The following is a 71,827-nucleotide window of genomic DNA, read 5'->3' as shown; positions in this document are numbered from 1 at the left end:
AACAGTGGACAGAGGTCTCTGTGGTATTAGACATTGTGAGTAAACAGTGGACAGAGGTCTCCGGTCGTGGTATTAGACATTGTGAGTAAACAGTGGACAGAGGTCTCTGTGATATTAGACATTGTGAGTAAACAGTGGACAGAGGTCTCTGTGGTATTAGACATTGTGAGTAAACAGTGGACAGAGGTCTCCGGTCGTGGTATTAGACATTGTGAGTAAACAGTGGACAGAGGTCTCCGGTCGTGGTATTAGACATTGTGAGTAAACAGTGGACAGAGGTCTCCGGTCGTGGTATTAGACATTGTGAGTAAACAGTGGACAGAGGTCTCTGTGATATTAGACATTGTGAGTAAACAGTGGACAGAGGTCTCTGTGATATTAGACATTGTGAGTAAACAGTGGACAGAGGTCTCTGTGGTATTAGACATTGTGAGTAAACAGTGGACAGAGGTCTCCGGTCGTGGTATTAGACATTGTGAGTAGACAGTGGACAGAGGTCTCCGGTCGTGGTATTAGACATTGTGGGTAAACAGTGGACAGAGGTCTCTGTGGTATTAGACATTGTGAGTAAACAGTGGACAGAGGTCTCCGGTCGTGGTATTAGACATTGTGAGTAAACAGTGGACAGAGGTCTCTGTGATATTAGACATTGTGAGTAAACAGTGGACAGAGGTCTCTGTGGTATTAGACATTGTGAGTAAACAGTGGACAGAGGTCTTTGTGGTATTAGACATTGTGAGTAAACAGTGGACAGAGGTCTCTGTGATATTAGACATTGTGAGTAAACAGTGGACAGAGGTCTCTGTGGTATTAGACATTGTGAGTAAACAGTGGACAGAGGTCATGTGGTATTTGACATTGTGAGTAAACAGTGGACAGAGGTCTCTGTGATATTAGACATTGTGAGTAAACAGTGGACAGAGGTCTCCGGTCGTGGTATTAGACATTGTGAGTAAACAGTGGACAGAGGTCTCTGTGGTATTAGACATTGTGGTACAGAGGTCTCTGTGGTAGACATTGTGAGTATTAGACATTGGAGTAGACAGTGGACAGATGTCTCTGTGGTATTAGACATTGTGAGTAAACAGTGGACAGAGGTCTCTGTGGTATTAGACATTGTGAGTAAACAGTGGACAGAGGTCTCTGTGATATTAGACATTGTGAGTAAACAGTGGACAGAGGTCTCTGTGGTATTAGACATTGTGAGTGGACAGAGGTCTCTGTGGTATTAGACATTGTGAGTAAACAGTGGACAGAGGTCTCCGGTCGTGGTATTAGACATTGTGAGTAAACAGTGGACAGAGGTCTCTGTGGTATTAGACATTGTGAGTAAACAGTGGACAGAGGTCTCTGTGATATTAGACATTGTGAGTAAACAGTGGACAGAGGTCTCTGTGGTATTAGACATTGTGAGTAAACAGTGGACAGAGGTCTCTGTGGTATTAGACATTGTGAGTAAACAGTGGACAGAGGTCTCCGGTCGTGGTATTAGACATTGTGAGTAAACAGTGGACAGAGGTCTCTGTGGTATTAGACATTGTGAGTAAACAGTGGACAGAGGTCTCCGGTCGTGGTATTAGACATTGTGAGTAAACAGTGGACAGAGGTCTCTGTGATATTAGACATTGTGGACAGATTAGACATTGTGAGTAAACAGTGGACAGAGGTCTCTGTGGTATTAGACATTGTGAGTAAACAGTGGACAGAGGTCTCTGTGGTATTAGACATTGTGAGTAAACAGTGGACAGAGGTCTCTGTGGTATTAGACATTGTGAGTAAACAGTGGACAGAGGTCTCCGGTCGTGATATTAGACATTGTGAGTAAACAGTGGACAGAGGTCTCCGGTCGTGGTATTAGACATTGTGAGTAAACAGTGGACAGAGGTCTCTGTGATATTAGACATTGTGAGTAAACAGTGGACAGAGGTCTCTGTGGTATTAGACATTGTGAGTAAACAGTGGACAGAGGTCTCTGTGATATTAGACATTGTGAGTAAACAGTGGACAGAGGTCTCTGTGGTATTAGACATTGTGAGTAAACAGTGGACAGACATTGTGAGTCTCAGTGGTCTCTGTGGTTTAGACATTGTGAGTAAACAGTGGACAGAGGTCTCCGGTCGTGTATTAGACATTGTGAGTAAACAGTGGACAGAGGTCTCTGACATTGTGGTATTAGACATTGTGAGTAAACAGTGGACAGAGGTCTCTGTGGTATTAGACATTGTGAGTAAACAGTGGACAGAGGTCTCTGTGGTATTAGACATTGTGAGTAAACAGTGGACAGAGGTCTCTGTGGTATTAGACATTGTGAGTAAACAGTGGACAGAGGTCTCTGTGTGGTATTAGACATTGTGAGTAAACAGTGGACAGAGGTCTCTGTGGTACAGAGGTTTCTGTGATATTAGACATTGTGAGTAAACAGTGGACAGAGGTCTCTGTGGTATTAGACATTGACATTGTGAGTAAACAGTGGACAGAGGTCTCTGTGGTATTAGACATTGTGAGTAAACAGTGGACAGAGGTCTCTGTGGTATTAGACATTGTGAGTAAACAGTGGACAGAGGTCTCTGTGGTATTAGACATTGTGAGTAAACAGTGGACAGAGGTCTCTGTGGTATTAGACATTGTGAGTAAACAGTGGACAGAGGTCTCTGTGATATTAGACATTGTGAGTAAACAGTGGACAGAGGTCTCTGTGGTATTAGACATTGTGATTAAACAGTGGACAGAGGTCTCTGATATTAGACAATGTGAGTAAACATTGGACAGATGTCTCTGATATTAGACATTGTGAGTAAACAGTGGACAGAGGTCTCTGTGGTATTAGAAATTGTGATTAAACAGTGGACAGAGGTCTCTGATATTAGACAATGTGAGTAAACAGTGGACAGAGGTCTCTGTGGTATTAGACATTGTGAGTAAACAGTGGACAGAGGTCTCCGGTCGTGGTATTAGACATTGTGAGTAAACAGTGGACAGAGGTCTCTGTGATATTAGACATTTTGAGTAAACAGTGGACAGAGGTCTCTGTGGTATTAGACATTGTGAGTAACAGAGGTCTCTGTGGTATTAGACATTGAGTAAACAGTGGACAGAGGTCTCTGTGGTATTAGACATTGTGAGTAAACAGTGGACAGAGGTCTCTGTGGTATTAGACATTGTGAGTAAACAGTGGACAGAGGTCTCTGTGGTATTAGACATTGTGAGTAAACAGTGGACAGAGGTCTCTGTGGTATTAGACATTGTGAGTAAACAGTGGACAGAGGTCTCTGTGGTATTAGACATTGTGAGTAAACAGTGGACAGAGGTCTCCGGTCGTGATATTAGACATTGTGAGTAAACAGTGGACAGAGGTCTGTGGTATTAGACATTGTGAGTAAACACAGTGTGATATTAGACATTGAGGTCAGAGGTCTGTGGTATTAGACATTGTGAGTAAACAGTGGACAGAGGTCTCTGTGGTATTAGACATTGTGAGTAAACAGTGGACAGAGGTCTCTGTGGTATTAGACATTGTGAGTAAACAGTGGACAGAGGTCATTGTGAGTAAACTGTGGTATTAGACATTGTGAGTAAACAGTGGACAGAGGTCTCTGTGGTATTAGACATTGTGAGTAAACAGTGGACAGAGATCTCTGTGGTATTAGACATTGTGAGTAAACAGTGGACAGAGGTCTCTGTGGTATTAGACTGTAGGTAAACCGAGGAGTGTTGTCATTCTGATTCAGCAGATCTTGCCGACTGACTACCACACAGATAACAAAAAGACCCACAGACTGTCAGGCACCACACACACACACACACACACACACACACACACACACGAAAATTCTGTCCGTCTCTACCGCAAAGGGAAAAATGCAAGAGTGTCCCTATGAGCAACAATTTGAAAGAACAACTTGAGTAAAGTGACCCTGTAAGTCCCGCTTGAATAGTTCTCTGTGCTTAACAAAAACACTGATGAAATGATGTACACTGTAGCAGCATTTTAGACTGGAGACGGGTGGTTACAATTGCGTAGGACTTTATTTCATGTGACTTTACATCCAATGAAAGTTATTTTTGTCACGTTATTTATACAAACGCATTCAATCCCCAAGTGCTAAACGGCAAGTCGCTGTCGGCTTATATCACAGCTCTTCGTCCTCTGCCAGTCCTGGGCCGTGGAGTTAGTGTCCCCCGGGAATCAGTTCTAGGCATTGCAGCGGTCCTTATAGCAGCACTTCCAGCCTGGTCGAGAGCAGAACTCCAGCCGAGCACAGCCCTTCTCCCCAGTCTCTGTAGAGGAGACAAAAGACAGGATGAAGGTCTCTATCAGAAGATTTACTAGGACCAAGGATTTCACTCTCACAAACCGTTTTATTCAATAAGACTTATTGTTAGGCTATGGATTTGATCACTTTATGTTTTTTATTCATTATTGTGTCACTGAATTTGTTATGGTCAGAAGTCCATAATTGGATGTTGCCCTGTTGAAGGTTCAAATGTTGTGTTAACTGTTGTATTATGCAATCCAACGTAATCATGGGCATATCTGACAGCTAATGTCATCGATCAGCTAATTGACCCAAAGAACCAGCCTTGCCAAGAACAAGTCAGATTGCTCAGTCCTGGGCTGTCTGAAAACGTGACGAGCTGTCAAATCCTCGCTTCCTCCGTCCTCCTTTCCGAATTTGCTCGCCTCCCTTTCGAAAAGGTTATTGGTGAAGGAAGTCCGAGGGGAGGGCCCATTTTCTCCTCTCCAATGAGCTGATGAGAGAGAGGTGAACACAGCGCTTGTGTAGCAGGAGACAAGTGAAGGACTATTGCTGGTCATACTCACTCCTGGTGTAGCAGGCCTGCTGTGTTCTGCTTGAGCACTGTAGGAGCTGGTTCCTCAGCATCAGGAAGTCCTCGCCGTAACACTCAATGTTGTAGTCGGCTATGGCAAAGGGAAGGAAGAGGGAAGAGGGTCAGGGTTACGTCATCAATGACCTAGGTAGGTTTTGGGCTGGTTCACAGATCACTGGAGACAACAAATGTAATGGCATGATGATGTGGTCTGAGGAAGTAACGTCAATCCCTTGCCAGCACGGTATTGAATGATGCAGAGCAGGAATTCAGTCATGTGAGTGTGCATGCGAGCTGCTGTGTGTGTGTGTGTGTGTGTGTGTGTCTTTACAGAAGGAGACTGAAAGGAGTGTAAAAGCTACCTCAGGATAATGTTGGACAACACCAGGAAGTGTTCAATCACATCTTCCTATACTATAGGATGGCGGTGGATGGAAAAACAGAATATTAGGCCGGTTTGAGAAGTGCAGAGTTGGATAGGTTACTTGCTAAATGTTATCCGTTAGTTACCTGTCCAAAATTGTAATTAGTAACGTCACTTTTAGATTGCCCAGACTCAGTAACGTAATCTGATTACATTAAGTTACTTTTAGATTACTTTCCCCTTAAGAGGCATTAGAAGAAGACAATGTATGTTACCAATTGAACGACATCTATTGCAGAATAAATCAATGTTAAAGTTTACATAGCTGGCCATATATAGATGTTAAATTTTACTTTATTGTTTGCTATTTTAGGCGTCTTCTAATCCATAACTTTCTACTACATATAATAATATGATGAGATTATATATTCACATTAAAAGCCAATCAGAATTCCAGTCATTCCACTAAATGTTATACCCTTTGATCTTCAAGAATAGGACTTAGAAATATGAAAGTATAGATAAGCTAAATTGTTTTACCTGAACATAACCTCAAATCTAAGGACTTATTAGCCAGCCCTACACTGTTGTTTATGATTTTGTTGTCATGGAGGACTGATCGGGCTCATTGATTCGAGTTGTGCGCTCATGGAATGGCATACTTTGAGCACTACTGAAAAGTGCTATTTACATGTGAAAAATGAATGTCATGCTACATTTGCTGAAGGCCTATTGTTACCTTTTTTGTTGGTGACACTTTGATATCTTGACAATATGCAGCTGTTTAAAAGGGCAAGTCCACAGATAAAACGAAACGGTTTCCCCGCCTCTGTTTTGGTAAAGAGTGATGGGCCTGGAGAAATGTAACCACTCTCGGATTAACAGACAGAGCTATAGATGCAGGGACTGACCATCCATGATATCACAATTATTATTTTAAACCATGTTATGAGGCTATACAGTGTTTGTTTACATTCACAATGTTTACAAACATTGGAGTTAAACAGGCTTATATTTTGGGTTCTCATGGAGCGGGACAGATGAACTAAACTCATAAAACATATATATATATATATATATACATATATATATATATATAAGTCCAAAAATGGATGTAGCAACTACAGATTGCCTTTTGAGCACGTGTCCATTAAGTCTATGGATTTTACTTTTTACCAGCCTGAATTAGAATGAGCAATAAAATACCTACTTTTTCCCCATAAACTGGGATCCGCACTACGCAGCTGTTGAAGAGCGCATTTTCCACTGGCTGTCCACTGGTTTCAAAAACAATGATTTATAGGCAGCTTAAAACGTTTTGAATTCAACTATTATTGAGTTCTAATACACATTTAAATTTGTGAACAGCCATCAACAACCACAATCCGTAAGGCGCAAATAGCTAAATGAAAGCAGCAGTGTGATTCACATCAATGCGCTAAAGTAGATATCAATAATAACTGATATCCGTATCGCCGTAGACTACAACACTGCTGTTACCCTTACCAAGCGTTTATTCAAGTTGGATCATCTTTGGATGCCGACAGCAGTCGCACTATTGGAAGACATAGCTTGGATTTTGCTATTTTCCCACGATCCATCAAGCACATTTGGTGTGTCATCGTAGTGGTCTCTGATTTGTGGTCTCTGAGTCGCTCAGGTGGAACACACGTTTTTTTTGTAATCCCTTACATGTAACAGATTACTCCCCAACACTGGAGAAGTGGTAGATCTTTCAGAGACCAAATTGCCAACCTCAGGATTATCATATAACAATCCATAAATTGGAACTTCGAGAAAGCTTTCAAGCCTCCAAGAACACCTACCGTGCAAAGATTTTTACTGAAGAATTTGTCCGTTTTTTATGATTGTGTTTCGCTTTTCATCTATTGCTGTGAATAAAAAAAGTGTATTTTAATGTGTATATGGATGTGTAGTTTGTCTGTATTGTATATTCATGTACTAAACAGGGCTCATCTGGAAAAGAGAACATTGGTCTTAGCATTACTTATACTGTCAGAAGGATAAACATATCACATTTCTGGTAAAAAAAAAAAAATAGTTATAAATTGCTGAAGTGTAGACACTTGAGGACACAATCTCAAGTACACTATACAAATATGAAATAATGAAAAATCATGTATTTTTTTAAATTTTCAATAAAAGTGTGTGAATAGGGATTGAAATGCTTTCTAAATATAGTATTAATTATAATGACTTATTATAAGACTGCAGCTTACTTATGACTCTAAAATAAATATTATCATACTTGGTGACAGTACAAAATTGGGACCATTTCATATAACTGACGACCGAGAGAGTTCTGCCCAACGAACTCTGTGCGACGCAGAGACACCGTTCAAATGCCTGCTGACTCGTTGCAACTTCAGCTTTAAAGCACAAAGTGATCGTCCCTCTGTGACCATGAGAAAGTGGTCTTTTTTTCAATTCGACAGAATGACTTGATATTTTTTTCATGTTGAGAGCTCTAAATCCGTCTGGTTGTGAACGGAGCTGCAATGTTCCCAGCCAGAGAAGCTAGATCCTTTGTCTGGATCGTCCAGAAAATGTGATATGTCGTGCCTTATGCAAAATGAGGTGTCAAATTTCACATACTGCATCTCAGCTGAGAGATGAGAGCGGCATGTGAAGTGGGACAACCAAAGATTTCACGGAGTGCACAGCAATGGATGCTGCGCAGTTCACAGAGCGCAACAATTGGCGTCGGAACCGGTCCCGAACCGCTCAAACATTCACCAACCACTGCCTCTAAAGCTTACTTAGAATCCATTGGACAGAGGCCATCAGCAACATTTGACAGTGGGAGATCAAAAGCAAGAACCTATTGAAGCACAAATGAAGAGGAGGAAGTGGTGCTTTTTAGGCAACGCTCTAAGAAGAAACGTGCATCGCGTGGATCAACAGACAGACACTTACCTTGAGCCCACAAGTTAAACGCAAGAGAGAAAGGTCCAAGACCACCTTTATCTACTCCTCCACCTGCATCCTCACAGAGCAAGGCATTAAGATAGAGCGACTGTGAGATAGAAGGGGTTGGAAGCAGTTTGTCTGTGAGATAGAAAGGGGTTGGAAGCAGTTTGTCTGTGAGATAGAAGGGGTTGGAAGCAGTTTGTCTGTGAGATAGAAGGGGTTGGAAGCAGTTTGTCTGTGAGATAGAAAGGGGTTGGAAGCAGTTTTCTGTGAGATAGAAGGGGTTGGAAGCAGTTTGTCTGTGAGATAGAAAGGGGTTGGAAGCAGTTTGTCTGTGAGATAGAAAGGGGTTGGAAGCAGTTTGTCTGTGAGATAGAAAGGGGTTGGAAGCAGTTTGTCTGTGAGATAGAAAGGGGTTGGAAGCAGTTTGTCTGTGAGATAAAGGGGTTGGAAGCAGTTTGTCTGTGAGATAGAAGGGGTTGTCAGTTTGTCTGTGAGATAGAAAGGGGTTGGAAGCAGTTTGTCTGTGAGATAGAAGGGGTTGGAAGCAGTTTGTCAGTTTGTCTGAGATAGAAAGGGGTTGGAAGCAGTTTGTCTGTGAGATAGAAGGGGGTTGGAAGCAGTTTGTCTGTGAGATAGAAAGGGGTTGGAAGCAGTTTGTCTGTGAGATAGAAGGGGGTTGGAAGCAGTTTGTCTGTGAGATAGAAGGGGTTGGAAGCAGTTTGTCTGTGAGATAGAAGGGGTTGGAAGCAGTTCGTTGAGGACCCATGTTCGGCAAGGAACTCAACGCACCAAGTGAAGTAAGTTAGCGTGACATACCTGTGCACAGAGGGAGCAGCAGAAGCAGGACCAGGTAGGCTCTCATTGTTGGTCTCAGTCGAAGACTTCTCTTAGCAGCGGATAAGTCTGAGGTTCAAAGTGTTGGAGGGGCAGAGATCCCCTCTGCTTTTATACTGTGTTGTGTGCTCAGACAGGAACACACACACCCACACAATGACAGGCACGGCATACACTCAGTGTTGACAAGGGTGGATTTCAGGGTTAAAGAATGGTGTCTAAAATGTCTTCCATATAAGGAAATGGTGTCTTATGTCATCCCATGACTGTCGCATTATCAGCGGGAGTCTTGGAACACTCCAATAAGACTTCACCTTTGTTGGCTGACAAAGCTCACTGTTGACAAGAAACACTTTATTAATAAATGTTCATGAATAAACAATACGCCATTCATAACACACAAATAAATGTTATTCATAATCACACAAGTATTTAAATGTATTTATACACATTTATGAGCATGATAATTCATAAGCATTTAGAACCAGTCATACAGAATGTGAACACTAATGTTGAGTAAATGATCACCTTTTTTTCTGTTTAGTTTCTGTTGCCATTGAGAAACACAGCAAGAAAACATGACAACTGATGTGTGAGGGAACAGCCGGATCACGTGGTCTGACTGCGCTCTCTCCTGGAGGAGGGCCACAGTACAGGCACTACTGATGAGCCCCCCGGAGGCCAATTGACTGGTTGTTTGTGCTCTCTTAAGGACCTGGTCAGGGACAGGGACAGAGGTGGGGCAAAAATGGCTCTTTAAACTTGTCCCTGAATGTACAGATGAGTGACATGTCAGTGGGGTCATAGAAAGTCACCTCTCCCGCATCATAGTCTGGAATTACCATTCCAGTGTTTTACTTGCTATATTGTATTTACTTTGCCACCATGGCCTTTTTTTGCCTTTACCTCCCTTATCTCACCTCATTTGCTCACATCGTATATAGACTTGTTTCTACTGTATTATTGACTGTATGTTTGTTTTACTCCATGTGTAACTCTGTGTCGTTGTTTGTGTCGAACTGCTTTGCTTTATCTTGGCTAGGTCGCAATTGTAAATGAGAACTTGTTCTCAAATTGACTACCTGGTTAAATAAAGGTGAAATCAATAAATAAATAGTCCAGACACACTCTGACCCTCCTGGGCCTCCTCTTCAGAGTGAGACTGGTCCAGGGCCTGGTGCAGGCGCTGTACTGGCCGCCGTCCCTCAGGGACAGGGCCCAGAACCCGTGGGCAGGGTTCACACTCAGGACCCCCAGGTCCCATCTGGTCTTACCCGCCACCTCCACCTCTTGTGGTGGATATTATAAAACCAGGATTAGGACATGTCTTCATGGTTTCTGTTCTTGGACAGGACACAGGTGCAGCTGGTTTGCCGCACAGGGTGATACTCCCAAGAACGGGATTATAATAGGACAGTTTCACAAGGTTAGTCACATCCTCAGTTATGGGGACACATAGAATTAAAATGTCCCATTACAATCCTCCCTGTAGTTAATTCCTTAACAATACATTTTTTTTAAATGTAAATGTAGCAATTATTCTATGTAAATCTCATCCGTTGTGAAACGGAGTTTAATACCTTCAACCTTTCACACATCATGTTCAGTTCTAACTTGCCCGTTTCTGCTAAGGATTAGGTCAAACAAAGACAGCAAAGTGCATCCTTTCTCAACAAGTAATTGCTCTCAGAGTGTGTTTGCTTAGGAGAGAACACCTGGCCACCACAGAGTCTGGATGTTCAGCCAATATTCCACTCCCACTGAGACAACCTTGTGAGAGCAAACCTCTGTCTACAACAAGCGCATTTCTAAGTATGCTACAGGTCAAACATTACGGTCTTCAGCATTAAAGTGTAGCTCAGCTGAGCACATAAACCATGTTTTGGTCCACCAGGTAAATAGGGGTAAGCAGTATGGTCCCCCAGTTAAATAGGGGTAAGCAGTATGGTCCCCCAGTTAAATAGGGGTAAGCAGTATGGTCCCCCAGTTAAATAGGCGTAAGCAGTATGGTCCCCCAGTTAAATAGGGGTAAGCAGTATGGTCCCCCAGTTAAATAGGGGTAAGCAGTATGGTCCCCCAGTTAAATAGGCGTAAGCAGTATGGTCCCCCAGTTAAATAGGCGTAAGCAGTATGGTCCCCCAGTTAAATAGGGGTAAGCATTATGGTCCCCCAGTTAAATAGGGGTAAGCATTATGGTCCCCCAGTTAAATAGGGGTAAGCAGTATGGTCCCCCAGTTAAATAGGGGTAAGCAGTATGGTCCCCCAGTTAAATAGGGGTAAGCAGTATGGTCCCCCAGATAAATAGGGGTAAGCAGTATGGTCCTAGAGTTAAATAGGGGTAAGCAGTATGGTCCCAGAGTTAAATAGGGGTAAGCAGTATGGTCCCCCAGTTAAATAGGGGTAAGCAGTATGGTCCCCCAGTTAAATAGGGGTAAGCAGTATGGTCCCCCAGTTAAATAGGGGTAAGCAGTATGGTCCCCCAGTTAAATAGGGGTAAGCAGTATGGTCCCCCAGTTAAATAGGGGTAAGCAGTATGGTCCCCCAGATAAATAGGGGTAAGCAGTATGGTCCCAGAGTTAAATAGGGGTAAGCAGTATGGTCCCAGAGTTGAATAGGGGTAAGCAGTATGGTCCCCCAGTTAAATAGGGGTAAGCAGTATGGTCCCCCAGTTAAATAGGTGTAAGCAGTATGGTCCCCCAGTTAAATAGGGGTAAGCAGTATGGTCCCCCAGTTAAATAGGGGTAAGCAGTATGGTCCCCCAGTTAAATAGGGGTAAGCAGTATGGTCCCCCAGTTAAATAGGGGTAAGCAGTATGGTCCCCCAGTTAAATAGGGGTAAGCAGTATGGTCCCCCAGTTAAATAGGGGTAAGCAGTATGGTCCCCCAGTTAAATAGGGGTAAGCATTATGGTCCCCCAGTTAAATAGGGGTAAGCAGTATGGTCCCCCAGTTAAATAGGGGTAAGCAGTATGGTCCCCCAGTTAAATAGGGGTAAGCAGTATGGTCCCCCAGTTAAATAGGGGTAAGCATTATGGTCCCCCAGTTAAATAGGGGTAAGCAGTATGGTCCCCCAGTTAAATAGGGGTAAGCATTATGGTCCCCCAGTTAAATAGGGGTAAGCATTATGGTCCCCCAGTTAAATAGGGGTAAGCAGTATGGTCCCCCAGTTAAATAGGGGTAAGCAGTATGGTCCCCCAGTTAAATAGGGGTAAGCAGTATGGTCCCCCAGGTAAATAGGGGTAAGCAGTATGGTCCCCCAGGTAAATAGGGGTAAGCAGTATGGTCCCCCAGGTAAATAGGGGTAAGCAGTATGGTCCCCCAGGTAAATAGGGGTAAGCAGTATGGTCCCCCAGGTAAATAGGGGTAAGCAGTATGGTCCCCCAGTTAAATAGGGGTAAGCATTATGGTCCCCCAGGTAAATAGGGGTAAGCAGTATGGTCCCCCAGTTAAATAGGGATAAGCAGTATGATTACAAATCCAATAATGTCCTTGAGGTGCTCTTACTGAACATTTCCCAGCTGCTGTTGCAAAATCCCTGTTGAAATGTTTGGCAATCGTCATTCACCTTGTTGTTACAGAGGTGGCTATCAAACACTCCCAATTCTACCACACGGCCCCCAGAACCAGTGAATCTCACACACCAAGAAAGTCGTCTGCAGTTTAGTGCACTCACCGATCCCGTAGAGGTTAACCAAACTCTACAATAACCTGCCATTCCTAGCAGTGACAACATATGTTCTTTGGTGTTTGGATGAGGAACTTTTAAAATAGCTTTCACCCTTCTGCACCCTGGTGTGATAACGTGTCCCAAATATTTAGCAGTCTGTTGAACACATTGTAATTGGTTTTTCGAGGCATTGTGGCAGCTAGGAAATGTAGCAGTGCAGCCGAATCAACAACTGTAAACCAATTTGAATCTGGCGGGACAGAAGAAAGGATGGGTTTGGCAAAACTGGGGCCCTGCCATAAACTGCATCGTTAACAGCTCTAAGATCTTGTACCATTCTCCATTCACCAGATGCTTTTCTAACAGGTCAAACTGGCGTGTTGCCAGGTGATGACGTACATGTGACAACAGCCCCCCAGCTCAGCAGAGAGGGGTTCAGTGCTTTGTGGGGCCGATATGTGCCTTCACAGGCGTTGCTCCTCTCATCTTCCCTTGCCCATAAACAGTCCCGAACCTGAGTCAACAGTGCGCTGTCAGGGGTGGGCTGGTTAGGTGCAAGGGAAACTGGAACAGGGGCTTCTCTGTCCCCTCGGTGCATTGCGTGCGTGCCGTTCACATACGCTCTGTGAGCCCCAACCACAGAGGAGAATGCTCCCAGTCTGTTGCCAACCTCACGTATGTACCAAATTCTTCCCATCTTGGAGATAGAGATACTGCATGGGGAACTGATTGGGGCACAGAGGAAAAATGGTTCACATCAGCTACCACACCCGAAGTTTCTTCATACACATCACCTATTGTCAACTCTTCCTGCTCGGTCACACAATGTTAAAAACAAATGGTCCCTTTGACCATTACTACATTTGGCAGTGAAGAGTGGTCGGGTTAGTTTGGCCCCGGTCGAGCAAATCCATTCAGTAGGTCAAAGGGGTCAGAGAAATACCATGAATAATACCAATCATGGCCTGGTACTTCCAGCGCGGTATAGATACCGATTCTTGGAGCGGTTACTACCAGGCCCTTGTCACGGCAACAAATGTTAATTCCCACAATAGGTCTCTTCCCAATCAATTTACAGAGCAATTAGGAGAATAAACAAAACAATGATTAAACATTTTAACACCAAGTTGGACTGAAAGGGGTTTGTTAAGGTTCTCTACCACTGGAACGTCTTTATTACATCTTGTAACGTGGACACTGGGAGTCGGGAAGCAAGTGCAGGTGGTGAGTTTAATAATAACCGGAACATGGAACAAAACAAGACACACGAGTAGCGTACAGACATGGAACACATACTAAATACTGCCTCAGGAATAGAACTAAGGGGGTGACAGATATAGGGGAGGTAATCAGTGAAGTGATGGAGTCCAGGTGTGTCCAATGATGAAGTGCAGGTGCGTGTAATGATGAATGTCAGGACCGGTGGTTCGTAAACCGGTGAAGTAGACGTGACACGTCTCTTGATAATGGATCTTTTAAATTGTTGCATTTAGATAAAATACAGATGGTTGCCCCTGAATCGATCAGGAAAGACATTTTCACACCGCCCACACACACACATCCATATTAGGCGAATCTGCGCTGTTAGAAGATAAAACTGGGTACTCACCAAAGTGGCATTGTTGGCTGTCTTTTCCTTGTACCTCCTCCACAGCCTATCTCCAGCCTCCCCCTCTACCCTGCGGGTTAGATGCTGTTACATGTGGTGGTGGTGGATAGTATGTATCACTGTCCTCAGCTTCATCATAGCCACCCATATCACCCCTGTCCTGGGGGAAATTTCTTGAAATGTGGCCTGGCTGTTGACAGTTCCTCGTCCACCTCTTCCGTGGCCCCCTCCTCCTCTTGCTCTTCCAGCCCCCCTTCCTCTGTCTCCTGAGTTCCCCCTCTCAAAAAGCATTAGCTGGGCAGTTGATCGTGGTGGTAAACCGGGTCCACCACTGTGCCCTGCTATGAGAGAGAGAGGGGAAGCTTCTTCACAATGTCCATCATCTCCCCCATTTCATGATTCCACTGGACCAGGATGGTTGAAGCAGCGTTCACATCACAGTCAGCCACTGGATTTGGTATTGTCATCAGGGGAAGCTGTGCGGCAGAAGGTGGTGTGGAAACAGGAGGGGGAGGTAAGTCTGGATAAAGTCAAAGTCACATTTCTGTGACCAGTCGCTGGGGAGGCTTAGTGTCTCGGCGGGGGTGGCTCTGAGGTGTCGCTATTTTACTCCGGTACTCTGTGTGTGGTGACCAGGTTCTTTTTCCTACTTCGTCTTCCTCAGATTCTCCGCCGTCTGCCCCCACAGCCCCTACTCCTGCTGCTGGGGGATCTTGTTGTGGAGGTGGTAGCTGTTGTTGAGGTGGTGGATGGATGGATGATGTTGATTCGGTTCATCTTTACCTCTGTTCCTACTTGCTTTGCCTTATTTTTTTTCAGCTTTCATCCTTACCTCTGCAAACTTCTCTGCACTTTCCCCCCACCTCTCTCTGTCTTTGTCTCAGCTTCAACTTCCCACTTTATCCCAGCGTTGTAATGGTTTTCTGTAGGCGAAGGAGAGTCGGACCAAAATGCAGCGTGTAGATTGCAATCCATGTTTAATCAACAAACGTAAACACGAATCAATACAAATACTACAAAAAACAAAGAACGTAATGAACGTAACGAAAACCGAAACAGCCTATACTAGTGTAAACTAACATAGATACAGGAACAAGGACACTAAGGACAATCACCCACAAAACACACAAAGAATATGGCTGCCTAAATATGGTTCCCAATCAGAGACAACAATAATCACCTGACTCTGATTGAGAACCGCCTCAGGCAGCCATAGACTAACGCTAGACATCCCACAAAACCCCAAGACAAAAAACACACCACAATAACCCATGTCACACCCTGGCCTGACCGAATAAATGAAGAATAAACATAATATATTTCGACCAGGGCGTGACAGAACCCCCCCCCTAAGGTGCGGACTCCCGGACGCACATCAAAACAATAGGGAGGGTCCGGGTGGGCGTCTGTCCATGGTGGCGGCTCCGGCTCCGGCGCGGGACGTGGAACCTACTCTATAAATGTCTTAGTCCCCCCTCCTCGCGTCCTAGGATAGTCCACCTTCGCCGCCGACCATGGCCTAGTAGTCCTCACCCAGAACCCCTCTGGACTGAGGGTCAGCTCGGGACTGAGGGTCAGCTCGGGACAGAGGGTCAGCTCGGGACAGAGGGGCAGCTCGGGACAGAGGGGCAGCTCGGAACAGAGGGGCAGCTCGGGACAGAGGGGCAGCTCGGAACAGAGGGGCAGCTCGGGACAGAGGGGCAGCTCGGGACAGAGGGGCAGCTCGGGACAGGGGCAGCTCAGCACTGAGGGGAAGCTCGGGACTGAGAGGAAGCCCAGCACTGAGAGGAAGCTCAGCACTGAGAGGAAAGCTCAGGCAGGTAGTTGGCTCCAGCAGATCCTGGCTGGCGGATCTGTAAGAGTCTGGTTGACTGGCGGATCTGTAAGAGTCTGGTTGACTGGCAGATCTGGAAGAGTCTGGTTGACTAGCAGATCTGGAAGAGTCTGGCTGATTGGCAGATCTGGAAGAGTCTGGCTGACTGGCAGATCTGGAAGAGTCTGACTGACTGGCGGATCTGGAAGAGTCTGGCTGACTGGCGGATCCGGAAGAGTCTGGCTGACTGGCGGTTCCGGCAGATCCTGGCTGACTGGCGGTTCCGGCAGATCCTGGCTGACTGGCGGTTCCGGCAGATCCTGGCTGACTGGCGGTTCCGGCAGATCCTGGCTGACTGGCGGTTCTGGGCAGACTGGCGGTACTGGGCAGACTGGCGGCGCTGGGCAGACTGGCGGCGCTGGGCAGACTGGCGGCACTGGCGGCGCTGGGCAGACTGGCGGCTCCTTGCAGACTGGCAGCTCTGGCTGCTTCATGCAGACTGGCCGCTCTGGCTGCTCCATACAGACTGGCAGCTCTGGCTGCTTCATGCAGACTGACAGCTCTGGCTGCTCCATGCAGGCTGGCAGCTCTGGCTGCTCCATGCAGGCTGGCAGCTCTGGCTGAGCTGAACAGGCAGGAGACTCCAGTAGCGCAGGAGAGGAGGAAGGCTCTGGCTGCGCTAAACAGGCGGGAGACTCCAGCAGCGCAGGATAGGAGAAAGGCTCCGACAGCGCTGAACAGGCGAGGCGCAGAGTAGGTCTGATGCGTGGTGCTGGCACTGGTGGTACTGGGCAGAGGACACGCACAGGAAGCCTGGTGCGGGGAGCTGCCACCGGAGGGCTGGGGTGTGGAGGTGGTACTGAGTAGACTGGACCGTGCAGGCGCACTGGAGCTCTTGAGCACCAAGCCTGCCCAATCTTACCTGGCTCGATGCCCACTCTAGCCCGGCCGATACGAGGAGCTGGAATATACCGCACCGGGCTATGCACCCGCACTGGGGACACCGTGCGCACCACTGCATAACACGGTGCCTGCCCGGTCTCTCTAGCCCCCCGGTAAGCACAGGAAGTTTGAGCAGGTCTCCTCCCTGGCGTAGCCATACTCCCTGTGAGCCCCCCCCCCAAGAAATTTTTGGGGGAGATTCCCGGGCTTCCTTGCCAACCGTGTTCCCTCATAACGCCGGCTCCTCTCTCCAGCTGCCTCTGCTCTCCTAAGTGCCTCCACCTGTTCCCATGGGAGGCGATCTCTTCCAGCCAGTATTTCCTCCCATGTGTAACAACCCTTGCCATCCAATATATCGTCCCATGTCCAATCCTCATTGTGCCGCTGTTGCTGCCTTTGTTGCTTCTCCTGTGGCTCCTGCCTGTTGACACGCTGCTTGGTCAGTTTGTGGTGGGTGATTCTGTAACGGTTTTCTGTAGGCGAAGGAGAGTCGGACCAAAATGCAGCGTGTAGATTGCGATCCATGTTTAATCAACAAACGAAACACGAATCAATACAAATACTACAAAAAACAAAGAACGTAATGAACGTAACGAAAACCGAAACAGCCAATACTAGTGTAAGCTAACACAGCGACAGGAACAAGGACACTCAGGACAATCACCCACGAAACACACAAAGAATATGGCTGCCTAAATATGGTTCCCAATCAGAGACAACAATAATCACCTGACTCTGATTGAGAACCGCCTCAGGCAGCCATAGATTAACGCTAGACATCCCACAAAACCCCAAGACAAAAAACACACCACAATAACCCATGTCACACCCTGGCCTGACCGAATAAATGAAGAATAAACATAATATATTTTGACCAGGGCTTGACAAGCGTGTATTATTTTTCTTGCCTTTCCCTACTTTCTCCAACTGTTCTCAACTTAGCGACACATTTCAACTTAGCGACACTGAGGGAAAATCTCCCTTCGCTAAGCGGTGGCATTGTGACATGTCCTCGGCAAAACTCGGACCCCATTTGCTTACCATTACCTTCAACGGCCTTGTGTAGCATATGGTGGCTGGAGAACCCTTTAACTTCTCCAGGATGATCCCATCTGAGTTCCTAGCTCACTCACACACACAAAATAGAGGAGTGATCAGTTCCTACAACCTAAACCACATAATTGCATGGCTGCTAAAATATTGCCTAATTTGTCATTGATGTCACGCCCTGATCTGTTTCACCTGTTCTTGTGATTGTCCCGTGCTCCTGTTTTCTATTCTCTTTTTCTAGTCTTCCCGGTTTTGACCCTTGCCTGTTTTTTCATGGACTCCGTACCCGCCTGCCTGACCCTTCTGCCTGCCCCGACATCGAGCCTGTCTGCCACTCTGTACCTCTTGGACCTCTTGTTTTGACCTTTTGCCTGTCCACGACCATTCTCTTGCCTACACCTTTTGGATGATAAATGAACGACAAAGACTCTGGGTCTCGCCTTGTGCCCTTATAATTGAAGCACTGGAGAACTAATCCAAATTGGTATCATATCTACAGTGGGGCAAAAAAGTATTTAGTCAGCCACCAATTGTGCAAGTTCTCCCACTTAAAAAGATGAGAGAGGCCTGTAATTTTCATCATAGGTACATTTCAACTATGACAGACAAAATTAGAAGAAAAAATCCAGAAAATCACATTGTAGGATTTTTAATGAATTTATTTGCAAATTATGGTGGAAAATAAGTATTTGGTCAATAACAAAAGTTTATCTCAATACTTTGTTATATACCCTTTGTCAATGACAGAGGTCAAACGTTTTCTGTAAGTCTTCACAAGGTTTTCACACACTGTTGCTGGTATTTTGGCCCATTCCTCCATGCAGATATCCTCTAGAGCAGTGATGTTTTGGGGCTGTTGCTGGGCAACACTGACTTTCAACTCCCTCCAAAGATTCTCTATGGGGTTGAGATTGGGAGACTGGCTAGGCCACTCCAGGACCTTGAAATGCTTCTTACGAAGCCACTCCTTCATTGCCCGGGTGGTGTGTTTGGGATCATTGTCATGATGAAAGACCCAGCCACGTTTCATCTTCAATGCCCTTGCTGATGGAAGGAGGTTTTCACTCAAAATCTCACAATACATGGCCCCATTCATTCTTTCCTTTACACGGATCAGTCGTCCTGGACCCTTTGCAGAAAAACAGCCCCAAAGCATGATGTTTCCACCCCCATGCTTCACAGTAGGTATGGTGTTCTTTGGATGAAACTCAGCATTCTTTGCCCTCCAAATGCGTCGAGTTGAGTTTTTACTAAAAAGTTCTATTTTGGTTTCATCTGACCATATGACATTCTCCCAATCTTCTTCTGGATCATGCAAATGCTCTCTAGCAAACTTCAGACGGTCTTGGACATGTACTGGCTTAAGCAGGGGGACACTTCTGGCACTGCAGGATTTGAGTCCCTGGCGGTGTAGTGTGTTACTGATGGTAGGCTTTGTTACTTTGGTCCCAGCTCTCTGCAGGTCATTCACTAGGTCCCCCCGTGTGGTTCTGGGATTTTTGCTCACCGTTCTTGTGATCATTTTGACCCCACGGGGTGAGATCTTGCGTGGAGCCTCAGATCGAGGGAGATTATCAGTGGTCTTGTATGTCTTCCATTTCTTACTAATTGCTCCCACAGTTGATTTCTTCAAACCAAGCTGCTTACCTATTGCAGATTCAGTCTTCCCAGCCTGGTGCAGGTCTACAATTCTGTTTCTGGTGTCCTTTGACAGCTCTTTGGTCTTGGCCATAGTGGAGTTTGGAGTGTGACTGTTTGAGGTTGTGGACAGGTGTCTTTTATACTGATAACAAGTTCAAACAGGTGCCATTAATACAGGTAACAAGTGGAGGACAAAGGAGCCTCTTAAAGAAGCAGTTAGTCTGTGAGAGCCAGAAATGTTGCTTGTTTGTAGGTGACCAAATACTTATTTTCCACCATAATTTGCAAATAAATTAATAAAAAATTCTGCAATGTGATTTTCTGGATTTTTTCCCCTCATTTTGTCTGTCATAGTTGAAGTGTACCTATGATGAAAATTACAGGCCTCTCTCATCTTTTTGAGTGGGAGAACTTGCACAATTGGTGGCTGAATAAATACTTTTTTGCCCCACTGCACATAAAAAGTAAACACAGTTTTGCTACGAACTTTAGTTTGAACTGTATGACAAACAGTTCTTACTGTCCACTGGTTAATATATCCCTAACCTGATATTCTAGTCTAACATGACGTCCTAACCAGTCCACCCGCATCACACTATGCGGTAGAGCTCTCAATCAGTGAGCGCAAGTGATTTAGGAATGCACAAATCCTCTCATTTCAATGATGACTCACAAGCTTAGTAAAAAAAAAATCAACTGAGCGATCGCTGACCCTCAACTCCCATGGACGTCAGGCGGGTCTTCCATTCCCTCGTCTGACGAGGAGGAATTTACCCTACACTCACAGTGCAGCGAGCCTCTGCCGGCAGTTTACCTTCATGACCGTAGGAGACACTGGTCAACGATACGTCAGTCCCATCTCTTAGATCCTGTTTTTACAAGGACACAGGTGCAGCTGGTTTGCAACACAGGATGATACTCCCAAGAACAGGAACTTGTAATAGGACAGTTTCATGAAGTTAGGCACATCCTCAGTTGTGGGGACACATACAATAGAAATGTCCCATGACACTGGTTGGGCTCCAGCACACAAACACACGTGTCACAGCACATTGGGTTGTTGGAGACGTGAGCCTTCTCTCCATTGACGCACACACTGGTCAGGTCATCTGAGAGAGAGAGAGAGACTGTGGGCCACGGTGTTGGGTTCCAGAGTCACTGGGGCTGGGGCGAAACACAAGATTCCGTGATTCCATATGTGTTATTTCATAGTTTTGATGTCTTTACTATTATTCTACAATGTAGAAAATGGTAAAAATGGTGTGTCGGTCTGAGGCTTTTCTCCATGGTGTGTCCAAACCTTTGAATGGTACTGTGTAATATTTGTTCTGCCCATGACGAAACCATGTTGATTGAGTCTCAGAAACTGCAAAGCCAACATTCATGCAAAATACATGAGCTCATCTGATGCACAGATAAGAACACGAAAAAGAATAACACATTGCCAAATAACAAGACTAAGCAAACAGAACTATAGTTTCAGTGTAGTGAACAATCCCAATAAGGTGGAATTTTACATAAAATTGAAGTCATTTAGCAAACACTATTATCCAGAGTGACTGACAGTAGTGAGTGCATGCATTTTCGTGCTTGTCCTCCATGGAAATCAAACTCATAACCCTCGCGTTGTCAGCACCTGCTCTACGAACTGAGCCACACGGGCTCATCGATTTATCAAAAATGACTTCCAGTACGTACTTACGGTAATTGGAGAACTACAGTAAAACAGTAAACAGACTAATTACTGTAACACAACCAGACCAGCCTAGTGAAGTGACATGCAGTTTCTGGCCCTGAAATGACATACAATACTAGCCATACCTTGAGTTCCTGAGCAGCTTCATCCACAGGGCAGAGCTGATGAGTCCTGTGTCTCCTGGAGGTCTGACACACCGCACACAGAGCCTCCTGGTCCTCCACACAGAACAACAACAACCTCTTCCCATGGTGACTGCACCTTTCATCCTCATCCAGTACCAACCCACTCCTCCTTCCTGACTCCCTCCTTCCCTGGCTCTCCTTCCAAATCAAATCAAATCCAATTTTATTTGTCACATACACATGGTTAGCAGATGTTAATGCGAGTGTAGTGAAATGCTTGTGCTTCTAGTTCCGACAATGCAGTAATAACCAACAAGTAATCTAACTAACAATTCCAAATCTACTGTCTTATACACACAAGTGTAAGGGGATAAAGAATATGTACATAAAGATATATGAATGAGTGATGGTACAGAGCAGCATAGGCAAGATACAGTAGATGGTATCGAGTACAGTATATACATATGAGATGAGTATGTAAACAAAGTGGCATAGTTATACATGTATTACATAAAGATGCACGTATACATACGAGATGAATAATGTAGGGTATGTAAACATTATATTAGGTAGCATTGTTTAAAGTGGCTAGTGATATATTTTACATAATTTCCCATCAATTCCCATTATTAAAGTGGCTGGAGTTGAGTCAGTGTGTTGGCAGCAGCCACTCAATGTTAGTGGTGGCTGTTTAACAGTCTGATGGCCTTGAGATAGAAGCTGTTTTTCAGTCTCTCGGTCCCAGCTTTGATGCACCTGTACTGACCTCGCCTTCTGGATGATAGCGGGGTGAACAATAATCAATAATCAATAATGATCAATAATTATGGAATTCAATCATGACACTTGTTCTCAGTAAATTCATTAACAGCAAAGAATAGATCTGCTCCAGACAAAGTTCCAAAATGCACATTGGTGTCACAGACGTCAATGTCACCACTGGAGGTGAGGCTGTTCACCTCAATTTACAAAACAATAGACAAACAAAACCAATACACAGGAGTCACTGTGACAGACTTTACCAATACAGACGCTTCAGTATGCGATCAAGGCATCACCAGGTTATATCCTCAGTGAATAGGTGCCACAGACACCTTCTCAGGGCAGATCCTCAGCACTCCAGGGTCAGTGCCATCAGAGTTGAGACAGGGAGAGAAGTAAGGGAACAGTCTCTCTGTGAACCTGTGTTCGAACGTATAGATGAGTGACATGTCACTGGAGTCATAGAAAGAGAGCTTTCCTTTCTCATAGTCCAGCTTGACCATGATCCTCTTGGGCTTCCTCTTCAGAACCAACGGGGTACCCAGGGGGTTAGTTGCAGCGCTATACTGCTCACCGTTCCACATCCCCATCGCCAAGATCCCGCCCTCTGGGCTGACCATCACATTGCCTTTCCGGGCTACACACTCTTTGGCCACGCCCAGAGTCCAGGCCTTCTTAGGCCCCACCTCCACCTCCCAGCTGTGAATGCCTGAGCAGAAACCCACAGAGCCTAGCACGCTCACTGGGCTGTCGAATCGCTCAGCGTTATCAGGCACAGGCTGGGACACCCGTGTGTCGCTCACCTCCAGGAGGCTGACAAAGCTCAATGTTGACAAGAAACACTTTATTAAGAAATGTCATGAATAAACAATAAACCATTAATAAATCATGAATAAATCATGCCATTCATGAACATAAAAGTATTTAATTGTTGTATTTATACACATTTATAAGCATGATCATTCATAAGCATTTAGAACAAGTCTTGCAGAATATACACTCAAATTGTCACACCTTGGTCTTAGTATTTTGTGTTTTAGTTTATTAGTTAGTCAGACCAGGGTGTGACATGGGTTTATTATGTATTGTATTTTCGTATATGGGTTTGTAGTATTTGGGATTGTAGTTGATTAGGGGTGTGTGTGTTTAATAGGTTTGGCTGCCTGAGGCGGTTCTCAATCAGAGTCAGGTGATTCTCGTTGTCTCTGATTGGGAACCGTATTTAGGTAGCCTGGTTTTCGCTTTGTATTTCGTGGGTGATTGTTCCTGTCTCTGTGTTAGTTTCACCAGTCAGGCTGTAATAGGTTTCACGTTCCGTTTGTTGTTTTTGTATTTATTTGTTATTCATGTATAGTTCGTTTTGTTTGTTTCACTAAATAAACATGAGTAACATACACGCTGCATTTCGGTCCGACTCTCCTTCGACAAAAGAAGAACGTCGTTACACAAATGCTGAGTAATCATCACATTTTTTGTTTATCTTTCCATTTGACACACGCCAAGAAAATATGACTTATGATATTATATAGGACAATAATAGTTCCGTTCACATATACATCCATATATAAAATATACATCAATATATAAAATATACATCAATATATAAAATATACATCAATATATAAAATATACATCCATTGTGTTAATAATAGAAAGTGAAACATATGGATGCTTTAGCAATGTCTCCTCTAAAAAAAAGACATATTGTAATCTACAAAACTTTATCACCAACATCATGAACCAATGAGACTTTGGCAGGGCATATCTTTAGTGGCTCAGCATTGCGGCCGCTGTCACTCACACAGGGACAGAGGTAGGGCAACAATGGCTCTTTAAACTTGTCCCTGAATGTATAGATGAGTGACATGTCAGTGGGGTCATAGAAAGTCACCTCTCCCGCATCATAGTCCAGAAACACTCTGACCCTCCTGGGCCTCCTCTTCAGAGTGAGACGGGTCCAGGGCCTGGTGCAGGCGCTGTACTGGCCGCCGTCCCTCAGGGACAGGGCCCAGAACCCGTGGGCAGGGTTCACACTTAGGACCCCTTTCCTACTCACACTCTCTCTCAGGACCCCCAGGTCCCATCTGGTCTTACCCGCCACCTCCACCTCCCAACAGTGACTGCCGGAACTGAAGGGGTCGGCCCCCAGCACGCAAACACACGTGTCACAGCGCTCTGGGTTGTTGGGGACGTGAGGCTTCTCTCCACTGACGCACACACTGGTCAGGTCGTCTGAGAGAGATAGCCAGGGGGCCGCAGTGTTGGGGTCCATAGTCACTGGGGCTGGGGTGAAACACAAACAGGTATGACTACAATGCTATATAACAATTTACATTTTAAAGTGTGGTACTCCGAGCATCTAGTGATCTGATAAGCATTCATTTGCTCTGGTCTAGTACTCACTGTATTGCACTTTCTCCTGCATCTTCTCCCAGATCTTGAACCTTAGGTTGCCCAGGTGTTGGGCCATATCGATCAATGCCCCTGACACAGGCTCTGGATCCTGCAATGTACAGTTGGCCCTGAAGCAAAAAAAAAATACAGATGGAGTGGCTGTTGTAGTAAAGGACTGTAACCACAAAGCAGGCCGAATGTGTTTGAAAAAGTAGTACCTTACCTTGCTTTGTTGTTCTTGTAAGCCTGGGGAAAGGACATAGTTGTGTGAGATAAGATGACCAAATTAGAAAATCAAATGTCTTGTATTTTAGAATGTGTATGTTTAAAGTAAGTGTCTCTGTACCTGGAGAAATGGAAGGTCGTTTGCCTCTATATCCTGTTCTATCTCTCTGATGTTGCTGGTCAAGGAGGTCATCTTCTTGGCCAGGTGTTCAATCTTCTCTGCCATTATAACTGTCTTTATGTCCACTTCCTCAGAGAGGGCAGACAGCCGGGCAACTTCCTCCAGGCGCAGGAATTGATGCAGTGCCACAAACTCATCTCTTATCTTCCTTTCTGCTTGCTTGGCCTGGCTCTGGGAGTCAATAGGTCAAAGGGTCAGTGGGTGACCTCTCATACTTTCTGATGCAATATGGAAATGGTTCATAGTGCAATACTGTTGAAAAAGGCTAGGAAACCAAAATGTTGACAATAAAATCAACGTTATTTCTCCGTATAATTGTTCGTTCCGTAGTACTTACCTTGATGTGTTCTGCTGTTTTCATGCAATCCTCCTTCAACTTTTGGAATGTCTCCAACTTCCTCCTCAGAGGGATGATAGATGCTTTCACTTCCTCCTGGCCACATACCGGAGGAAAATCTCAATTGCATTTCCTTGACTCCTTGTGTCCTCTCTCCTCACTTCCTTCTCGAAACCCACTGGATGAGAAAGTCAGAGGTCCTTCCCCTCTGACTTTCTCCTCCAATGGGTTTTGAGAAGGAGGCGATGAGAGAGGACGAGAGAAGTCAAGGGGTTTAGGCCACAGACAGTTTCAGGTATTGAGGCGCCTGTGTGCTATTAAACACAACAGACAGAATTAATGTCAATATATCATATTTGTTCTACCTACGGCGAAACCGCTTTGATTGACTCTCAGAAACTGCAAAGCCAACATTCATGCAAAATGCATGAGCTCATCTGATGCACAGATAAGAACACGAAAAAGAATAACACATTGCCAAATAACAAGACTAAGCAAACAGAACTATAGTTTCAGTGTAGTGAACAATCCCAATAAGGTGAAATTTTACATAAAATGTAAGTCATTTAGCAAACACTATTATCCAGAGTGACTGACAGTAGTGAGTGCATGCATTTTCGTGCTTGTCCTCCATGGAAATCAAACTCATAACCCTCGCGTAGTCAGCACCTGCTCTACGAACTGTGCCACACGGGCTCATCTGTTTATCATAAATGACTTCCAGTACGTACTTACGGTAATTGGAGAACTACAGTAAAACAGTGAACAGACTAATTACTGTAACACAACCAGACCAGCCTAGTGAAGTGACATGCAGTTTCTGGCCCTGAAATGACATACAATACTAGCCATACCTTGAGTTCCTGAGCAGCTTCATCCACAGGGCAGAGCTGATGAGTCCTGTGTCTCCTGGAGGTCTGACACACCGCACACAGAGCCTCCTGGTCCTCCACACAGAACAACAACAACCTCTTCCCATGGTGACTGCACTTTTCATCCTCATCCGGTACCAACCCACTCCTCCCTCCTGACTCCCTCCTTCCCTGGCTCTCCTTCTCCCCCTCTCTCGTCTCATCCTGCTTGGTGGTATTGTGGCTCCTCTCCCTCGCTAAGGTCTCCACGATGTTCCTCAGAGCCAGGTTACTGGGTGGAGCGTCGGTTAGGGAATGTTTGCGGCAGACGGGGCACTTTTTGATGACCTGAGTGTTCCAGTAGTTGTCCAGGCAGCTCCTGCAGAAGCTGTGGCTGCAGCCCAGCACCACAGGGTCAGTGAAAACATCGCAGCACACAGGGCAGGACATGTCGTCCTCCAGGGTCCAGGTGGCAGCCATGATGGAGAGATGTGTGCTTGTTCTGAGCTGGTGTACCTACCGTAGGGTGGCTGGGCTAGGGACTGATGACGCTGTCTGGAATGCTGGCAAACTGGTCCAGTGATTCGGTGTTGATTTGCTCCACTTAATGGGTGAGGCATGGAATGGAAACACACAAAATATGTACTTTTATTGAACATGACATCAATAATTATGGAATTCAATCATGACACTTGTTCTCAGTAAATTCATTAACAGCAAAGAATAGATCTGCTCCAGACAAAGTTCCAAAATACACATTGGTGTCACAGACGTCAATGTCACCACTGGAAGTGAGGCTGTTCACCTCAATTTACAAAACAATAGACAGACAAAATCAATACACAGGAGTCACTGTGACAGACTTTACCAATACAGACGCTTCCGTATGCGATCAAGGCATCACCAGGTTATATCCTCAGTGAATAGGTGCCACAGACACCTTCTCAGGGCAGATCCTCAGCACTCCAGGGTCAGTGCCATCAGAGTTGAGACAGGGAGAGAAGTAAGGGAACAGTCTCTCTGTGAACCTGTGTTCGAACGTATAGATGAGTGACATGTCACTGGAGTCATAGAAAGAGAGCTTTCCTTTCTCATAGTCCAGCTTGACCATGATCCTCTTGGGCTTCCTCTTCAGAACCAACGGGGTACCCAGGGGGGCAGTTCCAGCGCTATACTGCTCACCGTTCCACATCCCCATCGCCAAGATCCCGCCCTCTGGGCTGACCATCACATTGCCTTTCCGGGCTACACCCTCCTTGGCTATGCTCAGAGTCCAGGCCTTCTTAGGCCCCACCTCCACCTCCCAGCTGTGAATGCCTGAGCAGAAACCCACAGAGCCTAGCACGCTCACTGGGCTGTCGAATCGCTCAGCGTTATCAGGCACAGGCTGGGACACCCGTGTGTCGCTCACCTCCAGGAGGCTGACAAAGCTCAATGTTGACAAGAAACACTTTATTAAGAAATGTCATGAATAAACAATAAACCATTAATAAATCATGAATAAATCATGCCATTCATGAACATAAAAGTATTTAATTGTTGTATTTATACACATTTATAAGCATGATCATTCATAAGCATTTAGAACAAGTCTTACAGAATATACACTCAAATTGTCACACCTTGGTCTTAGTATTTTGTGTTTTAGTTTATTAGTTAGTCAGACCAGGGTGTGACATGGGTTTATTATGTATTGTATTTTCGTATATGGGTTTGTAGTATTTGGGATTGTAGTTGATTAGGGGTGTGTGTGTTTAATAGGTTTGGCTGCCTGAGGCGGTTCTCAATCAGAGTCAGGTGATTCTCGTTGTCTCTGATTGGGAACCGTATTTAGGTAGCCTGGTTTTCGCTTTGTATTTCGTGGGTGATTGTTCCTGTCTCTGTGTTAGTTTCACCAGTCAGGCTGTAATAGGTTTCACGTTCCGTTTGTTGTTTTTGTATTTATTTGTTATTCATGTATAGTTCGTTTTGTTTGTTTCACTAAATAAACATGAGTAACATACACGCTGCATTTCGGTCCGACTCTCCTTCACAAAAGAAGAACGTCGTTACACAAATGCTGAGTAATCATAACATTTTTTGTTTATCTTTCCATTTGACACACGCCAAGAAAATATGACTTATGATATTATATAGGACAATAATAGTTCCGTTCACATATACATCCATATATAAAATATACATCAATATATAAAATATACATCAATATATAAAATATACATCAATATATAAAATATACATCCATTGTGTTAATAATAGAAAGTGAAACATATGGATGCTTTAGCAATGTCTCCTCTAAAAAAAATACATATTGTAATCTATAAAACTTTATCACCAACATCATGAACCAATGAGACTTTGGCAGGGCATATCTTTAGTGGCTCAGCATTGCGGCCGCTGTCACTCACACAGGGACAGAGGTAGGGCAACAATGGCTCTTTAAACTTGTCCCTGAATGTATAGATGAGAGACATGTCAGTGGGGTCATAGAAAGTCACCTCTCCCGCATCATAGTCCAGAAACACTCTGACCCTCCTGGGCCTCCTCTTCAGAGTGAGACGGGTCCAGGGCCTGGTGCAGGCGCTGTACTGGCCGCCGTCCCTCAGGGACAGGGCCCAGAACCCGTGGGCAGGGTTTACACTCAGGACCCCTTTCCTACTCACACTCTCTCTCAGGACCCCCAGGTCCCATCTGGTCTTACCCGCCACCTCCACCTCCCAACAGTGACTGCCGGAACTGAAGGGAACCGGCCCCAGCACGCAAACACACGTGTCACAGCGCTCTGGGTTGTTGGGGACGTGAGGCTTCTCTCCACTGACGCACACACTGGTCAGGTCGTCTGAGAGAGATAGCCAGGGGCCGCGGTGTTGGGGTCCAGAGTCACTGGGGCTGGGGTGAAACACAAACAGGTATGACTACAATGCTATATAACAATTTACATTTTAAAGTGTGGTACTCCGAGCATCTAGTGATCTGATAAGCATTCATTTGCTCTGGTCTAGTACTCACTGTATTGCACTTTCTCCTGCATCTTCTCCCAGATCTTGAACCTTAGGTTGCCCAGGTGTTGGGCCATATCGATCAATGCCCCTGACACAGGCTCTGGATCCTGCAATGTACAGTTGGCCGTGAAGCAAAAAAAATACAGATGGAGTGGCTGTTGTAGTAAAGGACTGTAACCACAAAGCAGGCCGAATGTGTTTGAAAAAGTAGTACCTTACCTTGCTTTGTTGTTCTTGTAAGCCTGGGGAAAGGACATAGTTGTGTGAGATAAGATGACCAAATTAGAAAATCAAATGTCTTGTATTTTAGAATGTGTATGTTTAAAGTAAGTGTCTCTGTACCTGGAGAAATGGAAGGTCGTTTGCCTCTATATCCTGTTCTATCTCTCTGATGTTGCTAGTCAAGGAGGTCATCTTCTTGGCCAGGTGTTCAATCTTCTCTGCCATTATAACGGTCTTTATGTCCACTTCCTCAGAGAGGGCAGACAGCCGGGCAACTTCCTCCAGGCGCAGGAATTGATGCAGTGCCACAAACTCATCTCTTATCTTCCTTTCTGCTTGCTTGGCCTGGCTCTGGGAGTCAATAGGTCAAAGGGTCAGTGGGTGACCTCTCATACTTTCTGATGCAATATGGAAATGGTTCATAGTGCAATACTGTTGAAAAAGGCTAGGAAACCAAAATGTTGACAATAAAATCAACGTTATTTCTCCGTATAATTGTTCGTTCCGTAGTACTTACCTTGATGTGTTCTGCTGTTTTCATGCAATCCTCCTTCAACTTTTGGAATGTCTCCAACTTCCTCCTCAGAGGGATGATAGATGCTTTCACTTCCTCCTGGCCACATACCGGAGGAAAATCTCAATTGCATTTCCTTGACTCCTTGTGTCCTCTCTCCTCACTTCCTTCTCGAAACCCACTGGATGAGAAAGTCAGAGGTCCCTCCCCTCTGACCTTCTCCTCCAATGGGTTTTGAGAAGGAGGCGATGAGAGAGGACGAGAGAAGTCAAGGGGTTTAGGCCACAGACAGTTTCAGGTATTGAGGCGCCTGTGTGCTATTAAACACAACAGACAGAATTAATGTCAATATATCATATTTGTTCTACCTACGGCGAAACCGCTTTGATTGACTCTCAGAAACTGCAAAGCCAACATTCATGCAAAATGCATGAGCTCATCTGATGCACAGATAAGAACACGAAAAAGAATAACACATTGCCAAATAACAAGACTAAGCAAACAGAACTATAGTTTCAGTGTAGTGAACAATCCCAATAAGGTGAAATTTTACATAAAATGTAAGTCATTTAGCAAACACTATTATCCAGAGTGACTGACAGTAGTGAGTGCATGCATTTTCGTGCTTGTCCTCCATGGAAATCAAACTCACAACCCTCGCATTGTCAGCACCTGCTCTACGAACTGAGCCACACGGGCTCATCTGTTTATCATAAATGACTTCCAGTACGTACTTACGGTAATTGGAGAACTACAGTAAAGCAGTAAACAGACTAATTACTGTAACACAACCAGACCAGCCTAGTGAAGTGACATGCAGTTTCTGGCCCTGAAATGACATACAATACTAGCCATACCTTGAGTTCCTGAGCAGCCTCATCCACAGGGCAGAGCTGATGAGTCCTGTGTCTCCTGGAGGTCTGACACACCACACACAGAGCCTCCTGGTCCTCCACACAGAACAACAACAACCTCTTCCCATGGTGACTGCACCTTTCATCCCCATCCGGTACCAACCCACTCCTCCCTCCTTCCCTGGCTCTCCTTCCAAATCAAATCAAATCAGATTTTATTTGTCACATACACATGGTTAGCAGATGTTAATGCGAGTGTAGTGAAATGCTTGTGCTTCTAGTTCCGACAATGCAGTAATAACCAACAAGTAATCTAACTAACAATTCCAAATCTACTGTCTTATACACACAAGTGTAAGGGGATAAAGAATATGTACATAAAGATATATGAATGAGTGATGGTACAGAGCAGCATAGGCAAGATGCAGTAGATGGTATCGAGTACAGTATATACATATGAGATGAGTATGTAAACAAAGTGGCATAGTTATACATGTATTACATAAAGATGCACGTATACATATGAGATGAATAATGTAGGGTATGTAAACATTATATTAGGTAGCATTGTTAAAGTGGCTAGTGATATATTTTACATTATTATATTCCCATTATTAAAGTGGCTGGAGTTGAGTCAGTGTGTTGGCAGCAGCCACTCAATGTTAGTGGTGGCTGTATAACAGTCTGATGGCCTTGAGATAGAAGCTGTTTTTCAGTCTCTTGGTCCCAGCTTTGATGCACCTGTACTGACCTCGCCTTCTGGATGATAGCGGGGTGAACAGGCAGTGGCTCGGGTGGTTATTGTCCTTGATGATCATTATGGCCTTCCTGTAACATCGGGTGGTGGAGGTGTCCTGGAGGGCAGGTAGTTTGCCCCCTGGCTCTCCTTCTCCCCCTCTCTCGTCTCATCCTGCTTGGTGGTATTGTGGCTCCTCTCCCTCGCTAAGGTCTCCACGATGTTCCTCAGAGCCAGGTTACTGGGTGGAGCATCAGTTAGGGAATGTTTGCGGCAGACGGGGCACTTTTTGATGACCTGAGTGTTCCAGTAGTTGTCCAGGCAGCTCCTGCAGAAGCTGTGGCTGCAGCCCAGCACCACAGGGTCAGTGAAAACATCGCAGCACACAGGGCAGGACATGTCGTCCTCCAGGGTCCAGGTGGCAGCCATGATGGAGAGATGTGTGCTTGTTCTGAGCTGGTGTACCTACCGTAGGGTGGCTGGGCTAGGGACTGATGACGCTGTCTGGAATGCTGGCAAACTGGTCCAGTGTTTCGGTGTTGATTTGCTCCACTTAATGGGTGAGGCATGGAATGGAAATACACAAAATATGTACTTTTATTGAACATGACATCAATAATTATGGAATTCAATCATGACACTTGTTCTCAGTAAATTCATTAACAGCAAAGAATAGATCTGCTCCAGACAAAGTTCCAAAATGCACATTGGTGTCACAGACGTCAATGTCACCACTGGAAGTGAGGCTGTTCACCTCAATTTACAAAACAATAGACAGACAAAACCAATACACAGGAGTCACTGTGACAGACTTTACCAATACAGACGCTTCAGTATGCGATCAAGGCATCACCAGGTTATATCCTCAGTGAATAGGTGCCACAGACACCTTCTCAGGGCAGATCCTCAGCACTCCAGGGTCAGTGCCATCAGAGTTGAGACAGGGAGAGAAGTAAGGGAACAGTCTCTCTGTGAACCTGTGTTCGAACGTATAGATGAGTGACATGTCACTGGAGTCATAGAAAGAGAGCTCTACTTTCTCATAGTCCAGCTTGACCATGATCCTCTTGGGCTTCCTCTTCAGAACCAACGGGGTACCCAGGGGGCAGTTCCAGCGCTATACTGCTCACCGTTCCACATCCCCATCGCCAAGATCCCGCCCTCTGGGCTGACCATCACATTGCCTTTCCGGGCTACACCCTCCTTGGCTATGCCCAGAGTCCAGGCCTTCTTAGGCCCCACCTCCACATCCCAGCTGTGAATGCCTGAGCAGAAACCCACAGAGCCTAGCACGCTCACTGGGCTGTCGAATCGCTCAGCGTTATCAGGCACAGGCTGGGACACCCGTGTGTCGCTCACCTCCAGGAGGCTGACAAAGCTCAATGTTGACAAGAAACACTTTATTAAGAAATGTCATGAATAAACAATAAACCATTAATAAATCATGAATAAATCATGCCATTCATGAACATAAAAGTATTTAATTGTTGTATTTATACACATTTATAAGCATGATCATTCATAAGCATTTAGAACAAGTCTTACAGAATATACACTCAAATTGTCAACCTTGGTCTTAGTATTTTGTGTTTTAGTTTATTAGTTAGTCAGACCAGGGTGTGACATGGGTTTATTATGTATTGTATTTTCGTATATGGGTTTGTAGTATTTGGGATTGTAGTTGATTAGGGGTGTGTGTGTTTAATAGGTTTGGCTGCCTTCAATCAGAGTCAGGTGATTCTCGTTGTCTCTGATTGGGAACCGTATTTAGGTAGCCTGGTTTTCGCTTTGTATTTCATTGTTCCTGTCTCTGTGTTAGTTTCACCAGTCAGGCTTAATAGGTTTCAATTTATTTGTTATTCATGTATAGTTCGTTTTGTTTGTTTCACTAAATAAACATGAATATACACTCTCCTTCGAAAAAGAAGAACTTGAGTAATCATCACATTTTTTGTTTATCTTTCCATTTGACACACGCCAAGAAAATATGACTTATGATATTATATAGGACAATAATTGTTCCGTTCACATATACATCCATATATAAAATATACATCAATATATAAAATATACATCAATATATAAAATATACATCAATATATAAAATATACATCCATTGTGTTAATAATAGAAAGTGAAACATATGGATGCTTTAGCAATGTCTCCTCTAAAAAAAAGACATATTGTAATCTACAAAACTTTATCACCAACATCATGAACCAATGAGACTTTGGCAGGGCATATCTTTAGTGGCTCAGCATTGCGGCCGCTGTCACTCACACAGGGACAGAGGTAGGGCAACAATGGCTCTTTAAACTTGTCCCTGAATGTATAGATGAGTGACATGTCAGATGGGTCATAGAAAGTCACCTCTCCCGCATCATAGTCCAGAAACACTCTGACCCTCCTGGGCCTCCTCTTCAGAGTGAGACGGGTCCAGGGCCTGGTGCAGGCGCTGTACTGGCCGCCGTCCCTCAGGGACAGGGCCCAGAACCCGTGGGCAGGGTTCACACTTAGGACCCCTTTCCTACTCACACTCTCTCTCAGGACCCCCAGGTCCCATCTGGTCTTACCCGCCACCTCCACCTCCCAACAGTGACTGCCGGAACTGAAGGGGTCGGCCCCCAGCACGCAAACACACGTGTCACAGCGCTCTGGGTTGTTGGGGACGTGAGGCTTCTCTCCACTGACGCACACACTGGTCAGGTCGTCTGAGAGAGATAGCCAGGGGGCCGCGGTGTTGGGGTCCATAGTCACTGGGGCTGGGGTGAAACACAAACAGGTATGACTACAATGCTATATAACAATTTACATTTTAAAGTGTGGTACTCCGAGCATCTAGTGATCTGATAAGCATTCATTTGCTCTGGTCTAGTACTCACTGTATTGCACTTTCTCCTGCATCTTCTCCCAGATCTTGAACCTTAGGTTGCCCAGGTGTTGGGCCATATCGATCAATGCCCCTGACACAGGCTCTGGATCCTGCAATGTACAGTTGGCCCTGAAGCAAAACAAAATACAGATGGAGTGGCTGTTGTAGTAAAGGACTGTAACCACAAAGCAGGCCGAATGTGTTTGAAAAAGTAGTACCTTACCTTGCTTTGTTGTTCTTGTAAGCCTGGGGAAAGGACATAGTTGTGTGAGATAAGATGACCAAATTAGAAAATCAAATGTCTTGTATTTTAGAATGTGTATGTTTAAAGTAAGTGTCTCTGTACCTGGAGAAATGGAAGGTCGTTTGCGTCTATATCCTGTTCTATCTCTCTGATGTTGCTGGTCAAGGAGGTCATCTTCTTGGCCAGGTGTTCAATCTTCTCTGCCATTATAACTGTCTTTATGTCCACTTCCTCAGAGAGGGCAGACAGCCGGGCAACTTCCTCCAGGCGCAGGAATTGATGCAGTGCCACAAACTCATCTCTTATCTTCCTTTCTGCTTGCTTGGCCTGGCTCTGGGAGTCAATAGGTCAAAGGGTCAGTGGGTGACCTCTCATAGTTTCTGATACAATATGGAAATGGTTCATAGTGCAATACTGTTGAAAAAGGCTAGGAAAAACAAAATGTTGACAATAAAGTCAATGTTATTTCTCCGTATAATTGTTCGTTCCGTAGTACTTACCTTGATGTGTTCTGCTGTTTTCATGCAATCCTCCTTCAACTTTTGGAATGTTTCCAACTTCCTCCTCAGAGGGATGATAGATGCTTTCACTTCCTCCTGGCCACATACCGGAGGAAAATATCAATTGCATTTCCTTGACTCCTTGTGTCCTCTCTCCTCACTTCCTTCTCGAAACCCACTGGATGAGAAAGTCAGAGGTCCCTCCCCTCTGACCTTCTCCTCCAATGGGTTTTGAGAAGGAGGCGATGAGAGAGGACGAGAGAAGTCAAGGGTTTAGGCCACAGACAGTTTCAGGTATTGAGGCGCCTGTGTGCTATTAAACACAACAGACAGAATTAATGTCAATATATCATATTTGTTCTACCTACGGCGAAACCGCTTTGATTGACTCTCAGAAACTGCAAAGCCAACATTCATGCAAAATGCATGAGCTCATCTGATGCACAGATAAGAACACGAAAAAGAATAACACATTGCCAAATAACAAGACTAAGCAAACAGAACTATAGTTTCAGTGTAGTGAACAATCCCAATAAGGTGAAATTTTACATAAAATGTAAGTCATTTAGCAAACACTATTATCCAGGGTGACTGACAGTAGTGAGTGCATGCATTTTCGTGCTTGTCCTCCATGGAAATCAAACTCATAACCTTCGCGTTGTCAGCACCTGCTCTACGAACTGTGCCACACGGGCTCATCTGTTTATCATAAATGACTTCCAGTACGTACTTACGGTAATTGGAGAACTACAGTAAAACAGTAAACAGACTAATTACTGTAACACAACCAGACCAGCCTAGTGAAGTGACATGCAGTTTCTGGCCCTGAAATGACATACAATACTAGCCATACCTTGAGTTCCTGAGCAGCTTCATCCACAGGGCAGAGCTGATGAGTCCTGTGTCTCCTGGAGGTCTGACACACCGCACACAGAGCCTCCTGGTCCTCCACACAGAACAACAACAACCTCTTCCCATGGTGACTGCACTTTTCATCCTCATCCGGTACCAACCCACTCCTCCCTCCTGACTCCCTCCTTCCCTGGCTCTCCTTCTCCCCCTCTCTCGTCTCATCCTGCTTGGTGGTATTGTGGCTCCTCTCCCTCGCTAAGGTCTCCACGATGTTCCTCAGAGCCAGGTTACTGGGTGGAGCGTCGGTTAGGGAATGTTTGCGGCAGACGGGGCACTTTTTGATGACCTGAGTGTTCCAGTAGTTGTCCAGGCAGCTCCTGCAGAAGCTGTGGCTGCAGCCCAGCACCACAGGGTCAGTGAAAACATCGCAGCACACAGGGCAGGACATGTCGTCCTCCAGGGTCCAGGTGGCAGCCATGATGGAGAGATGTGTGCTTGTTCTGAGCTGGTGTACCTACCGTAGGGTGGCTGGGCTAGGGACTGATGACGCTGTCTGGAATGCTGGCAAACTGGTCCAGTGATTCGGTGTTGATTTGCTCCACTTAATGGGTGAGGCATGGAATGGAAACACACAAAATATGTACTTTTATTGAACATGACATCAATAATTATGGAATTCAATCATGACACTTGTTCTCAGTAAATTCATTAACAGCAAAGAATAGATCTGCTCCAGACAAAGTTCCAAAATACACATTGGTGTCACAGACGTCAATGTCACCACTGGAAGTGAGGCTGTTCACCTCAATTTACAAAACAATAGACAGACAAAATCAATACACAGGAGTCACTGTGACAGACTTTACCAATACAGACGCTTCCGTATGCGATCAAGGCATCACCAGGTTATATCCTCAGTGAATAGGTGCCACAGACACCTTCTCAGGGCAGATCCTCAGCACTCCAGGGTCAGTGCCATCAGAGTTGAGACAGGGAGAGAAGTAAGGGAACAGTCTCTCTGTGAACCTGTGTTCAAACGTATAGATGAGTGACATGTCACTGGAGTCATAGAAAGAGAGCTCTACTTTCTCATAGTCCAGCTTGACCATGATCCTCTTGGGCTTCCTCTTCAGAACCAACGGGGTACCCAGGGGGGCAGTTCCAGCGCTATACTGCTCCCCGTTCCACATCCCCATCGCCCAGATCCCGCCCTCTGGGCTGACCATCACATTGCCTTTCCGGGCTACACACTCTTTGGCCACGCCCAGAGTCCAGGCCTTCTTAGGCCCCACCTCCACCTCCCAGCTGTGAATGCCTGAGCAGAAACCCACAGAGCCTAGCACGCTCACTGGGCTGTCGAATCGCTCAGCGTTATCAGGCACAGGCTGGGACACCCGTCTGTCACTCACCTGCAGGAGAACCCCAGAGATCAGTAGATCAGTGTTTGCAGAATTTACATCCAGGGTCACAGGGGCTGGGACAGAAAGAGTGGGAAGGTTAGACGGCCACCGGGTTAGATACATGGATGTTGGTACACTGTGTTGCTGGCTGTATGAACAGAACATGAGTAAGCAGTTTGTCACTGGGTCAGAAATCAGAACATTGGTCAACAGTTCATGTTTTGGCAATCAGAACATGCGTCAGCAGTTTGTGTTTCAGCAACCTTAACATGATTGAGCATTTTGTCAATGAGTCCGTCACAGTCATGGAAAAAGTAACCAATTGTCATACTAAAAGTAATTAAACCTTAACAGAAAATGACTCTATTAAAAGTGAGTCATCCTGTAAAATACTACTTCAGTAAAAGTATAGAATTATCATGTTTTAACTATAATTAAGTATCAAAAGTAAATGTAATTGATAAAATATTCTTAAGTACCAGAAGTAAAAGTAAAAGTGTAAATAGTTTAAAATTCCTTCTATTAAGCCAAGCAGACGGCACTATTTTCTTGTTTTAATATACGGATACCCAGGGGCACACTCCAACACTCAGACATAATTGACAAACAAAGCATTTGTGTTAAGTGAGTCCGCCAGGTCAGAGGCAGTAGGGATGACCCGGATGTACTCTTAATAACTGTGTGAATTGGACCATTTTCCTGTTCTGCTCAGCATTCAACATGTAAAAGTAATTTTGGGCCGTCAGTACAGATACCAAAACATCTTCACCACCAAAGTCCATTTGATGTAACAAAGCTGTCCAATACTTTTAAAATATCCTCTCATGTTGTCTTCCTTAATTAACCCCCCATAAAAGTAACAGACATATACCAGGAGCTGTGCCAGGCCCGCCACGTCTGTTGACTCATCCAGCTGTAATGCATATAATTCACTGGCTTGTATGCAAAGCAGTAATTATTTCAATTTCATCTCCTGCCATGTCACAGATTTGTCATGAAACCGTGCTGTTTAATGAAGGCATTGTTTGTATAGATTCTTTGGTCTTTTCCCCCCAGCATTATCCCAGCCATAGCCGGGGAAGCAGGAAGAATTAAGTCCTCCACAATAGTATGGGGCTTGCTTGTCCTAGCCACTCGGTAGCTCACCATATAAGACTCTTCTTGCCCCTTCTTATTCATGGTATCTGTTGCTTTTATACATGTCTTACTACTTGAAAGTCATCTTAATTCTCGCTCAAAAATGTCCTGTGACTTATTTTTCAAATTGTCATGTTTTGTTTCTAAATGTCTGCCCAAGTCTGAAGGTTTCATTGAGTTGTGAGATAGTAGTTTTGCACATACAACACACTGTGGCTGAGGGAAGGCACTACTCCCAATATAAGTGAACTCCAAATCAATGTATTTCTCATCATATTTGCGCCTCTTTGATGGTCCAGCATCCCTGTCTATTGTTTGGTGCTTTCCTGGGTAAGGGGGCAGTAGCTCTTCGGCTGCATCAGATTCACAACTGTCAGTGTCCAAGCTACCTGGGCTAACAACAAATGTAGAATTACTGATGCTAGCATTGGAAGTGCTTGTGGAAGCAGAACAACTTGTGTCGTCGACAGGTGTAGGTGTAGTACTGCTGGTAGAGCTGGTATGTGTCTCTATGGAAGCGGGCCTCACTTTTTTTTACCATTTATCAATTTTCGAGCAAACGGAATGAGCAGCAGCTACGTTTGGCTACATACAGACTGTTAGTGGAATTCCCACGAGAGAGTAACGGTTAATGTGATTGGATGTTAATTATTTGACTAGGCTACCTGTATTTCACATTGTGTTGTTATTTCGCTGAACACTAGATGGTTGAATTTTATTTTTGGCAGTGAAACGAGAAAGAAACTCAGCCAAATGTACAGCCCCATTGGAAAATATAAATGGACTGTTAGAACATGTGAAGAATCTAGAATAGCCTCCCCTTAGAGATCAAGCAAAGATTTTTTTTAAATAGCTTTAAAAAGCAGGCAAAGGTTTTCATTTGGACAATGTTGTCTTAGTAAGAGAAACCCCTCCACTGCCCCTTGTGCCCCACTACTGCTGGTCAGGTGTATGTATTTGAAAAATAGTTATGATGTGCAATGAATAGTTTTTTAAGGTTGAAATGTGAAATTAATGTATGGTTGATTTTCAAGGATAAGGAAATGTGCAGTGAATAGTGTCACTTTTTAAGATGCCAATTTAAATGAATGTATTTATGGTTGTTTGTAATTTTGTCTTGCCGTTTAATCATTATATACAGTTGAAGTCGGAAGTTTAAATACACTTAGGTTGGAGTCATTAAAACTTTTTTCAATCACTCCACAAATTTCTTGTTAACTAACTATAGTTTTGTCAAGTCGGTTAGGACATCCACTTTGTGCATGACACAAGTACAGACAGATTATTTCACTTATAATTCACTGTATCACAATTTTAGTGGGTAAGAAGATTACATACACTAAGTTGACTGTGCCTTTATACAGCTTGGAAAATCCCCAAAATTATGTCATGGCTTTAGAAGCTTCTGACAGACTAATTGACATAATTTGAGTCATCATTTCAATGCCTACCTTCAAACTCAGTGCCTCTTTGCTTGATATCATGGGAAAATCAAAAGAAATCAGCCAAGACCTCAGAAAAAAATATTGTTCATCCTTGGGAGCAATTTCCAAAAGCCTGAAGGTACCACGTTCATCTGTACAAACAATAGTACGCAAGTATAAACACCATGGGACCACGCAGCCGTCATACCGCTCAGGAAGGAGACGTGTTCTGTCTCCTAGAGATGAACGTACTTTGGAGCAAAAAGTGCAAATCAATCCCAGAACAACAGCAAAGGACCTTGTGAAGGTATTGGAGGAAACAGGTATAAAAGTATCTATATCCACAGTAAAACGAGTCCAATATCGACAAGGAAGCTGCTCCAAAACCGCCATAAAAAAATCCAAACTACGGTTTGCAACTGCACATAGGGACAAAGATCTTACTTTCTGGAGAAATGTCCTCTGGTCTGATGAAACAAAAATAGAAGTGTTGGCCATAATGACCATCGTTATGTTTGGAGGAAAATGGGGAGGCTTGCAAGCCGAAGAACACCATCCCAACCGTGAATCACGGGAGTGGCAGCATCATGTTGTGGGGGTGCTTTGGTGCAGGAGGGACTGGTGCACTTCACAAAATAGATGGCATCATGTGGATGGAAAATTACATGGATATATTGAAGCAACATCTCAAGACATCAGTCCGGAAGTTAAAGCTTGGCCACAAATGGGTCTTCCAAATGGACAATGACCCCAAGCATACTTCCAAAGTTGTGGCAAAATGGCTTAAGGACAACAAAGTCAAGGTATTGGAGTGGCCATCATCAGCCCTTACCTCAATCCTATAGAACATTTATGTGCAGAAATTAAAAAGCGAGCAAGGAGGCCTACAAACCTGACTCAATTACAACAGTTCTGTCAGGAGGAATGGGCCAAAATTCACCAAACTTATTGCGGGAAGCTTGTGGAAGGCTACCCGAAACATTTGACCCAAGTTAAACAATTTAAAGGCAATGCTACCAAATACTAATTGAGTGTATGTAAAATTCTGACCCACTGGGAATGTGATGAAAGAAATGAAAACTGAAATAAATCACTCTCTACTATTATTCTGACATTTCACATTCTTAAAATAAAGTGGTGATCCTGAATGACCTAAGACACAGGGAATTTTTACTTGAATTAAATGTCAGAATTGTGAAAAACTGAGTTTAAAAGTATTTGGCTAAGGTGTATGCAAACTTCCGAATTCAACTGTAAGTTATTGTTTTTACCATTGAGGACCAACCATGTTGTAAACAAGCGTTGTAATTAATACTGTTAAGTTTGTCCACATTTTGCTGTACTTGTTTCTTAACCAAAATAAATTCAATTCAATAACAAAATGCAGCCACCCAAAAATACGACTTAAGTAGTACTTTAAAGTATTTTTAGTTAAGGAATTTTCATCACTGGTCAGTCAGGAATTCCAACATGAGTCAGCTTTTTTGTGAGGAATCAGACTGGCTCAGAAAAGGTACATATTGTTGTTGCTTCACCCGGGATTCAAGGCTATGAAAGAGTGCTATAGGCTGGAGTCTGGATATTGGACTGTAATGTTTCGAAATGGATCATTGTGCTGCGCCATGGAAGCAAGTCAATTATTAACCTCAAAATGTGGACTTTTGCTTATAAAATCTGTGTACTCACTGTATTCAACCATTTTCTGCATTTTCTCCCAGACCTTGAACCTCAGGTTGCCCAGGTGTTGGGCCACGTCTATCAGTGTCCCTGATACAGGCTCTGGATCCTGCAGTATACTGAAATTACATACCATACACACATTTTGTGTCAATACTGTTGGAGACTGATCAAATATTTGACTTATGACGATCATTGTAAAGTTGCATAACCGTCTTTCAAGTCCTTGTATATCGGAAACAAAAACACATGGATCACAGTACAAAAAAAAACATCATTATTTGAGAAAGCCTCAGTACATTCAACAGTTGTACCGTGAACATTGTTCAAATATGTGAGATGAACCTGCAAGAATGAGACATCATCTGTTTTCATCCTGTGCTGTATGTCTGAGATTCTCTCAGAGAGGGAAGTCATGTCGCTGGTGAGGCGGTTGATCCTCTCAGTCAGTAACCCGGTCTTCTTGCTCTCCTCCTGTTCCAGAGCTTCCAGTCTGGCCTCCTCTTCCGCTCTCAGGAACTGGCAGAGCTTCGCAAACTCACTCTTGATCTGTCCTGCTGTGGTCTGGGCCTGGGTCTGAAACGATGCAATAAGATAGACATGTAGCATCTGTGTAAATATCTTTGTATTACCGTTGTAATATTGTGTTATTTAGCTAGCGGCATACCTTGATGCATTGTGCTGCACGCTCTCTTGATGCTCTCGCTTGCTTTACGTCCGGTTCCAGTTTCTCTGGAAGGTTGTAGAGCAGTGAAGTGAGTTCACCTCTGGGTAGATAATGGAAGAGTGTGGGGATAGTGGTGGAGAGATAAGGAGGGGTTACAGTAGATAAAGGATGGAAATTAAACAAGTTTCTCAACTATTCTGTGTTTACAGTATATTGAATATATTGAATATATTGAGTTGCGACGGGAACTTGGTTAGCAAGCGGAAAAGCCTGCAAGTACATGTGTATTCCTGCCTGCACAGTACCTTACTCCATTGCACTTCCTTCCTTCACTGACAGGAGCTTGTGTTTGGCATGCAGCTCGGTCTCCACACACACAGCACAAACAAGTTCCTCACACTCCTTACAGGAAAACCTGAGCTTCTTGTTATGTATGGAACACCGCACAAGACACACTGCTCTCCCCTCATTCCCCTCCTTCTCCTCTCTCTGCAGGTAGGCCTCCACTATGTTCCTCAGGTTCATGTTGGACACGGAGGGATGGAAATCGGCCATGGAAGGCCTTCGCCTGCAGATGGGGCATTCGCGCTGCTTTTGTTGTATCCATGCTGGTGTTTCCAGGCAGCCGCGGCAGAAGCTGTGTTGGCATTTCAGACTCACGGGGTCCAGGAAAAATTCAAAGCAGATGGGACAGCTGAGCTCGTCCTCCAGAGCTGCTGTAGGTCGCTGCTGGAGCATCCTCTTCCTCAGGTAGAGTCAGGTAAAGGCCTTTCTCTTCAGAATACAGTATGAACTAGCGACTGTACATTTGTACATGCATCATTACAACCGTACCCTTTCCATCGCTTGTTCACCAACCCACTGCACGGAATGTAGGTTTACAGTGCTTGATTACCTATTAGCATTTAGGCCGTACCTGTGATCAAAGTTTATCCCAGTTATCCAATTCATGCCAAGGCAGAGGTCGCATAACATAGCAATGAAGTCATTCCTTTGGCACATGTTGCTGTATCTCAAGTAAGTGTTAGTGTCTCAGTCGTTCAACAACAACACCCCGACAGAAATAGCCACACTTGGTGTCATGTACAACAGATCCAAGGCACTGAACAAAGCAGTGTAGATGCCTGGTATCTGTTGTCTTGTAAGAATGTTTGATGGGGGAAAAAGCTATTACTGTAGGACTAATAACTGGTTGGCACTGATTAACCAATAATCACTGGTTGGCACTAATTTGACACTGGGGTGGTAACAGCCTCAGCCATAATTGCCAGTCTGACACACTGACCAATCAACTTCAAAAAGCTTCTACTTTGAGAGGTGATCCTCCATAACGCATGGATTCTGATAGCAGAACCAGTTAAAAAGCTTTGGCATCTTGTAACCCAGCACCATTTGAACTGCAACCCGGCATAACAAGCTCTGTCAGGCTCAGAGTAGCCTCACAAGTCAGCAGACCCTCAGCTCGTGACTATTATATAATAGGATTCTGTTGTGACGTTCAGTTGTGAAAGCTGCCAAAAGGGGGCAGTAAAGCACTGCTATGGCAACTGTATTGTAGTCAGTCACAACGGATGATGTCTGGGGCCCATTCTTCAGAGGCTATTAAGTGAATATTGATTATTTGGCAGATGAAATCCCATGTTACGTTTTAGGGCACAGCTCTAGGCAGACATGAGAGCATCTAATCAAATAAAGTGTTTTACACAATACTGCTTCTAGTCACATTATTATTTTAAATGGGATACTTAAAATGTTCTGATGCAATCTATCACAGGCTCCATCTTCTTCCTTCAAACTTTCTTCCAAATACTCTTCTTATTTATCTCTCACCCAAATGCTTTACCCCCCATTCTCTGCCACAGACACCTAATTGTAACAGTCTGAAATACCCATTTAACCATTCCACCCAGGAGACATTTCTCTTTCCCTAAGTGTTCCAGACATAAGGGATTTTGCCAAACTTGATGTAAGTTCATTCCACTATCACTTTCATTTCCATTTGACACCATTAGAGAGGTCCGTTTATTTCGGATTTGTGTCCATCTTCGTTGTGATGTATGACCTTTCCACATTCTACCTGTATGCCTATTATTAGTTGACCTTTGATTCATTTTGTAATAGTAGTGCTCTATAAGTTTGGGTCATAATTTCTTGTTGAGCAGGATTTGGTATTAGTAGTTCTAGTGAGATCATGATAGGATCCTGTTTTGGGACACTGGAGACTAAAGTAGTCTGAAGTATAGAAGGCATTAAGCTGACAATCAATATCTGTGTCTGTCCCCATTCTGATCAGACAAACATATTGTTGAGTCTACACCATTGTCTCATGTCTGCATCACATCCAGCCTGTCCGGGTTTGGCCGGGGTAGGCCGCCATTGTGATTTGCCTAGTTAAATAAAGGTAAAAAAAAATCTATAATAATGTAAAAAAAATACTTCAGAGAGTGTGAAGTCCATCTGCACTGATCTGTCTGATAGTTCATCCTCAAAATGTTACCAAGGTGACATCATCCACTGAACCGCCTTTCATCCTCAAAATGTTACCAAGGTGACATCATCCACTGAACCGCCTTTCATCCTCAAAATGTTACCAAGGTGACATCATCCACTGAACCGCCTTTGTGGTTGTAGAATCAGTATCTATGATGTTTGAAATGTGCACAAAAATGTCTGCTTGCTGCCTGAACCAGGATCAAATCAATCAATATGAAATGAAAGGCAGGGATGCTAACAATGCCAGTTCACTCAATGCTGAATACTCCTTCTAGCTAGCTAGCTAGCTAGTGTAGGGAAGTTCTAGCTAATGCACAAATTAGCTTTCATTATATCTGTTCTGCCATGAGTAGTGCGCAGAGTTTTACAGCACAGCCGACTGATACAGCACAGCTGACAGCTTTCCGCAACGTTATCTCGTTGGTCAAATGTTACAAAGTAGCAAGGCACAGTACCAGCTTTCAGAGTCAGATACATGTGCTTTTTTTAACAGTCCCAAAACTTTGTTGCTGTACAACTTCATCAACAAGCTGGCAAACTAGCTACCGTATGGCCATTCAAACAAGCTTGCACTAGGGTGCTAGCTGTAGCAAGTTTGCCGTATTAGCCAATGCGTCATAGCTACCGAGAGCAGAGCAATTTTCAGAATCAGAAACTAGTGTTTTGCCGATGAGACATGACTGACTGGGTGTTATCGGTCAGAGTTCTGAGATTTAAACAGAAATTATATTCCTTTTCTACTGGTCTCTCTCTCTCAGGATTTTTTTATTTTTTTTTAACAAAATGAGTGAAGAATGATGGAGTGGAGCTTTCTTCCGTACAGTGGCCAGGAGACTGACAAATTGCTCATGTGAGAGAGATGGGGAACAGTGAATAGTGCCCCTAGGCACACTGGGCAGTCTCAGTACTTACTCACAAAAGGGGGAGGGCTAATGGAGAGTTTTAGAGAGAGAATGACTGTGGTCTTTCTCATTTGTGCTCTGTTTCTCCTCTGAATCAGTGAAGCATGTTTGCCCCAGACAGAGCCCTGTGAATGCAGCCCAGCATTAAGCGCCGTTGGCCTCCTATAACAAGCTAAGACATGCTGTTTGGGGGTTTCTACTGAGCTGCTCATGTCCACCACTCACTTACCAATCCATAACTGCTTACTTGAGTTCATTGTTCATGTATCGGCACGACCAAAGCAGTTTATATCAAGGAGATGTATTACTTTGTGTTGATGATTTGAATCCCCTCGGTTTCAAGGATGAATGTAACTGGTGATTGTTCAGATGTTTACATTGCTGAAGCAATAATAAAAGTTGGTAAACTCAAATATGGTCTTCTGGAAGGCTTTGTATTGTCTGGTAGGCGGTGGGAGAGGCTACATAACTGACTCTGTAAATAAATTGGAAATACAGTACCATTCAAAAATGTGGATATTGGCGTATTGCTGCGGAATGCCTAGGTAGCCATGCTGGTTAAGTGTGCCTTGAAGTCTAAATAAATCACCAACAGTGTCACCAGCAAAGCACCCCCACACCATCGCACCTCCTCCTCCATGCTTCACAGTGGGAACCAAAAGTGCGGAGATCCTCCATTCACCTACTCTGCATCTCACAAAGACATGTTGGTTGGAACAAAAAATCTCAAATTTGGACTCATCAGACCAAAGGACACATTTCCACCGGTCTTATGTCCATTGCTCATGTTTCTTGGCCCAAGCAAGTCTCTTCTTATTAATGGTGTCCTTTAGTAGGGGTTTCATTGCAGCAAATCGACCATGAAGGTCTGATTGACGAAGTCTCCTCTGAACAGTTGATGTTGAGATCAACAATACAGTGCCTTTAGAAAGTATTCATACCCCTTAATTCATGCCACATTTTGTTGTGTTACAGACTCAATTTTAAATGGATTTAATTGAGATGTTTTTGTCACTGGCATACACACAATACCACATAATGTAAAAGTGGAATTAAGTCGTTCTAAAATGTTTACTAATTAATAACACATGAAAAGCTGCTATGTCTTGAGTCAATAAGTATTCAACCCCTTTGTCTTGGCAAGCCTAAATAAGTTCAGGAGTAAATCATTTCTTAACGAGTCGCTTAATAAGTTGCATGGGCTCAATCATTGTGCAATAATAGTGTTTAACATACATTTTGAATGACTACCTCATCTCTGTACCCCACACATACATTTATCTGTACGGTCCCTCTGTTGAGCAGTGAATTTCATTTTTTTTTTTTTTTTTTTTTTACTTTGAAACAAAAATATATGCCTAACACATATGGTTATAGGCTTTTAAAAAAGAAGACACCTGTACCATGTCAGATATAGAGTTGAAATGTATTCAATTTTGAGGTTGCATCCCAATATTACACTTTATACAGTATACATCACAGAAGACTGAAATATAACAAAACCGTTTGACACAAAAACACCAGAATTTCTGAGTTTTTGTAAAAAATAATATTTATTAATCATGAAAAATATTAATGACATTCCACCTATGAGGCCACTAGAGGGCGATTTGGTCATTTGACTGCAGGAACAGTTACCGAGTGTAATGGCTGTGATAGGAGAAAACTGAGGACAGATCAACAACATTATAGTTCCTCTACAATAATTTGTATTTTTTATTTATTTGAACCTTTATTTAACTCAGCAAGTCAGCAATCTTTTGGTTACTGGCCCAACACTCTAACAAATAGGCTACCTGCCAGCTAACCTAATTGACGGAGTGAAAAGAAGGGAGCCTGTACAGAATAAAAATATTCCAAAACATGCATCCTGTTTGCAACAAAACACTAAAGTAATACTGCAAAAAATGTACTTTTTGTCCTGAATACAAAGTGTTATGTTTGGGGCAAACCCAATAAAACACATTACTGAGTACCACTCTCCATATTTTCAAGCATAGTGGTGGCTGCATCATGTTATGGGTATGTTTGCAATCGTTAAGGACGGCGGAGTTCTTCAGGATACAAAAGACACAGAAAGGAGCTAAGCACAGGCAAAATCCTAGAGAAAAACCTTGCTCTGCTTTCCAGAGTGGGAGATGAATTCACCTTTCAGGACAATAACCGAAAGCACAAGGCCTACACTGTAGTTGCTTACCAAGAAGACTGTGAATGTTCCCGAGTAGCTGTTACAGTTTTGACTTAAAACTACTTGAAAATGTATGGCAAGACCTCAAAATGTTTGTCTAGCAATGATCAACAACCAATTAGACAGAGATTGAAGAATTTTGAAGATAATAAATGGCCAAATGTTTCACAATCCAGGTGTGGAAAGCTCTTAGAGACTTACCCAGAAAGACAGCTGTAATCGCTGCCAAAGGTGCTTCTGCAACATACTGACTCAGGTGTGCGAATACTTATGTAAATTTGATATTTCTGTATTTATTTATTTTGTTCTATGCTAAACATTTCTTAACATGTTTCCACTTAGTCTTTATGGGATATTATGTGTAGATGGGTGAGAATTTTTAATTTATTTTGAAATCAGGCTGTAACACAACTAAATGTGTAATAAGTCAAGGGGTATGAATAAGGGACAGTATAGACAACTTTGACTTTGCAGCTGACCCATTGAGTGGAAATCGCTCAGTTCTGCCTCCATGGCAAGATTCATGACAATAAACGTCAACCTGCCACATATCCCCACTAGCCATTAATCACTAAGAAACCGCACCGACCAACTGCTGTGTACACTGTGCTTTTCCCATCATACTGAACCTACTCCAACACACACATCAAAAAAACACACATTCACAAAGCAATAAAGAATAAAATGGCAATAATAACAAAGTCCCTGGAGTCCCTGGCCCTTTGCCACTGTGCTGTGGACGTGGCACAGCAGAGTCCATGATTAATATCACAATTCAATAGAATATCAGCCCCACAATATTTAATACTCTCAGCAGGCCAGCAATAGAACCGACATTAAGTGAAAGGCTTGTTTTCTTTCTCAGCCTGTGAATCTGGCTAGAGGTTTATTAACATGTTGAAATGAATTGTGACCATGGGTGAACGGCTGGGCAGGACACTCGCTAATAGATGGAGATTACCAACGTCTGGGGGGAGAGGAGAGAATTTCACTGGCAGCTCACGTCTGAACCGCAAACCCCCGGATCTTATGAACAGAGACCATGAATTATTCACATTGAAATATGAGGTTATATTTTATTGAAAAGCTTTAAGTTTAGCCAAGGCTGGGCTATGCATCATTCACAGTTGCCAGGGTTGAGAGCGGTGAAGTGGAGCAGAACTGGCCACTGGAAATAAAACGCAATAAAACTTTGATGCATGTCTGTTGCTCTACTTGTTGTTGGTTTTGGTACAGCTGTTACAGTACAGTCCCATAGAAGGAGCAGTCTCCACGTCACACAGTTACAAAGCTTCAGATTTGATCCTAGTCAACAATGGCAGTCGGAAAACAGGTTGTTGATAAGATAAGCCCGTCTCCATGGCCGAGGGTGGTCTAGTGGTTGCTGCCGCTGCCTTCAGAGCACCCATGTTTGCCCACGCTGCCGTGGGTTTGAGTCTGGCCCACGCTCTACTAGCTAACCGTCTCTTCATCTGGCTGTCCTGTCTCTCTTCACTGTTTGTGTTTCTCTGAAGGTCCAATGAAGCTGTTTTTTTATTTCAACATCAAATCATTTCTGGGTAATATGAAGTATGTTAATGTGATCGTTTTCAATTAAAATGGTAAACAAAGATAGCTTCTTAAAGAGCAATTTCACTAGCAAGAATTTAGCGAGGACTATTGTTAAAAGGAGCTGTTATTGGCAGAGAGGTTTGGAACTCTCTTTTGTATTGGTCTATTAACTCATTTCCCTCCTGGGGATGGTACCAGAAAGGCCAACACTCCGTCCCACCAAAACAGGCTGACATTTCAGCAGGACTTTTCAAACAGCTTTTACACTTAAAGGACATTATCATCAATTTAACAATTTTACAGTATTAGTGCGGAAAATTATGTAAAAGTACAGGAATATCTGGAGATTGACTGCACCGGGCCTAATATACATGTCACTGTGACACACAGAGCTGAGATATCCTTGCCTCAGCCAAGTGGCAGCAAGAGTTCCTCTGAAATATGTTTCCCCCCTGTGAATACAGTCTCAGGGCTTTACTTTAATAAACCAATAGTACATCTTAGTGCACTCATTCAGCACAGTTTAGTTGTGGGTGTGTCAGAAATATGTATTTTTTTATCCTAATCCACTGATTCCTCGTTTGGTCTCTTCTCTGCGCCTGGGTCCAACTTCATCACATTACAATATAGGCATGTTTGTTCTACATAACATATTTCTATCTGAATGTTCTGGCGTTAGCGTAAAGTGGCAGGCTTTCTATGAATGAATAAGTTGTAGGTGTAACGAGGGCTTGATCACTGACTGGCCAATGAAAACCTGCCTCAAAGCTTTTCATGTGGTTGCCTCAAGTTGCATGTTTCCTGTGTTTGATGTAGCGTTGTCCTAAACTCAGGCAAGAGAGCGTGAATGTTTGTCCTATCTGTTGAAGAAAGGCCTACTAGTTTATTAAATACATACAGTAACCCTATAATAGGCCTAGTTAAATCCTGTTTTGCATGTAAAAAAAATGTATTGGCTTCAACATGGGAATATTAGCCAACACATTGCATTCGCATTTCGGCATCCGAATTCCCACGATTTGACCTTTTTAAGTTCAGAGGACAGTGAAGAGGAATTATTTGTAACAAAATGATCACTGTAAATCAATAAGCAGACTTTTTCACCACTTGATGTTTTTAAGTAGGCTTCCTACATAATGACATCTGTCATTCAATGGGCACTTAATGAGTCTACTAAGCTAACATATGGAATTGTTTTAAGGTGGACACATCATGGATTATTAAGCTATTTTATTTGGAATTTTAGGACCCCTGTATGTATTGAAAAAATATACAGTATACTGTATACAGTGCATTTGGAAAGAATTCAGACCCCTTGACTTTTTCAAAATTTTGTTACAATACTGCCTTACTCTAAAATGGATTAAATAAAAATGTTATTCATCAATCTATACACAACACCCCATAATGACAAAGCGAAAAACAAGTTTTTAGACATTTTTGCAAATGTGTTAAAAACAGAAATACCCTATTTACATAAGTATTCAGAATCTTTGCTATGAGACTCGAAATTGAGCTCAGTTGCGTCCCGTTTCCACTGATCATCCTTGAGATGTTTGTACAACTTGATTGGAGTCCACCTCTGGTAAATTGTCATTATGGGGCATTGTGTGTAAATTGATGAGGAAAAAAACAATTTAATCCATTTTAGAATATGGCTGTAACTTAACAAAGAAGAAGAAAAAAGTCCATTAAAATAACATCAAATTGATCAAAAACACAGTGTAGACATTGTTAATGTTATAAATGACTTTTGTTGCGGGAAACAGCAGATTTATTTATGGAATATCTACATAGGCGTACAGAGACCCATTATCAGCAACCATCACTGTTCCAATGGCATGCTGTGTTAGCTAATCCAAGTTCATAATTTTAAAAGGCTAATTGATCATTAGAAAACCATTTTGCAATAATGTTAACACAGCTGAAAACAGTTGTGCAGCTTAAAGAAGATGTAAAACTGGCCTTCTTTAGACTAGTTGAGTATCTGGAGCATCAGCATTTATGGGTTTGATTACAGGCTCAAAATGGCCAGGAACACATAACTTTCTGAAACTCGTCAGTCTATTCTTGTCCTGAGAAATTAAGGCTATTCCATGCGAGAAATTGCCAAAGAAACTGAAGATCTCATACAACGCCCTTCATAGGACAGCGCAAACTGTCTCTAACCAGAATAGAAAGAGTGGGAGGCCCCGGTGCACAACTGAGCAAGAAGACAAGTACATCAGAGTGTCTAGTTCAAGAAACAGATGTCTCACAAGTCCTCAACTGGCAGCTTAATTAACTAGTACCTGCAAAACACCAGTCTCAATGTCAACAGTGAAGAGGCGACTCTGGGATGCTGACCTTCTAGGCAGAGTTGCAAAGAAAAAGCCATAGGCAAAAGAACACATATACTGGACAGAGGAAGATTGGAAAAAGATGTTATGGATAGATGAATCTAAGTTTGAGGTGTTCGGATCACAAAGAAGAACATTCGTGAGATTCATTAAAAAATGAAAGATGCTGGAGGAGTGCTTGACACCATCTGTCAAGCATGGTGCAGGCAATGTGATGGTCTGGGGGTGCTTTGGATGTGATAAAGTGGGAGATTTGTACAGGGTAAAAGGGATCTCCATTTTGCAACGCCATGCCATACCATGTGTATGTGACAAATAAAATTTGATTTGATTTGATTTGGGACGCTGCTTAATTGGAGCTAATTTCCTTTTACAACAGGACAATGACCCAAAGGACACATGCTCCAAACTATGCAAGAACTATTTAGGGAAGAAGCAGTCAGCTGGTATTCTGTCTATAATGGAGTGGCCAGCACAGTCACCGGATCTCAACCCTGTTGTGCTGTTGTAGGAGCACCTTGACCATATGGTACGTAAGAAGTGCCCATCAAGCCAATCCAACTTTGTGGGAGGTGCTTCAAGAAGCATGGGGTGAAATCTCTTCAGATTACCTCAACAAATTGACAAGTAGAATGCCAAAGGTCTGCAAGGCTGTAGTTGCTGCAAATGGAGGATTCTTTGACAAAGCAAAGTTTGAAGGACACAATTATATTTAAATTAAAAATCATTATTTATTACCTTTTCAACATCTTGGCTATAATTCCTATTCATTTTGCAACTCATTTCATGTATGGTTTCATGGAAAACAAGGACATTTCTAAGTGATCTCAAACATTTGAAAGGTAGTGTATGTAAAGAAATTTACTAAAAAAATAATATTTTTGCTTTGTCATTATGGGATATTGTGTGTAGATTGATGAGTAAAAAAATATATTTAATACATTTTAGAATAAGGCTGTAAAGTAACAAAATGTGGGAAAAGTCAAGGGGTCTGAATACTTTCCGAATGCACTGTATTTCTCACTTGTTTACCCATTTACAGAGTAAAAAAATGCTTTAATGCACAATTTAATCTGGCACTCTAGAAAGAGCTCCCGTAGTGACTGTGCAGCAGCCCGTTCATTCACCCTGCCTACTTATCATAACCTGTCAAACCATCATATTGGTATTAATTCTATTCGTTGTTATTTCAGACAATCATGTACGGACACTACAATTGGATAAATACAGTTCACACAGCTAATTATCACACAGAAACCTCAACATTTATGTTAAACTGCAATCAAGATGAAAGACCAGTAAACTGTGGAACAGCCTCTCTCCCGTGTCTCCAAAGCCCAATCTCCATCTCTTTACCTACTCACACCAGGGATAATTGGCTGAGGTTCTCAACCTCTTCAACCCATGTTCACAATATGGGAATAATTCAAGGCTTCAAGTTCATTTGCAGTATGACAATAGAAAAATCCTATCAGATTTTGGAACTAGTCCTATTGGACTCCTATGGGATGCTATCCTATAATATTGAATCTCACGGGATCTTATAGGATTACTGTAATGAACACGATAGGAGACAAGAGAGCTGGTTTCAAGTGCAGGGCGCAGCAGGTGTTTCTTGGTAAAGGACCACAGGAGGAGGCAGGTAGCTGGGTCCAGGGCCAGGCAGAAGGACATACACAGGGGGTCCAAAAAGGCAACAGTACAGGCACGGAAAAGGCTAGTAACGTCGTCCGGGAGATCAGACAATGGGTTGATAACAGGAGGGCCAAAACTATCATACACGGGAGGATTAAATTACAGGAAACCCAGCACTCTGAATAGAAGCATGTCAAAAACAAACAATACCTCACAGTGATGGGGTGCAAAGAACTGAACTAAATAGTGTGTGATAATGACATACAAGTGTGTGAACAGGTGATCAGAATTCGGGTGATTGGGATCTGGAGAGTGAGCTGCGTTCAGGGGATCTACAGTATGTGTTGGAGAGTGTGAGCTGGAAAATGGGCTGGAAAGTGAGCTGTGTTCAGGGGATCTATGTGTATGAGAGTGAGTTGGAAGCAGACGTTACAATTACAATATAAGAACCCAATAGAAAAATCCTATCAGATTTTGGGAACCAGTCCTATTGGACTCCTATGGAATTCTATCCTATAGGATTTTATGCTCTAGCTATACAGTTTTATAGGATTCCAATGCAAGAATCCAATAGAAAAGATAGGTTCCAAAATTCCATAGGAATGTTTTTATTGGATTCCTATGGGACCTTTTTACTAGGGCAAACTGCAAATTGGCTCTAGGGACACAGGATACAGAGTCACTTGTTAAGGAAGATGGTCTGACACTATTACCGCTGAGAGACGAGGTTGGAGGAGTGGGAAGATTCTCTCTGATCCCTCTAGTGTGTCTCCCCCACCTCCAAGTACCCACGGTGCTCCACAGGGGAATGACAAGCAACCGACCATGGAGGCTTAATGAGGCCCACACATGTGGGCGGTCATAGAAGAGGTTTGGGGGTGTGGGAGAAGGATTGGAGGGGTTAGACACACAGGATCATTCATTAACATTTGAAAATGCAATTTTGGATCCACCTCATCTCTCAAACAAGTGAAGGAGAGAGAAATAGAGAGATGGGAAGAGAAAGGAGGGAGAGGTAGAGCGGGAGTTATCTTTTGGGAGATGTGGTGCGTGACAGACAATGGACAGCGGGCACTTAAAGAGTAAAGTGATTACCGTAAGTGGCATCCACATATCCACTCAGTTCTCCATCAATCTCACTGAGCCAGAGAAGCCTCACTGGGGAGGTAGTCAAAAGGTTAGAGGTTGACTTTGTGCGTTTGTCTATGTTGCTACGTTATCCACTCAGTTTGAATAATGTGACAGGGAACAGGAGGGTATCTAATTGTTTTTGTTTGTTTTCTGACAAAGTGATCTGTGACGTGTTTGATGAATGCCTTGTCACAAACATCAGGTACCCTTGTCAACAGCCGAGGCTCTATGTTCAACACTGATAAGCAATGATAAAGTATCTCTGTGTACACGGGAGGCGGGGAGAACTGCATCATTGCATTCTATGGTTTTCCTTGTGAGACTGTGCTGGCTCACTGTGAGAAATGTTTGTTTGTCTGTGTGTTTGTTCAGACTATAAGTAATTGCTCAATGTATGGGATTTAAACTACCTTGTCTAGAGGACAACACCTTCCATTCAATAAGAGTAGATTTTCTGACTCACTAGAAAAAGTGAACACACTTTATTAAAGGGATGTTGCTGTCTATAGCGTTTTCTTTATTCACCTAGCTAGCTACAGTAGTTTATATTCTGAGCATCGCATATCAACTGCTCGGTGAAATTTCAGCAGCTCATCTTTGCTGAAATCCATGAATCATCCAGACTAGAGCGCATACTCTGAGTGCACAAAACATTAGGAACACCTTCCTAATATTGAGTTGCACCCTCTTTTGCCCTCAGAACAGCCTCATTTCGTCAGGGCGTGGACTCTACAAGGTGTCTAAAGTGTTCCACAGGGATACTGGCCCATGTTGGCTCTGATGCTTCCCACAGCTGTGTCAAGTTGGCTGGATGTCCTTTGGGTGGTGGACCATTCTTCATACAAACGGGAAACTGTTGAGCGTGAAAGATCCAGCAGCATAGTAGTTCTTGACACAAACCAGTGCGCCCGGCACCTACTACCATACCCCATTCAAAGGCACTTAAATATTTTGTCTTGCCCATTCACCCTCTGAATTGCGCACATACACAATCCATCGCTCAATTAAAAATACTTCTTTAACCTGTATCCTCCCCTTCATCTACACTGATTTGAAGTGGATTTAACAGGTGACATCAATAATGGATCATAGCTTTGACCTGGATTCACCTGGTCATGGAAAGAGCAGGTGTTCCTAATGTTCCACACATATTTACTACCCTTCTTCGTATATGTCCCTATCCCCATGCAATATTTCTGCTTAATTGCAGGCATTCCCAGCCTCCAACATGAAAGCAGAACACCATAACGGGAATATTACCTGAATTCCTCTTATAATAGTCTACGGGGACTCTGACTATATTTCACCACAGCGTAGGTCAGTGCCTAAGGGAGTCTGTCTAAAACAGCATCATCATCAGTCCCATCCTCACCCACAACCTTTGACCCTTTGGTCCCAGACTGACAACAGATGGCGAGTCTCTGACGATGATGTCATTTCAGCTCAGGGAAATGACTGTCACTATTTTATCCTAATTAGCTGGAATGGCCAATTCTTCACAGGCCAGTGATGAGATGAGCAATTAGCTTCTGTGGTTCCAACTGGAACAGAGAGTGGTGGTGGTGTTGAGGCTGCATTATGGCATCCTCAGGGGGATTCCCCTCTGGCTCAGAGTCGCTGATGGGTGACATACTGTAATCGTGAGGGTGGTAACCATGGCAACGGGGTGTCCAGGAGGAGAAAGGCCATCTTGATGTCACTGTATTAATGGACATCCTGCTCTCTGGGAGGTTTTGCCCTACATAGAGGGAACGGTGTCCATTTCATTATGTCTTTAGAAAGGAGAGGAGGATTGCCACAGAGATCCTCATCGTTATTGCTATATAATTTCAGGATTGTTCGATACATCAGTTACGGTCTCTATAGCTTCAAGATGAGGTCCTAAACCTAGCATGAAAGTGCATCGTTGTAGCTGTGTGAGTTAATATAGTCAAAATGTTTGCCTTGGGGTAAGTTGAGCCAATGGCAAGTTGAGCAAATTGAAATGTTTTCTTCACAGGCGTAATGCAAGGCATTATCGCTGGGATATGAGGTAACAACAGGGCCTGGCTTATGTTAAAAATGTAAAAAGAAAAGTAAAAAGTGTTTTACGTGTGTTAAGCCTGTGTTAAAATATGCTTAAAATGAATAAAAGACACAAAAGTTCCAAGAGACCACTTTTGTTGGACAAGCAATGTTTTCAGAACTGTAATGTTTACAAGAATTCTGAATATTTCCAGGGGTACACAACATTCTGAAATATATGTAGATCTATTTGTTGGAAAGAATGCTATGTTTCACTTGACGGAGTGATGCTGAATGTAAAAAGGGCTCAAATTACCCCACTTTCACCTACTGTGCTTTTCTATGACTACGTTTCAATGACACTATAATTTACACTATCCGATCAGATCAGAAAACTGTAATGTACTTAATGACGCAATTCATTTTGAAGCAATCACAATACATACAGTTGAAATCGGATGTTTACATACACTTATGTTGGAGTCATTAAAACTTGTTTTTGGCAAGTCAGTTAGGACATCTACTTTGTGCATGACACAAGTCATTTTTCCAACAATTGTTAACAGACAGATTATTTCACTTAAAATTCACTGTATCACAATTTTAGTGGGTCAGAAAGTTAATATACACTAAGTTGACTGTGCCTTTAAACAGCTTGGAAAATTCCCAAAATGAAAATGAAGCTTTAGAAGCTTCTGATAGGCTAATTGACATCATTTGAGTCAATTGGAGGTGTACCTGTTAATGTATTACAAGGCCTACCTTCAAACTAAGTGCATCTTTGCTTGACATCATGGGAAAATCAGAAGTAATCAGCCAAGACCTAAGAAAAACAATTGTAGAACTCCACAAGTCTGGTTCATCCTTGGGAGCAATTTATAAACAACTGAAGGTACCACGTTCGTCTGTACAAACAATAGTATCCAAGTATAAACACCATGGGACCACTCAGCCGTCATACCGCTCAGGAAGGAGACGCGTTCTGTCTCCTAGAGATGAACATACTTTTTTGCGAAAAGTGCAAATCAATCCCAGAAATTCAGCAAAGGACCTTGTGAAGATGCTGGAGGAAAGAGGAACAAAAGTATCTATATCCACAGTAAAACGAGTCCTATATCGACATAACCTGAACGGCCGCTCAGCAAGGAAGAAGCCACTGCTCCAAAACCGCCATAAAAAAGCCAGACTATGGTTTGCAACTGCACATGGGGACAAAGTTTGTACTTTTTGGAGAAATGTCCTCTGGTCTGATGAAACAAAAATAGAACTGTTTGGCCATAATGATCATCGTTATGTTTGGAGGAAAAAGGGTTAGGCTTGGAAGCTGAAGAACACCATCCCAGCCGTGAAGCACGGGGGTGACAGCATCATGTTGTGGGGGTGCTTTGCTGCAGGAGGGACTGGTGCACTTCACAAAGTAGACGGCATCATGTGGACAGAAAATTATGTGGATATATTGAAGCAACATCTCAAGACATCAGTCAGGAAGTTAAAGCTTTATCGCAAATGGGTCTTCCAAATGGACATTGACCCCAAGCATACTTCCAAAGTTGTGGCAAAATGGCTTAAGGACAACAAAGTCAAGATATTGGAGTGGCCATCACAAAGCCCTGACCTCAATCCTATAGAAAATGTGTTGTCAGAACTGAAAAAGCATGTGTGAGCAAGGAGGCCTACAATCCCAACTCAGTTGCACCAGATCTGTCAGGAGGAATGGGCCAAAATGCACCCAACTTATTGTGGGAAGCTTGTGGAAGACTACCTGAAATGTTTGACCCAAGTTAAACAATTTGAAGGCAATGCTACCAAATACTAATTGAGTGTATGTAAACTTCTGACCCACTGGGAATGTGATGAAAGAAAGCTGAAATAAATCATTCTCTTTACTATTATTCTGACATTTCACATTCTTAAAATAAAGTGGTGATCCTAACTATGATTAAATGTCAGCAATTGTGAAAACTGAGTTTAAATGTATTTGGTTAAGAGGTATGTAAACTTCTGACTTCAACTGTACAGATGAACACATATTAGTCCCGTTTCAGGAAACTAGGCATATGTCGCGGGTCACTACTTCACAGGTGAGCCGTTTGAACGTAATTTTTTTTTTGATCAAAATGTGCTTTTTGGCAGAAATGCCTTCTCGAACATATGAACTTTCATCTGTCTTAATAACAAACTTGTATGCCATTTGTAAATACAAATAAAATTGTTAAATTATGAGCCTAGTTGGTATAGCCAAAGAAAAAGTCAGCAACCCTCCCGCTATCCATGATTGGCTTAGATAATGAGTGAGTTGGACATGCTGAGAGATGAGTTTGGATTGGTCTGCCATTAAACACGCTTCTGTCTATTTGAGCTGGTCAGTATGTCTAGATAATCCTGTCTAACGTGTCTTTAAAAAAAAGTATTGTGTATTAAAACTGCATAAGTGTTGCTCTCCACTTTCTGGAGGACTGAGTTTTGAAATCACTGGAATTTGAGTATGATAGCTTCCAGATGACATCTTCAAACTATGGGCAACCATGGCATCCGACAGGAGACGCGTCCAACCATGAATGATGTATATGGGTAAGATAGTCTGGCAAGCTACATTATCAGATATGTTTCAAATTTTGACAGAAAGATCCAGAAAAATCCATTAGGCTAGCTATAGCCTAATGTTAGCTAGCTAACACTGAACCTGGCTGGTTAGTTACCTGCAGATTCATACAGGGTAGTAATGTCATGAGTTGTGATTATGGTTCATTGTTTACCGAGCTAGCTAATGTTAGCTAGCTCGGGCCTCTTGCCTAAGCACTCCCAAGAGTTAACCTGGTTGGTTAGCTACCTGCAGGTGCATATGTTGTGATTATGGATCTCCCCTCTATGAAGAGGGAACGCAACACCCTGCTACAACTCAACTCTCCGTGAAGTGAAAAAGGTATGGACTGTAGGTGCGAGTAAGGATGACAACAGACAGAATGTGGTACCGTTTACAAGGACTTTATTCCTTTACACGGTAATATGGGGAAAAGGGGCTGGACAGAACCAAAGCAAAGAAAGTAAATCTCAAAGCCCCCCCCCCCTCTCCTTTCTTAACTGCCTAATCAATACTTACCTAATTTAGCACCACCTGGTGCCCTAACCAAAATACAGGGGGTGGTCCGCCCAGGTCTTACCTATTGTGCCTAGACAGTGAATATGCTACGGTTATATGTATGCCCGCGGGCCTCTTGCCTAAGCACTCCCAAGGTGCCTTCCCCTTCCCCCTTGGAACAAATGAAACAGGAGAACAAATAATTTCTCAAACAAACTAAGAAACAAAGGACATCAAAGAAGCTCTATCTGAGCAACAAACTCACTGAACATACCAACTGCTACCAACAACTAACATAGTAAATTATCCACAGCCATCAGCCTCCTCTCTCAGCAATGATTCTCTATCACATTCAATCTCTCTGCAATGACCTCCCAGCAATTAACCTCCTGAACAGAACACTGGCTTTTATATAGATTCAGAATGAATGTGTAACTTGAGACAGCTGTGTCTTGACGAGGGGGCGGGCTCAGCTCTCCAATTAGCCATGGAGTCGACCAATCAGCTGCTTGAGGGATTTCAGGAAGCCATTTCCTGAAATAAACACATGCAAATACACAAACTACAACACAAACTGGGGAACGTAACATTTACCTAGCTAGCTAGCTAACTACATATCTTAACAGAAGACTCCATTATGCAAGTAACCATTTCACGTGCATTCTAAAATTCAGTCTGGCCATCTACTTCGATTTCAGAGCACTCTCGTCTGAGTGACAATCTGACAGCACAGTTGCAGTCACCAATGCTCTGGATAACATAACAGCCTAACCAGCTTTACTAGGGCGAGTAATGTTCAGTGAGCAGTTCTCTCTCTCACTTAGATGTCTGGAAGTAGCTAGCAAGTTAGCTTGACTGCTGTTAGTACATTCAGTTCAACCCTGAAATAGATGGGTGGGGCTAAAGCTTAAGTGGGTGTGAACGATGCTGAATGGGTGTAGTGTAGCCTAGTGGTTAGAGCGTTGGACTAGTAACCGGAAGGTTGAGAGTTCAAACCCCAGAGCTGACAAGGTACAAATCTGTCATTCTGCCCCTGAACAGGCAGTTAACCCACTGTTCCCAGGCTGTCATTGAAAATAAGAATTTGTTCTTAACTGACTTGCCTGGTTAAATAAAGGTAAAATAAAAATATATATAAAAAAAAGACAAAGAAGGGTTCTCCAATAATAGTACCAAAACATTCAAAGACCATTTTCACCAAAGTGAGTTTCCAAGATTTACAACTTTCAAAGCAAAATTACTTTCTCATTGTTCCTCAACTGTAGTGTATGATATACTGTATCATTTTGTAGCTCTGAGTATCTACTTTTATCCAATGTAAAAAACACCATTTCATATTTTGCAACATAAGACTGATTTGAGCTGGCCGGTGTGGTGGCTTATTTCTGCTTTACCAAATGAGGAGAGTTACAAACGTCACACACCAGTCAGAGTTATCATGAAACTACATTTGTAATGATAATAAGAGCTTTGGAATAGCATTTTGACTTTCAATGATGCTCCATCTCTAATGAACCATTGAAAGTGACATCAGAAATGTACAAATATCTTTTATAGCCAAGATACACCCCTCTCAACCTACATGACGAACCACAGATCTTAGGAACAGTTCACAAAGAAATACTTTTACTTGAGAGAGAGGAGTATCCCTTAGCCAGATAACATGCACTATAAATTATCGTTCAGTTTGGTCCCTCAGATGAGGTTCTAATCTCATTCCTGGTACTTCATAGCACAAAAACATTACCTCATGTTATCTGGAATGCTCTTTAGGTTTTATCACCCAAAGACATCGTAAATCTCCTCTGTCAGTGCTATCTCATAGAGGCCCATCCTCAGTGGAACACACACACAATACTCTATTCTGTCGAATAAAACAACCATTATAATGCAATACAAGCATTATAACATAATCTTGCAATTTTCCACGACATCTATCACATATTTAAAAACAACAATATGATATCAAAGGATATTTGCAAGCATAATGATGCCAACTTTTGCTCTATGTCTCTCCAAAACCCCTTGATGAGTGATGAACAAACAACCACAGTACCTCCACAGCCCAAATCTAGACTGATATGAATGAAGTCCTCTCAAGGACCATTGAGCCACCACTCTTTCCAAAGCACCAGCGCTATGACAGAGGCAGACCTCCTGTTATGTGTGGATGACTACATCCGGCCATCAGTGACTGACTGTGTGAGTCTCTGTTTGCCTCTGATAGTAACTCATCAGACTTAGAGAGAGGTGGATTGAGCCCTCTCCAATCCGACTCCAAGAGTGCCAGTCTATTCCTGTTTCTCTGGATGCCTCCATTTATCTAAACCAGATCAGGCCTGGTGATGAACTCACTCCCAGCTGTCCAGACTCATGGACTGTGAGGTAGAGATTGTGTACTTTTCCCTCTGCACCGGTTACTTTGTAGGCTGGACAGTGGGTTGTTCAGTGTTCAGGGCTCAAAGGTAAACCCCGAACGTCTCACCACCATATCTCCAAAGGGGACTGTGTCCCAAACATCTAACCTGCTGATACATTCCATTAACAAAGAGCCATGATCCCAGGGCAGGGGTCCGTACCTGGAGACTGGACGTGACAGCAGGTGAGTGGACCACACAACACGTCCCTCTCTCCAGGGGCCTTGCTCAGACAGAGTCAATAGTTCTAGCTAACAGTAAACCTCTTCCTCTCTCTCTCTCTCTCCCTCTTTCCCTCTTCTTTGTTTGTAGCTACCGATTTGTGTCTGTGCTATGTGTGTCAGCTGTTGTGTCTTCAGTATGTGGCAAGCAAGCTGTGTGTCTTAACTGTTCCCAACACAACAACAAGCCACTGTAATACGCTAACCCAATACTAATTGACTAATTAGAAAGGCCAATTGCTAATTATTTACTAATTAGCAGTGTCTCTTTATGTTTATAACTTAATTTAATGACCTGTATTGGCCCTGGTTTCCTGGCAACAACCATAATTGCATCCCCAATCAGGCATCTCATTCTTGCAGTAGCTATGGTGACATATTTACATCTGCCTAACATAACAATTCCAAGCTCTTCCCTATTAATTATTACAATTGTCACAATAATTGTTGACAATGTTGCTGATCATAAAAGCTTTGGCCACCGTTACTTGTGTGCATTGCTATGTCCTTCGATTCAACCTATTGAATAGAAATGTGTTTTCTTATTTTCTCCCAGCTACTCCATTCTGTCTTCATTTGTTTTACATGATTTCACAACAGCTGGTGCGCAATCTCTATTAAAGAAGTTTTGAGGTTCTGCTCGCCTGAGTTAGAATACCTCATGATAAGCTGTAGACCATACTAAACTCAGCAAAAAAGAAACGTCCTCTCATCTGCGTTTATTTTCAGCAAACTTAACATGTGTAAATATGTGAATGAACATAACAAGATTCAACAACTGAGACATAAACTGAACAATTTCCACAGACATGTGACTAACATAAATGGCATAATGTGTCTCTGAACAAAGGGGGGGTAAAAATTAAAAGTAACAGTCAGTATTTGGTGTGGCCACCAGCTGCATTAAGTACTGCAGTGCATCTCCTCGTCGTGGACTGCACCAGATTTGCCAGTTCTTGCTGTGAGATGTTACCCCACTCTTCCACCAAGGCACCTGCAAGTTCCCGGACATTTCTGGGGGGAAATCGCCCTAGCCCCCACCCTCCTATCCAACAGGTCCCAGACGTGCTCAATGGGATTAGGATCCGGGCTCTTCGCTGGCCAAGGCAGAACACAGACAATCCTGTCTTCCAGGAAATCACGCACAGAACGAGCAGTATGGCTGGTGGCATTGTCATGCTGGAAGGTCATGTCAGGATGAGCCTACAGGAAGGGTACCACATGAGGGAGGAGGATGTCTTTCCTGTAACGCACAGCGTTGAGATGGCCTGCAATGACAACAAGCTCAGTTCGATGATGCTGTGACACACCGCCCCAGACCATGATGGACCCTCCACCTCCAAATCGATCCCGCTCCAGAGTAAAGGCCTCGGTGTAACGCTCATTCCATCGACGATAAACGTGAATCCAACCATCACCCCCGATGAGACAAAACTGCAACTTGTCAGTGAAGAGCACTTTTTGCCAGTTCTGTCTGGTCCAGCGACGGTGGGTTTGTGCACATAGGCGAAATTGTTGCTGGTGATGTCTGGTGAAGACCTGCCTTACAACAGGCGTACAAGCCCTCAGTCCAGCCTCACTCAGCCTATTGCGGACACTCTGAGCACTGATGGAGGGATTGAGCAATCCTGGTGTAACTCGGGCAGTTGTTATTCCCATCCTGTACCTGCCCCGCAGGTGTGATGTTCGGATGTACCGATCCTGTGCAGGTGTTGTTACATGTGGTCTGCCACTGCGAGGATGATCAGCTGTCCGTCTTGTCTCCCTATAGCACTGTCTTAGGCGTCTCACAGTACGGATATTGCAATTTATTTCCCTGGCCACCTCTGCAGTCTTCATGCCTCCTTGCAGCATGCCTAAGGCACGTTCACACAGATGAGCAGGGACCCTGGGCATCTTTCTTTCTGTGTTTTTCAGAGTCAGTAGAAAGGCCTCTTTAGTGTCCTAAGTTTTCATAACTGTGACCTTAATTGCCTACCGTCTGTAAGCTGTTATTGTCTTAACGACCATTCCACAGGTGCATGTTCATTAATTGTTTATGATTCATTGAACAAGCATGGCAGTGTTTAAACCGTTTACAATGAAGACCTGTGAAGTTATTTGGATTTTTACGGATTATCTTTGAAAGACAAGGTCCTGAATATGGGACGTTTCTTTTTTTGCTGAGTTTATTTACCAAGATCATTTTCATCTGTATTTCTCATAGCTGTCTACTTACCAGCCCAAACTGATGCTGGCACTAAGATCGCACTCAACAAGCTAGGAGTGGGACACTAACCTGGACGCTTGTAGGAAATTCTGCTAAGCCCTCTGACGAACAATCAAACAGGCAAAGATTCTATACAGGACTAAGATGTAATCCTACTACACCAGTTCTGACTCTCGTTGGATATGGCAGGGCTTGCAAACTATCACAGTTTGCAAAGGGAAACTTAGCCGCGAGCTGCCCAGTGACACAGGCCTACCAGGTGAGCTAAATGCCTTTAATCTCTCTACGAGGCAAGCAACACTGAACCATACATGAGAGCAACAACTGTTCCGGACAACTGTGTGATCACGCTCTCTGTAGCCGATGTGAGTAAGACATTTAAACAGGTTAACATTCCCACAGGGCCAGACGGATTATGAGGACACATATTCAGAGCATGCGCTGAGCAGCTGTCTTCACTGACATTTTCAACCTCTCCTTGACCCAAGCTGTAATACCTACATGTTTCAAGCAGACCACCATAGTCCCTATGCCCAAGAATGCCTAGGTAACTTGTCTAAATAACTATCGACCTGTAGCATTCATCTCTGTAGCCATGACATGCTTTGAAAGGCTGGTCATGGTTCATATCAACACCATCATCCCTGGACCCACTTAAATGTGCATACCGCCCCAACAGATCCACAGATGATGCAATCTCGCTTGCATTCCACACTGCCCTTTCTTTCCCACTTGGACAAAAGGAACACCTACATGAGAATGCTATTCATTGACTACAACTCAGCGTTCAACACGAGAGTGCCCTTGAAGCTCATCACTAGGCTAAGGTTCCTGGTACTGAAAACCTTCCTCTGCAACTGGATCCTGGACTTCCTGACAAGTTGCCCCCAGGTTGTGAGGGTAGGCAACAACACATTCGCCACTCGGTCTCAACATGGTCTCCTCAGTGGCGCATGCTCAGTCCCCTACTGTAGTCCCTGTTCACTCACGACTGCGTGGCTGTGCACGACTCCAAAATCATCATTAAGTTTGCCGACAACACAATGATGGCAAGCCTGATCAACGACGACGATGAGACAGCCTATAGGGAGGAGGTCAGAGACCTGGCCGTGTGGTGCCAGGACAACAACCTCTCCCTCAATGTCAGTTAGACAAAGGAGATCCTTGTAGACTAGAGGAAATAGAGGGCAGAGCACGCTACCATTCAGATCGACGGGGCTGTAGTGGAGCGGGTCGATAACTTCAAGTTCCTCGGTGTCCGCATCACGAAGGATCTTTCATGGTCCAAATACACCAACACAGTCATGAAAAGGGCACGTCAATCCCCCCCCTCCTGGGAGACTGAAAAGATTTGGCATGGGCCCATCAGATCCTCAAAACGTTCTACAGCTGCACCATCGAGAGCATCTTGACTGGCTGCATCCCCACTTGGTATGGCAAATGCTTGGCATCTGACCACAAGGCGCCTCAGAGGGTAATACGTTAGACCCAGTACATCACTGGGGCCGAGCTTCCTGCCATCCAGGGCCTCTATACCAGGAATTGTCCGAGGAAAGCCCTATAAATTGTCAAAGACTCCAGCCACCCAAGCCACAGACTGTTCTTTCTGCTACTGCACGGCAAGTGGTTCCAATGCTCCAAGTCTGGAACCATCAGGACCCTGAACAGCTTCTACCACCAAGCCATTAAACTGCTAAATGAGACTGCTAAACAGCTACTCAAATGGCTATCCGGACTACCTGCATTGATCCTTCTTTGCAATCCCAACACACACACTGACACACTACATGCACCCACACACACTTATAGCACACACACATAACACACACACTTTCACACTTACCACGTACACTGCTGCTACTGTCTTATCTATTCTGTTGCTTAGTCACTTTAGCCCTACCTATACAGTGGGGCAAAACAGTATTTAGTCAGCCACCAATTGTGCAAGTTCTCCCCCTTAAAAAGATGAGAGAGGCCTGTAATTTTCATCATAGGTACACTTAAACTATGACAGACAAAATGAGAAAAATATCCAGAAAATCACATTGTAGGATTTTTTATGAATTTATTTGCAAATTATGGTGGAAAAAAGTATTTGGTCACCTACAAACAAGCAACATTTCTGGCTCTCACAGACCTGTAACTTCTTATTTAAGAGGCTCCTCTGTCCTCCACTCATTACCTGTATTAATGGCACCTGTTTGTTAACAGTATAAAAGACACCTGTCCAAAACCTCAAACAGTCACACTCCAAACTCCACTATGGCCAAGACCAAAGAGCTGTCAAAGGACACCAGAAACAAAATTGTAGACCTGCACCAGGCTGGGAAGACTGAATCTGCAATAGGTAAGCAGCTTGGTTTGAAGAAATCAACTGTGGGAGCAATTATTAGGAAATGGAAGACATACAAGACCACTGATAATCTCCCTCGACCTGGGGCTCCACGCAAGATCTCACCCCGTTGGGTCAAAATGATCACAAGAACGGTGAGCAAAAATCCCAGAACCACACGGGGGGACCTAGTCAATGACCTGCAGAGAGCTGGGACCAAAGTAACAAAGCCTACCATCAGTAACACACTACGCAGCCAGGGACTCAAATCCTGCAGTGCCAGACGTGTCCCCCTGCTTAAGCCAGTACATGTCCAGGCCCGTCTGAAGTTTGCTAGAGAGCATTTGGATGATCCAGAAGAAGATTGGGAGAATGTCATATGGTCAGATGAAACCAAAATATAACTTTTTGGTAAAAACTCAACTCGTCGTGTTTGGAGGACAAAGAATGCTGAGTTGAATCCAAAGAACACCATACCTACTGTGAAGCATGGAGGTGGAAACATCATGCTTTGGGGCTGTTTTTCTGCAAAAGGACCAGGACGACTGATCCGTGTAAAGGAAAGAATGAATGGGGCCATGTATCATGAGATTTTGAGTGAAAACCTCCTTCCATCAGCAAGGGCATTGAAGATGAAACGTGGCTGGGTCTTTCAGCATGACAATGATCCCAAACACACCGCCCGGGCAACGAAGGAGTGGTTTCTTAAGAAGCATTTCAAGGTCCTGGAGTGGCCTAGGCAGTCTCCAGATCTTAACCCCATAGAAAATCTTTGGAGGGAGTTGAAAGTCCGTGTTGCCCAGCAACCGCCCCAAAACATCACTGCTCTAGAGGAGATCTGCATGGAGGAATGGGCCAAAATACCAGCAACAGTGTGTGAAAACCTTGTGAAGACTTACAGAAAACGTTTGACCTCTGTCATTGCCAACAAAGGGTATATAACAAAGTATTGAGATAAACTTTTGTTATTGACCAAATACTTATTTTCCACCATAATTTGCAAATAAATTCATTAAAAATCCTACAATGTGATTTTCTGGATTTTTTTTCTCATTTTGTCTATCATAGTTGAAGGTTACCTATGATGAAAATTACAGGCCTCTCATCTTTTTAAGTGGGAGAACTTGCACAATTGGTGGCTAACTAAATATTTTTTTGCCCCACTGTATGTACAGTACATATCTACCTCAATTGCCTTGTACCCTTGCACATCGACTCGGTATTGGTACTTCCTGTAATTATCCATGCTATTTTTTACTCCCAAAATATAACCATATTATTTTTACTCTTTATTTTTATTGTTTATTTATTCCTTGTCAATGTTTATTTATTCCTCTTGTCACCTATCAAATCTTTAACTCTGCAGGACACCTGTTGTCTATGAAGCGTGACAAATACATTTAGATTTGGCACAACATCCACATACATTTTTTGTGGACAGTAAGATATTTTCTACCTGTCAATGGATGTCAAATGACTCCATTGTTAACCTGTCAAAGTCACTCAAAGAAAAGAAACTAACATAAAGCCACAATGGAGTTACAGTGAGTCACATCACTTTTTCTCATCCTCTCTCTTTTGTTATCAAACTACAGTATTTTGTCTGAGGCATTTACACAGAGCTCTCGTCACTTCCATTTCATTTCCTCTCTCTCCCATCTGAATGGACTCTTGTTCGACTGGGGAGTTTCAATGATGACAGCCATTCAATCAGTCACAGCAGACGTGTTGTTCTCAGATCCATTTGGACGAAAGATGGTGTTGTGAGGTCAATTTCCCCTCTCTCTGTCAGTCACACACAGGGCCCCTGGGGACCGGGCCACAGAAGGTCACTCTGAGCATGATAGGCCTTTCACCTTCCATTCAGCAGGAGTTCCATCAGCAGGCCAGAAATAACCAGGCCTGCAACCTCCATTTATTACCTGATTCACTCTCTAGGAGACATCCGGCTGCTGATTGGCGAGAGAGAGCGATGGAGATTTTGTGCGTATGCGTGTGTGCATTTGTGTGCGTCTGTTTGTTTTACTACACAGATGTAGGATCTTCATTTGACCCAACTCAAAATCACAAATCATTGTGAGATAGACAATTGTTTTGTGTCTACCACACAATTTTGTATACAGTGCATTTCAATCACAGATAAAGGCAGTAGATTACTTAAGACAGAAATGATAGGAGGGAGGTTGGTTGGGCATAAAATGTAAAGGTCAGGTAACCCTAACGTTGCTTGTTCGAATCACATGATGAACAACTTTAGCATTTTAGATAATTAGCTAGCATGTTAGCTAACCCTAACCCCTAACCCTAACATCAAAGTGGCAGTGCAGTTAAAAATGTAACTTACCCGTTTTTCTAAGGATATTTCCACACAGAGGTTGAAATAACACTCTGAAATTGTGAAAAATGTGATAATGTATTTTGGTGTAAGAGTTGTTTTTCAGCCTGTACAGATGGGATGACACTTTTGGCCAATATCATGATGTCACAATGTGATCTGATTATAATAGACCAATGACTGTTCATCTGGGTAAGGGGGTGGGCTCTAGACCATCACATTTGTTTCCTAAAGCCCACACGATCAATCTGAGCATTTCAAGGGCAAAATGAGGCTCATGGAAATAAATTATTAAGACATATATTTTTGAGTTATTTTCTTTAAATAAACAAACACAGCCTGTTCACCCTGTTATCATCCAGAATGCGAGGTCAGTACAGGTGCATCAAAGCTGGGACCGAGAGACTGAATAACAGCTTCTATCTCAAGGCCATCAGACTGTTAAATAGCCAGGCTATCCCCCGGTTAATCAACCCTGCACCTTTGAGGCTGCTGCCCTATATACATAGACATGGAATCATTGGCCACTTTAATAATGGAATACTAGTCACTTTAATCATGTTTACATACTGCTTTACTCATCTCATATCTATACTGTATTCTATTCTACTGTATTTTAGTCAATGCCACTCCGACATTGCTCGTCCTAATATGTATATACAGTACCAGTCAAAGGTTCGGACACACCTACTCATTCAATGTTTTTTCTTTATTTGACTATTTTCTACATTGTAGACTAATAGTGAAGACATCAAAACTATGAAATAACACATATGGAATCATGTAGTAACCAAAAAAGTTTTAGACAAATCAAAATATATTTTATATTTGAGATACTTCAACATAGCCACCCTTTGTCCTTCTCTTAACTTGCTTCATGAGGTAGTCACCTGGAATGCATTTTGATTAACAGGTGTGCATTGTTAAAAGCTAATTTGTGAAATTTCTTTCCTTCTTGAGCCAATCAGCTGTATTGTGACAAGGTAGGGTAATATACAGAAGATAGCCCTATTTAGTTGAAAAAAAACAAGTCCATATTATGCCAAGAACAGCTTAAATAAACAAAGAGAAATGACAGTCCATCATTACTTTAAGACATGAAGGTCAGTCATAAAATGTAAAGAACTTTGAAAGTTTTTTCAAGTGCAGTGGCAAAACCCATCCAGGGCTATGATGAAGCCAGCTCTCACTAGGACTGCCACAGGAAAGGAAGACCCAATGTTACCTCTGCTGCAGAGGATAAGTTCATTATTTACCAGCCTCAGAAATTGCAGCCCAAATAAATGCTTTGCAGAGTTAAAATAACAGACACATCTCAACATCAACTGTTCAGATGAGACTGTGTGAATCAGGCCTTCATAGTCAATTTGCTGAAAAGAAACCACTACTGAAGGACACCAAAAAGAAGAAGAGACTTGCTTGGGCCAAGAAACACGAGCAATTGATATTAGACCGGTGGAAATCAGTCCTTTGGTCTGATGAGTCCAAATTTGAGACTTTTGGTTCCAACCCTCGTGTCTTTGTGTGACGCAGAGTAGGTGAACGAATTATCTCTGCATGTGTCGTTCCCACCATGAAGCACGGAGAAGGAGATGTGGGGGTGCTTTGCTGGTGATGCTGTCTGTGATTTATTTAGAATTCAAGGCACACTTAACCAGCATGGCTAGCTCTGCATTTTGCAGCCATCTGGTTTGCCCTTAGTGGGACTATAATTTGTTTTTCTTCAGGACATTGACCCAACACACCTCCAGGCTGTGTAAGGGCTATTTGACCAAGAAGGAGAGTGATTGAGTGTTGCATCAGATGATCTGGCCTCCACAATCACCCGACCTCAACCTAATTGAGATGGTTTGGGATGAGTTGGACCGCAGAGAGTGCTCAACATATGTGGGAACTCCTTCAAGACTGTTGGAAAAGCATTCCAGGTGAAGCTGGTTGAGAGAATGCCAAGAGTGTGCAAAGCTGTCATCAAGGCAAAGGGTGGCTACTTTGAATAATTAAAAATCTAAAATATATTTTGATTTGTTTAACACTTTTTTGGTTACTACGCGATTCCTTATGTGTTATTTCATAGTTTTTATGTCTTCACTATTATTCTACAATGTAGAAAATAGTAAAAAATAAAGAAAAACCCTTGAATCAGTAGGTGTGTCCAAACTTTTGACTGGTACTGTATTTCCTCATTTCATTCTTTTACTTTTAGATTTGTGTGTATTGTTGTGAATTGTTAGATACTACTGCACTGTTGTAGCTAGGAACACAAGCATTTCGTAACACATGTAATAACATCTGCTAAATATGTGTATGTGACCAATACAATTTGAATTGATTAGACATGCAGTGATGATTTAAAAATAACATTTCAAAGACTACGTGGGGGCTTTAACCCCTGTCCTAGCTAATGTTTGTCACCTAGCTAAATCTAACCTAGGCAATGTTTGTCACCTAGCTAAAGCTAACCTAGGTAATGTTAGTCACCTAGCTAAAGCTAACCTATGTAATGTTAGTCACCTAGCTTTAAGCTAACCTAGGTAATGTTAGCCACAACAAAACATGTGGGGAAACTGTTGTGAATTTTATGAATAATGACTAAATGATGTATACATTTAAAGTAGAACTATAACTAGCAGAATTCTA

The 71,827-nt window shown here is 43.4% G+C and overlaps 4 protein-coding genes and 2 pseudogenes across 4 annotated transcripts; all 6 read right to left on the bottom strand.

Annotated features, from left to right (window-relative positions):
* Positions 1–4,007: 4,007 nt before the first annotated feature.
* Positions 4,008–9,098, bottom strand: wu:fj16a03 (uncharacterized protein LOC335475 homolog). Its single transcript, XM_064932210.1, has 3 exons — positions 8,945–9,098; positions 4,823–4,921; positions 4,008–4,278 (listed from the first exon to the last, which is right to left on the bottom strand). The coding sequence occupies exons 1-3, from the start codon at positions 8,988–8,990 to the stop codon at positions 4,193–4,195; spliced, it is 231 nt and encodes a 76-aa protein (XP_064788282.1). The 5' UTR covers positions 8,991–9,098; the 3' UTR covers positions 4,008–4,192.
* Positions 9,099–23,090: 13,992 nt separating this feature from the next.
* LOC135510896 (E3 ubiquitin-protein ligase TRIM35-like) lies at positions 23,091–26,737 on the bottom strand. The gene is made up of 6 exons (XM_064932209.1): positions 26,257–26,737; positions 25,403–25,498; positions 25,006–25,236; positions 24,883–24,905; positions 24,669–24,787; positions 23,091–24,548 (listed from the first exon to the last, which is right to left on the bottom strand). Exons 1-6 carry the CDS (start codon positions 26,731–26,733, stop codon positions 23,977–23,979), a joined length of 1,518 nt encoding a protein of 505 aa, XP_064788281.1. The 5' UTR covers positions 26,734–26,737; the 3' UTR covers positions 23,091–23,976.
* A 432-nt stretch (positions 26,738–27,169) lies between these two features.
* LOC135510898 (erythroid membrane-associated protein-like) lies at positions 27,170–27,712 on the bottom strand (the record flags this gene model as incomplete). Its single annotated transcript, XM_064932211.1, has 1 exon — positions 27,170–27,712. A coding segment is annotated over one exon (543 nt), but the record flags the coding sequence as incomplete, so codon positions are not given.
* Positions 27,687–32,010, bottom strand: LOC135510113 (E3 ubiquitin-protein ligase TRIM35-like; annotated as a pseudogene).
* A 1,509-nt stretch (positions 32,011–33,519) lies between these two features.
* On the bottom strand, positions 33,520–37,045 carry LOC135510895 (E3 ubiquitin-protein ligase TRIM35-like). Its single transcript, XM_064932208.1, has 7 exons — positions 36,916–37,045; positions 36,051–36,650; positions 35,198–35,293; positions 34,800–35,030; positions 34,677–34,699; positions 34,464–34,582; positions 33,520–34,343 (listed from the first exon to the last, which is right to left on the bottom strand). The coding sequence occupies exons 2-7, from the start codon at positions 36,525–36,527 to the stop codon at positions 33,772–33,774; spliced, it is 1,518 nt and encodes a 505-aa protein (XP_064788280.1). The 5' UTR covers positions 36,528–36,650; positions 36,916–37,045; the 3' UTR covers positions 33,520–33,771.
* On the bottom strand, positions 36,964–52,576 carry LOC135510111 (E3 ubiquitin-protein ligase TRIM35-like; annotated as a pseudogene).
* Positions 52,577–71,827: the final 19,251 nt, after the last annotated feature.

This window comes from Oncorhynchus masou, chromosome 23, assembly GCF_036934945.1.
Source record: "Oncorhynchus masou masou isolate Uvic2021 chromosome 23, UVic_Omas_1.1, whole genome shotgun sequence".
NCBI classification, from domain to species: domain Eukaryota; kingdom Metazoa; phylum Chordata; class Actinopteri; order Salmoniformes; family Salmonidae; genus Oncorhynchus; species Oncorhynchus masou.
This window is presented reverse-complemented; position numbering and strand designations above follow the sequence as displayed.

Coding starts and splice junctions, on each gene's coding strand:
- wu:fj16a03 (XM_064932210.1), bottom strand. CDS start 8,990: ATGAGAGCCTACCTGGTCCTGCTTCTGCTGCTCCCTCTGTGCACAG. Junction 4,922..8,944: donor GCTGCTCCCTCTGTGCACAG/GTATGTCACGCT, acceptor CCTTTGCCATAG/CCGACTACAACATTGAGTGT. Junction 4,279..4,822: donor GCAGGCCTGCTACACCAGGA/GTGAGTATGACC, acceptor TCTCCTCTACAG/AGACTGGGGAGAAGGGCTGT.
- LOC135510896 (XM_064932209.1), bottom strand. CDS start 26,733: ATGGCTGCCACCTGGACCCTGGAGGACGACATGTCCTGCCCTGTGTGC. Junction 24,788..24,882: donor TACAAGAACAACAAAGCAAG/GTAAGGTACTAC, acceptor TTTTTGCTTCAG/GGCCAACTGTACATTGCAGG. Junction 24,549..24,668: donor GCAGGAGAAAGTGCAATACA/GTGAGTACTAGA, acceptor GTTTCACCCCAG/CCCCAGTGACTATGGACCCC.
- LOC135510895 (XM_064932208.1), bottom strand. CDS start 36,527: ATGGCTGCCACCTGGACCCTGGAGGACGACATGTCCTGCCCTGTGTGC. Junction 35,294..36,050: donor AAGCTGCTCAGGAACTCAAG/GTATGGCTAGTA, acceptor GTATGTGGCCAG/GAGGAAGTGAAAGCATCTAT. Junction 34,344..34,463: donor GCAGGAGAAAGTGCAATACA/GTGAGTACTAGA, acceptor GTTTCACCCCAG/CCCCAGTGACTATGGACCCC.